This window comes from Lactuca sativa, chromosome 2, assembly GCF_002870075.4.
Source record: "Lactuca sativa cultivar Salinas chromosome 2, Lsat_Salinas_v11, whole genome shotgun sequence".
Lineage (NCBI taxonomy): Eukaryota > Viridiplantae > Streptophyta > Magnoliopsida > Asterales > Asteraceae > Lactuca > Lactuca sativa.
In genome coordinates, this window is record NC_056624.2 from 167,724,235 (window position 1) to 167,796,323 (window position 72,089).

The window sequence follows — 72,089 nt, forward strand, 5'->3', positions numbered from 1 at the left end:
CGGACATGGCTAACGTGTTCAGTACGAGCTTCTGCCCCGAGGAGGTGAAGGTCAGATATGCTTCCTGCCTGTTGAAGGACCGAGCATGTGATTGGGGGGAAGAAATTGGTAGTGAGTTGGGTGATGATGCGATTGATACCATGTCATGGGATGATTTCTCGACCAGGTTCCGAGCAGAGTTTTCTCCGGCGATCGAGGTGTAGCAGTTGGCGTGAGAATTTATGGATCTCCACTATACCATAGAGACTGTAGCAGAGATCAGTACCAAGTACCGGGAGAGGGCTTTACTGGTACCATAGTATGTAGCAGATGAGGAGATGAAGAAAGTGAGGTATCACGATATGCTGCTGGATGACATCAGGAAATTCGTGAGTATTTCAGGGTGCGAGACCCTGAATGATATGTGTTGAAGATATTATGTTGCGTTATGGGCCTATGTTATTTATTATATTTTGTATTCACGGTTTGGGCCTGTCCAACCGTGTTTGTGATTGTAGGGTTTAGTATATAAGGTGCATGCATGCATTCTTATCATTAACACTTTTCTTAATTATCTCATTTATTGTTCTGTAAACCCTAGCGCACCTCTACAGTGGAAGTTCTTAATCGAGCTATGTTGAGGTGTGACTATATTTTAATCATTCGACATACAGATTGATTCATTGATTGTTCTTGTGTTTATTGTTTTTATTAATTTACTTGTTTAAGATCTATCGATCTAACGAATTTTTAACTCATCAATTGGTATCAGAGCAGGAGACTGTGTAATCTATACACATCTCTTTTGTCAAAGAAGGTTTTAGGGTTTTCTGATAATATTGATCTCTGTTAGAAGCTGTCATTTTGTTGTTGACATAGTTCTTGGATTTCGATTTAACCCTAACTTTGTTTACAAGTCTAATCTTGAACAAGTTTTTCATAATATCATAATGTCACACGACAATTCCAACACAACCCCTATTAGTATTTCCAACAACATTGGATCCACAACTAGGATTCCCATTCTTTATACTTAGGATTACGAAGTATGGACACATCACTTTGAAGACTATGTGATCGGGTCTGAAGATAATGGGTATTTGATATGGGAAGTGATCACCGTTGGTCTGTTTTCTCACTATGGCACAGAAAGAATCATAAAGACTCAAAATGAGTACAACCAAAATATGGTTGATGTTAAAGATGTTCCTCAAGATGAGAAGGATAAGTTTGCATGTAATATCAAAGCGCTTAGAATGACAGGTTTGCCTTGCAGCCTGACACCTTTCGGTTGGTTAGCTCATGCACGACGACAGAAGTGGTTTGGGTAGACTGAAAGAGCTGTATTCTACAGATGAATATCTTGAGCATTCGATTCAGACTCTATTGCTTTCAGAGTTTCGAGACTTCAAGCAGAAACCTGAAGGGAAGCTTATTCAAGCCTTTGATCGCTTTAATCATCTTCTTAGCAAATTGATAATGCATGGCATTGAGAGGAAAGTTATTGAATAGAAGGTCACATTCATGAATGGCTTAAGATCTGAATGGATGGTTGTTGTATCCACAGTAAAGGCCCATGAACAATTCAAGGCCTACTCTTTAGTGAAGCTTGTAGGGATACTGGAGTCACATGAAGGTGCTGTGTCTAAAGAAACGAATGTGGCTTCTAGCATGGGTTCCTTGGCTCTTATTTCCAAAGGAAAGAGTACAGTTGAAAAAGAAGAAGATTTAGATCTCTCTGAATTTGATTTGACCAAAGAATAATATGCCTTGATGGTTTCAAAACCAAAGAAGTTCATACGTAGAAAGTATCCCAAAAGTAAGAACAGAAACTGGCAAGGAAACTACAGTTCCGAAAAGGCAAAGGAGGAACTGAAGATCACTCCCCAACAAGAAGAACCGAAGAAAGAAAGCAAGATGTCAAGTAACTCAGGATTCAATTGTCACTTTTATGGAGGCAAAAACCACTTTCCAAAGGACTGTGTGTTGAGGAAGATGTCAAAGAAGAATGAAAGTGAAGACGATGAAGCATACTACTTGCAAAAGTTAGAAGAGATTAAGAAGAAGAAAGTTGCTGCAAATAACACTATGAATGTTCTTATTGTGCAGGAAAATGTTGCAGATGACGAATTTAGAGGTGTTGAAGTCTGGTCTACGGATTCAGAGGATGAAGAAGTGAGAAAGCCTACACATGGCAGGGATTTCGTGGCAAAAGAAGATGAGTATGCGGCTGAAGAAAAGTGTTTGATGGTGACAGCTGGAGTGTCACAGATGAGGGGTTACACCACTGATGGAGGTCAGAATGAAGCGAAGGAACGAGAGTACATATGCTTCGCTTCCAAACCTGTTGGTGAGCAGATCAATGTATGCGACCAGTTGATCAAGAAGGTACCATCTATTCTCGAATCATTAAAAATCCCTGTCACAAACTATGAAAAGGAATTGAACAGATTAAAAACTAAATTTTCTAGTTTAAGTGGTAGTTTAACCCAAAACCGCGTCACAAATTCTAACCTAACTGATCAACTCAGCAGGGTGTCTTTGAAGAGTGAGGAGAGGCGAATGTGGATTGAGCAAAAGGAGAAAGAGTTAATTAGAATTAAGGATGAGACAATTTATTTACAAAGGGATAATTTGAAGCTTTTAAAACAGAGAAACGTTTTTTGTTCAATTGCTAAGCGTTTATATTCCAATATCACTCAGTTGCATCTAGATTGTGAAATAAGCAGGAAAATTCACAGTATGATTCTTCCCTTCCTTGAATTAAAGGAGGATAAAATTGATGATGATGTTTATAATTGTGAAGTTGTTGTCTCGTCTGATGAAGTCTCTCCTGGCTATAAAATTGGTCTTGACAAAATTGAATCTTTTATCCAGTCCAAAGACCACAAGGACATGCTTAAGAATTTATTGGACGAAAATGATAAACTGAAAATTAAAACCGAAACTATGCAGAAATTTGACTCGTTGAATGCAAAATTAAGTTCGAAACAAAATTAATGTTGAAAATACTTCTGAATTTGATGAGGATGAGGATATGAGTGAAATATCTGTAGAAGATGAGGTAGACTATTTTAAATTTGTCAAGAGCGAACTCGAATCAACCAAAAATATCATTTCTGAAAACTCGGTTGAATTCCATCGTTTGTCCCAAAATAAGTCCAAGGTTATGAAAGAAAAGGCTACGGTGTATCGGAAAGTTCAAACCATGCCAAATCAAGTTTATGTAGTTACCGACGTTACACAGAAGCAAATAGTCGAACTCACAACATTAGTGAATGAAGATAATGTTGAAGGATGTGATAATTTTTTCTGGTCGGCACCAATAGACAATGCCGATGAAACGATCGGTCTTTCTGGGAGAACATCATGGAGGGTTAAAGGCAGATATGTGGCAGAACCACTTAACAAGCCTACACGCTTTGATATGCCAACAACCAGTGGCACCAAAAAGATTCCAAGTGAATCAGTCAAGGCTACAAGCGAATCTTCCTCCTTAAAGAGTGAAACTCATAATGAAAGATCGAAACTGAAGGTTAACATCCATAAAAATCCCAAACAAGTGTCTAAAAAGAAACAACAACGTAACAGGAGATACAAGAAAAATCTCACTGAAAGGAAATAGTTTTGGCAATCCCAAAACCCAAATTAAGTTCGATCAGACAAGAGTTCAACCGCTAAGGATAAAGGAGTATCAAAAAATCAATCTACTTCTTGTACTCAATGCTATTCATGTAGTCAAGAAACCGAAAGGGGAGTTTCGGTCCCCAAAATAGAAGCGAAAGAAACCAAAAGAGTGGCTTCGGTTCTCAACCCAACAACCGAAAGGAAAGTTTTAGTTCTTCATCTACAAACGAAAGAACCCGAAAGCAAGGTTTCGCTTCTAAAACCCACTCCTCCTACTCAAAGCACACTTCTAAAAAGGTTGTCAAGGGAAAAGGGAAAATCGTCTCAGGAGACGAAAAGAAGATGGATTCTAACCTAAGGAAAGAAAATCAAAAGTTATAAAATAATAAAAATCCAATTCCTAAGCCTAAGGTTGAAGAGTCAAAAATAATAAAATCAAAGTTTTTACAATCAAAAGAAAAGATGAAACAACCCTAATAAAACAAACTTACCTAGTTGATTCTTCTATTGTTGTAAACGGCTCAAATGGACCCAAGAAGCTTTGGGTTCCTAAATTTGTTTGATTTTTGCAGGTTATACGTGACGAGCAGTTCGACGACAAATGGTACATTGATAGTGGCTACTCACGTCACATGACAGGGAGAAGGGAAGAGCTTCGGGAGTTTCGTGCTCTGAAGGATGGTAGATGTGCTAAGTATGGTAACAATTCCTTCGGCATAATAAAAGCTATGGGATGATCAAAAATGGAGATTTCTCAATCAGAAAGGTGGCATATTTTGAAGGCTTGCAACACAATCTAATAAGTGTTTCGCAGCTAGTGATGGGAACTGGACTGAAGGTTTCGTTTGATGATGAAGGTTCAGAAATAATAGAAAAGAAGACAAAGACTATTCTGCTGAAATCTCAAAGAAAAGGAGAAATGTATCCGTTGAACCTCAATCCAATACGAGGGAAGCCATCTATATGTCTACTAACGAAAGCGCATCCTGATGAAAGTTGGCTATGGCACCGAAAGCTCTCGTACCTCAACTTCAAAGACATCAACAAGCTTGTTCTTTGTGATCATGTGCGAGGACTTCCACTTCTCAAGTTTGACAAGGAACACGTATGTGCCACCTGTGAAATGGGAAAGCAAAGTAGAAAAAGTCATCCAACGATCGTAAACACGAAAGTTATAGAACCTTTAGAACTTCTACACACCGACCTTTGCGGTCCTTCTACTATTGAAAGTGTTGGTGGTAGTAAGTATATACTAGTAATTGTTGATGACTTTTCTCGTTTTACTTGGGTGTTCTTTCTTAGATAGAAATCAGATGTAACTGCAAAGCTCAAGAATTTTATCAAACAAATTGAAGTTCAACTGCGAAAGCTGGTTCGCAACGTTCAAAGTGACAATGGTCTTGAATTCAAAAACCAAGCGTTTGATGAATTTCTTGCTGAAAAGGGAGTATCCCACAATTTCTCCGCTTCTTATACTCCACAACAAAATAGGGTTGTTGAAAGGTGAAATCGCTCGTTATGTGAAGCAGCCCGAACCATGCTTAATTTCGCATCGTTACCATTGTATTTCTGGGTTGATTCTATTGCCACTGCTTGCTACACCCATAATCGGTCGTTACTCAATAAGCATTTCGCAATAACTCCTTATGAGATTCTAAACAACCGAAAGCCTAACGTCAAGTTTTTCCATGTGTTTGGTTCAAGATGCTTCATCTTCAATTCTAAAGAGAATCGAAACAAGTTTGATGTGAAAGAAGACAAATGAATCTTTCTTTGGTACTCGCTATCTTCAAAAGCCTTTAGGGTTCTCAACAAACGCTACAAGAAAATCGAAGAAATGTATTACGTAACGTTTGATGATAACTACGTGAAGAAACTCACGTACAACAAAGAACCAATGAATGAAATCTTTCCTCAAACTGGTCAAGTAACGATTCCTATCTCCAACTTATTTGATGAATATGTGAAGCTCTTTGATGAACCAGAGTCTGCTATTCTCTCTGAAGCGAAAGCAGTTGACAACGAAGTAGACAATCTGAATAAGGTTAATGATGAAGCTGCTAAAGTCATGGAAAGCGAACCTTCAAGTTCAGGTGGACCTCCAGTATCTGCTATCTCTAGAAAGCCAAGTGAATTTTCCCATTATACTTTCTAGGGGAGAATTTATCAACCACTTCACCCAATGAACGTCCAATCGAGGGGGAGAATTCTGAGCCCGAGGCAGAAATTGTTTCATCATTCGAGGGGGAGAATGTTAATACAAATGATAAAGATGATGATACACAATAAGAATTCGAAGAAGAAGTAAATGCTGAACTGGATCCCTCCTATGATCCAAAATTCCCTCCCCTTATCAAATGGACGAAAGATCATCCAAAAACCCAAATCATTGGTGAATCATCAGAAAGAGTTCTCACATGCTCTCAACTGAAAGCGAAACAAACTGCATTATTCTCTCAAGTGGAGTTTTGCATGTTTAATTCGTTTGTCTCCAAAGTTGAACCAAAGACTGTTAAAACTGCACTCGATCACTTAGATTAGGTACAAGCAATGCAAGATGAACTCAATGAATTTGAGCGAAACAAAGTATGGAGTCTGAATCCTACACCAAAGGATGCATCTATGGTCGGATTAAATTGGGTGTTCAGAAACAAGATTGACAAAGAAGGGAACGTAATTCGAAATAAAGCTAGACTGGTAGTAAAAGGTTATTGCCAGGAAGAAGGAATTGACTATGAAGAGACCTTCACACCTGTTGCTAGATTAGAACCAGTTTGCATCTTCTTGGCATATGAATCACAAAAAAACTTTGAAGTTTTTCAAATGGATGTGAAGTGTGCATTCTTAAATGGCGAATTGGAAGAGACTGTTTATGTGGAACAACCGCCTGGGTTCGTAAATGAAAAATATCCCAATCACTATTACATTCTTGACAAAGCGGTTTTTGGTTTAAAGCAAGATCCAAGAGCCTGGTATGAAACTCTTACTCGTTTTCTTAAAATGTCCAAATTCAAGAAAGGTTCGGTTGACCCAACCTTCTTTCACAAGAAAGAGGGTGACCACTTGATGATCGTACAAATTTATGTTGATGAAATCATCTTCGGATCTACAAATCCCGGTCTAACAGCTGAGTTTCGAAAGTTGATGGAAACTAAATTTGAGATGAGCTCAATGGGTCCAATTAACTTTTTCCTTGGATTAAACATTAGACAGGGACCGGAAGGAATTTTCATTAATCAGGAGGCTTACACGAAAACTCTGCTCGCTAAGTTTGGAATGATGGGAGATTCAAAAGTGAAGGTTCCCATGGTGTTTGGCACGAAGTTAACACCTTCTCTGGAAAAACCGTTGTTGACATGACCCTCTATCGCCAAATGATAGGGTCTTTGATGTATTTAACAGCTAGTCGACCATACATAATGTTTTATGTTTTTTTATTGTGCAAGGTATCAAGCTAATCCACGTAAACCTCACATGATGGCTGTAAAGAATATTTTTCAATATCTAAAGCGAACTTCATCTCTTGGTTTATGGTACCCTGCGAAATCAGGATTCTTCATACAAGCATTTTCAGATGCTTATTTAGGGGGTTGTAGTTTAGATCGAAAAGCACAACTGGCGGATGTCAATTTCTAGATGGCAAGCTAGTGAGTTGGCAATCTAAGAAACAAACATGTGTTTCGTTGTCAATAGCTGAGGCTGAATACATTGCTGCAACTTCGTGCACATCTCGAGTTATTTGGATTCAAAGCCAACTTCGCAACTATGGCTTAAATATGAAAAGAATTCCACTCTATTGTGACTCTGAAAGTGCTATTCGCATATGTCACAACCCAGTGTAACACTAAAAAATGAAACACATAGTACTGAGGTATACTTTATCAAGGATCATGTGGAAGATGGCAATGTTGAGATTTATTTTGTAAGATCCGCTGATCAATTGGATGATATATTCACCAAGTCCCTACCTGAAGCAACATTTAATAGAATCCTTCAAGGGCCGGGAATGATGGAAGCTAATTCGGTACCAAATCCACTATCGGATTCATAAAACCACCAATGCGAATCAATGCGAACGTTTGCAGTAGTTCGTAGGGATCCGTTCATTCGTGGTTTGGTATTTCAAATATCCTTATGTATATTTTCTTATCTCTATGTTTAATTTACTTATCTTCTCTTCGTTTTCAAAATAATTCAGTACTGCGAACCGGTGCGAACGTTCGCAGCCTTTCATAGTCCTCTTTTCACCATCAATTTGTTTTTTTAATTTTTTTAAACTCTTCAAAAACCAAAAATATTTTATTATTTTTATTTTACTGCTTTTCAAAAACAACAAAATCACAAAAATAATTTTATCTTCTATTAATTTTCCTTTGCACATCAAGATCATAAACGAAGATGTTCGCATTGTCTATCAACTTGTGTGATGAGGCATGTCTAACTCCTTTCTCCTATGAATTAGCTAAGTGTCCCTAGAAGCATGCTGATGTATGTTGACGTAAGCCTCAACAAATCGACTGTGAAGCCTTAATGAATTTGATTTCACCAATCAATTCTTCCCAATTAGGTTGCGAATTCACATCAGTCATGAGCTACCTTACTCTTCTCACATTGAGTTGAGAGTTATTTGCATGGTTAAATTCGCATTGCAAATGTACTTTCTCTTTCTTATATCCATCTACTCTCTTCTCCATCACTTTCACATTCATCAATATAACCCTTGAGACTCTCAGCAATTACCGCTAAGGTTTATGGTTATGTAAACTTCTGTGTTAATGATCTTAGTTTTGTTCTACCATGAACTGAGTGAAACCCAAAATTCAATTCCCACAATGAATTGACGTTGAACAATCACATGCTCTAGCTTTCACCCAAGAATTAATGAAAGCACTCTCATGGGAAGTACCATGAAATCTCTTTTTTTATTTTTGCATGATCTTTATGAAATTTTTTATTACCAAGAAATTTCTACCCATAAGATCCAGTTTGATTTTTTTTGAAATTTCAATTTTATATAAAATCATTTCCAATTAATTCCTAACCTACTCGTTCAACTGACTACACTGGTCACACGAGTACCTTTTCCAACTTTGGCACTTATGTCAAGTTCATAGTTTGGTCAATGGATAAACCACCTTTACCAGCCTTATATAAAAGATGCCTTTCAATGTTTCTCATCAAATAGCTGATTGTATTCAAAAGGAAACCGAACAGACACTTTTTAGTCTCTCTTGACTATGAAGGAAGAGATCTTTGCCTGGGATCAACCGTTTTATGTCATCTGTATGGCATCACAACATCCCGCAGATAAACCTTGTTTTATTTCTTTTTCTTTGACACTCTTGCACAAAGATCCATGTGATTTTCAAAAGTCTTGTTCGTGGTTCTCTTTAACTTTCAGGTTCGCAGTCATATGCACTCAACTTAATTTCCTTACTGCGAAAGAAGATAGGCTGACACGAAATTTTTTAAAAAAGGATCAGAATTCAAACAGGCGCGTGAAACGCCCGCTATTCTTACGCCGCGTGACGCATGCCTCTGACTTGTCATAGCTTTCAAATCGTGCTTTTTCAGGCGACGGTTCAGTTCTCGATGCTATCTTTCCGGATTTCTCTCACCAAATCAAATCGTATAAAAGATTTTTGACGGTTCATTATTTCCTTACCACTCTCAAAACTCCCTCAATGATTTTTGGCGATTCCAAGGCCTTCTACTGTTCATCTTCTTCAACATTTCATCAATGGTAGCTTCCTCTAAAAATCAGTCAGTCCAAGATCAAACCGTTCATTCTACTCTTCTTACAGTCAAGCAACACCAGAACCTGATAATCGATTTGAATCCGGTCAAATATGATGCCTTCCTCCTTCCCTTGATCGAGTGTCTGAAGAACACTCCTCTCACGATTGCTATGACTCAAGTCGAGAATGTCCCTATCTCGATTCTCTACAAATCTTATACCACCGCCAACTACGTCAAGGATGAGCAAAGAGTTTATTTTGACATCCACAATCAAACCGCTTCAATGTCCAATAACCGTTTCTGCAATCTGCTAGGGCTTCCACAGTCTGAAAATCTGATCAATCTAGAGATGATCTCCAATGCAGCTATCCTGGAAATGTTCTACCAAATGGGATACAAGGAGCCACTCACAGTTGTATCCAAGTTCAAGAAACCCCATCTTCCACAAATTTGGAATGCTCTTTTCACCATTCTATTTAAGTCCTTTTCTGAAAGAGTCACAAGAAGTGACTGTGCAAGTAAACTCTTTATGGGACTAATGTATGGGCTCTACACTGGGGAAAACATTGACAATGGTTCTATTCTTTGGGCTCAATTCATCTAGAGCACTCATTCTGTAACTCGTCATAGTGAGATATCCTGTGCGAGGTTTTGGACTATGGTGGTCAACAAGGCTATCAAGCAGCTCAAGATTGTCATGATGAATGATGCGCTGATGGCTTCCATTGCAACACTCCACACAACAGGGATTATCATAGCAGACCGATCAAAGTTTGATTTTGTTGGTTTGATCCCGGAGGCAATGTTTCGTGATGTTCCTCCATCAAGTAAGATTCTCAAAGGACATCATACTCTAACTCCTTCAGGACCTCATCCACTCACTGACGAATTTCAAGCCATTTTGGCTAATGCTGACAAACCCAAGAAAGGGGAAAAGGTTCTAAGAAACCTGCCAAGAATGATTCTGCAAAAGAAGGACCGTCAACTGCTACAAAACCTCCATCTCAAAAGAGAAAGGCTCCTACAACTTCTACTGCTGCTCCTAAGCAAAGAACGCAACTTGCAAGAAGGAGAAAGTCTTCCACTTTGAGTCCATCTCAAAGTGACGACGACAATTCCAATTCTGAGACTGAGTCCGAGATTCACATTGAGGAGGATACCCCTGTTCGCAATGAGGATGCTGAACCTATTCGCACTGAAGAGCATGAAGAAGTTCGCACTAAACGTGAGGTAACTCCACCTACTAATGATTCTGTTCCTTCTCCCCCCCTCACCAAAAACAACTACTTCTGTACCAATAACCATTGCTCCGCTCCCAGTTGTATCATCCCAACCATCCACAACGATTTCTGTTTCCATCCCCATTTTCACTGATTCCACAATTCCACTTCAAACCTCTGCAGCTCCTGAATGTTCAGTCAACGTATCTGATACAGGGGGATAGCACTTCAGGTTTTCAACCCATGTTACCCCACCCATCTCTCTTATTGGTACTGATGATCCAGAGATGCTTTTTGGAAATGATGACGATGAAGATTTAGATGCTTTCTCTTTCAATTCTTATCAAATTAGGGTTGATACTAATGATGATGTATCTATTTCAAAAGCAGAGCTCAAGTCTATCCATGAGAAGCTTGATCAGTTGCTTCTCGCATCCGATGCTTCTGCTTCTGAAGCTTATTCAAAAGATGTTGTTGAAGCCATTCTTGAGCGAGTCACAAAGGAGCATACTGCTAATTCTTCCTCTTTCTCTAAGGCAGTTTCGGATTCAGCTGCTGTCTGCAAGGAAATGACCAAAAAAGTCGATAAACTAATTACTGATACAATGTTGTTTATGGATGAATACCAAGTTACTTACAACAACAATAACTCCGCCACCAACAAAGCAATTCAAAATGTTGGCGCCGTGTTTATAGCAGAGAAGGCAAGCTTTGCTGAACTTCGTACTGAGTTCAAGTCTGATCATGAGGCACTACAAACTACTATTGATGCGAGACTCTGAAAACTTCAGGCAGACTTGGCTATGGAGAGCAAAATCATGGATGCTCTCGCGCTCAAAGAGGAAAAATGTAAGGTGTTGGAGACCAAACTTCACCATGCTCAACAGAAGGTCGATGATTTGCTAGCAGAAAAGGCAGTCACGCGCAATTGCATTTCAGATATTAAAGGATTGCTATATGACATCATTGAGACCTGTGATCCTATGATTTCTATAACCGTTCGAAAACATCTGCTTGAAAAGATGAGACCGGTGTTCGCAATGTTGCATCGCTTGGAGGGTGTTTCGGCTCCGATGTCGTTTCCGAAACAAGGGGGATAAAGGAGCTCAAAAGTTCACACGGAGGATGTCAAAACCAAAGTTTCTGTTAAACCACCTCCTGTCGTAAAACAAGATCCAAAAGACAAGGTTCCATTATTCAGCAACGAACCCGTCATAGACGACAGTGAAGACGAAGAGCCTAATGAAGCTGGGCTTAAAAGGCGGAAGGCTCGCAAAGCAGAGATTGATGAACATGCTCACATCGTCAAAGAGGCTGAAGAAAAAGAAAGAGCTGAAAAGGAAGCTCAAGCCACTCTTAAGAGTAGAATGTTGTTATTTGCAAAGTGGACCCTGAAGCATATGCAAAATCAAGCTGTGGATATGCCAAGTCAATATTGGTTGGATCCTATTGCTTCCTTTGAGGTTCAGAACTCATAGGATTCGCAGTTTGACCTTCCCATCACTCCGAAGGATTTCAGGTTTCGTGCTTTCATAAAGGTTGCCAGTGTTCCTCTCTCTGATAGCACCGATGATCAAATTTTGTTTGCTTTTTACTTGAAACATATGAAGCTTCAGTTCGAGACCTGGAGTGTGAGCAAAATTGTAGCTGTGAAGGTTACTGGGCCGATCAAGACTGAAAGCTTCCCTAATGTGAAGTTTAAAGTTGCGAGAGGATCTGCTCGACAAGCCTGCGAATTTACTCTCATAGATTTGCCATTCTTGAACCCCAATGACTGGATGGTGATTTACAATATCTTGCTGCGAGAGAAGGAGAAGTATGAACCGGTGTTTGCCCATCTTCAGATTATGATCAAGTCCTACATTCAAGAGGTTGGAACAATGGATGTGGAAATTGTTGCGGTTTTAAGACAAAAACCAAGTGTTGTTCCAAAAGAAGCTCCGAAAGACTTTCAGAAGCTGAAACCCGGGAAGATCTATAAGGAAGGATGGTTCATAGTTTACACTGCGATAGATCGTCCAAGTGCTGATCGACACAAGTTATACTTTCATCTTGAAGAAAAGCACCTGTTTGCTACTTCTTATTTGGAGTTTATTCTGGAGCTTGTTGCGAAGTATAGGGGCAACAATAAAGATGATGTAAAGTTTTTCACTTATGTGATCACTTGGTATATTCATGTTCGCAAGCTATTGCTGGGTTTCATTCCTAAAGTCTATGATGTGCAGAAGCGAATAACGAAATAACATGGCCATGGTTTTACTTAACGCAAAGGGGGAGATTGTAGAAGATATTATGTTGTGTCATGGGCCTATGTTATTTATTATATTTTGTATTCAGGGGTTGGGCCTGTCCAACCTTGTTTGTGATTGTAGGGTTTAGTATATAAGGTGCATGCATGCATTCTTATCATTAACGTTTTTCTTAATTATCTCATTTATTGTTCTCTAAAACCTAGCGCACCTCTACAGTGGAAATTCTTAATCGAGCTCTGCTGAGGTGTGACTACATTTTAATCATTCGACATACAGATTGATTCATTGATTGTTCTTGTGTTTATTGTTTTTATTAATTTGCTTGTTTAAGATCTATCGATCTAACGAGTTTTTATCTCATCAATATGATCTCTAGAGCCCGAGAGCGGGCGATTGATTTGGAGCACATTAAGAAGAGGAGGTCAGATCAGGTGCATATTTTGGAGGGTCCTGGGAAGAGACCCAAGACTTCCGATCAGCTACTGAGAGGCCAGCAGGACCGAATTCAGTGCAACATGTGCGTGAAACTGCACGATGGAGTGTGTCGCTCCAGGGGTTTGGGCTGCTACAAGTGTGGCAGGGGTGGTGACGTCAGCAGGGATTGCCCTCAGGGGGCAAAACCATTATTTTTTCACTGTGATCGGGTGGGCCACAAGAAGACCGGCTGTCCGACATTGAGGGGAGGAGCAGTAAGCGCGCCTTCTCCGACTTCTTTGAGGATCACTGACGGATTGGATGGTAGGGTAGGAGCCACAACAGAGAGGAGTTGAGTTCTGTAGGTATGTATCTTTTGCCTTCTTTCAGGTTATTTATATATGTTTTTATGGTTGTTAGAGTATTGCATCAGTTTAGGTAAGCATATAATCACTTTATTCTCTGCTTGTTTTGGATTATATTTTCAAGAAATGTTATATGCCAATTGCATACCATGAATTATTAGTGGTTAGTGAAAGGTCGTTCCATCTTGCTGGTTCAGGGTGTTCAGCATTATATCGACTCGTAATCATGATCGGTTCAGGGACATTATGGGGAAGGTATGTGGTCAGGGTTCAACAGGGTGGTTATCCACCCATGTCAAGTTTCAGAGGGTTCAGTCATTGTGCTCAGATTGACTCATGGGGTCGCCAAGGGAAGTGGTGTATTGCCGACTTTTTGGTCGGAGCGTCGGTTATTTGGAATTCAAGATCTAAGTACGATATCATTTCAATGCATCCTGAGTTATCAGTATTGCTGGAATTCAACAAGTGTTTATTGAGTCTTCAGGGGTTGTTTGGTCTTTTAGGTTAGCCTAGTAATGGATCGCTAGCATTGGTAAGCGCTGGTTGTCAGCAGATCGCTCATTGGAAGATAGGAAGGATCGGGAAATTCTTCCATTTCTCATATGCAGTGGTGACTTAGTTAGATCGAAGTGGGGAATAACCATTCAGGTTCCTAGGACAGAAGCAAGCATGAAATGGGGCTGAGCTCATATCCCCATTAGGAAAGGAAAAGGTGGCCCAGGTGGCTGCTTGTATGGGGATAATGTGAATTGGAAGTTCGGGAAACTTTTGACTTTAGGACCACATCTGACTGACGTGTAGCAGACTATGGGAACTAGGTTGAGGATCCCAGTCAGGACATGAGTTTAGTGTGTTCGGATTGGTAATCAGTGGTAAGACTATGGTCAGCAGTTGAGTTAGAGTGGGAAGTGATGTAAGACTATGGGATAGCCGTAGCTTTCACCAGCAGCCATATAACATGGGAAGTGATGTAAGACTGTGGGATAGCCATAGAATTCACCAGCAGCCAGATAGCATGGAAGGTGTTGTAAGAGTGCCGGATAGCCGTAGCGTTCACCAGCGGCCAGAGAGCATGGGGGATGTGGTAAGACTACGGGATGACCCGTAGCTGTAGTCAGTAGACAGTGTAGAAGTGTTGTAAGATTGCGGGGTGGCCCATAGCATTCACTAACTAGCAGGTATGATAAAAGTGTTGTAAGACTGTGGGGTAGCCTGTAGCATTCACTGGTTAGTAGGTAGTGTGGAAGTGTTGTAAGACTGTTCACGACTTTGCAGATAGAGTAGAAACGTTGTAAGACTGCTAGGGTGGCCCATAACATTCACTAGTGGTCAATTAGTATGGGGGTGTTGTAAGACTGCGGGGTGGCTTATAACATTCACCGATCCCTATTCGACAGGGAGAATGTGACAGATTTGTGATTTACTCACAAATTCCTTCAGATGATTTAGGCTAGGGCAGGTCAGCCGCACGAATGTGAGTAGGTCATAGTATGATTGGATTCGGGAAACGGTGGGTCGTTGGAGACCAGGCGTGATGTAAGACTATAGTGGTTCTGGTAGCATTCACTTTTTGTATTAAATTCGATGGCGACAGGTAGTTTTACTTTCATGATCGGGAAGATCAGAAGGAATAATGGATCCATGAGTGGTAATATGGTTAGGGCAAATTTTGATAGCTAAAGTTCTCTTCGGAAGTCGTGTGGGGCGACTGTTAGGTTGCTCTTGGCTCAACAATTGGACAAGAATCAGTATTCCAAATAAGTTGGGGACTATGGAGGTCTCAGTTGCCTTTGGAAGGCAGACAGGAGGCAATGTGATGCTTCGAATAGTTGTAGTGGTTTGGGGATTCGTGTGTTTGGAGTAGCTTGATGATCGACGGTGTTAAATCACTTCCAGCGGGAATCATCAATAATAATTCAGTATAGTCGGTCTGTCAGGGAGTCATACCATCTTGAGACTGCAGATTTCAGATTGAGTAAATGTGATTGATGCAAGGAATTCGTTCATATGCGGATTGTAGGGCCCAACAAGGTTGGTTTCGGCTGCCCTGGGAAAGCTAGGGTGTGCTCGGGGTTGTGACCATGTCACTTGAGTGGTTTGGCGTGACAGGAATGGTAAGGAATGATTGCGAGGACGAATTCTAATTTAAGTGGGGGAGAATTGTAACATCCCATTTATTAAATAAATAAATAGATAATTTTAATAAATGAATAGTAGCCATAAAATCCATAATATTTAACGAGGTGTTGGTTTTGGGGAGCCAAATGATATAATTTGGATTTCCGGGGTTAAACTATAATTCTGGGATTTATTTTGTAAATATTTTCAGAAGTCAGGGGGTGTTTGGTAAAATATTGGACATAAATTGAAGGGATTTTGGAATGCTGAGGGCTAGATGGTAAATTACGTACTTAAGTTGAAAAGAATTTTCATGAAGGGGCTAGAAGTGTTATTATGAGAAAAGATATCAAATGAACGGGTATATCCCATCATGTCCTTTCATCTAAACCCTAAACAATCTCTCATTAGAGCAGCCTCTGCCACCTTACTCTCTAGCTTCTCCGACCAACCAAGCCACCGGCGAACCATTGTTGCCGGCGAAATTGTTCTATGTTGTTGCTTCCGCTGCCGATGAAGGAAACAACATTGGATCCACAGTGTGCGAGTCAGGAAGATTGGGGAACACGAAGTCGCGACTGCCACCTCTACTACCTCATGTCGGTAATGACACAATCCGCTACTCTTCCTCCATCTTCGTTTCAGCCAATGCTACATTACACCGGTCGTTGTCGCTGCTTCGACAGTTATCCCATCGCCACAATCCTTCCGACAGTCGCATGCCACCGTGAATGGGTGGCTGTGTTGTGTGTGTGTGTTTCTGCACATTGGTGTACGTGTTTCAGAGTGCATCAGCATGTGTGTGCGTTGTTGGGGATGGAAAACCGAAGAAAAACACCCACCGCCATCGTGGGGTGGTGGCTGCCACCTCATGCCACCGTTTGCCACCACCAGCCGCCACTTTGGGTGGCTGTGTGTATATGTGTATGTGTTTGGACAGGTGTTTGGAATATTTTCACTATTTTGGCCTAAAAATCGTAACCGCCACCATGGTCCACCGCCGACCACAACCGCCCGAGGTGGTAGTGGGTGGTGCCCGATTTATAAACACACACACACATACACACACACACATATATATATATATATATACATATATATATATATATATATATATATATATATATATATATATATATATAATTAACTAATTAACTATTAATGTGTTGTAAACCCAAATTAAGGTTTAGAAAATCCTAATTTCATGAAACCCTAATTTGGAAATTAACGGGACCCGCATTGAAAGTATTTATTAGACTTATAATATTAAGTAATAATCCTTTGAAATTAACTTAACACAATATTGGAATTAATAGATTAAGTCCTTAATGGGTTGAGTGTTCTTACTTAACCCGAATCATCATTTTATGTGAAAACCCTAATTTCGTTTGGGCCTTGAGTTGAGCCTTCCTTTTGGGCCTAGGTGTTTGGGTTTTTGTTGGGCCATGTGAGAGTAGGTGTATGGATAGGATATAAGGATGGGCTTTAGGGTAAGGCCCATATAAGGGGGTTGGGCCCAATTTGGAAAATCGGGCCATATATTGGGCCTTGATTTATTATTTGGCTATTGGGCCTCCATAGTTTGAGTTTGGGAATTGATTTTGGTACAAACTAGGTTAGGGGTAAAATAGTCTCTTTACCACAATTTTGGAGTTATGGTTATGAATTGGAACCCAATTATTAATTGGATGTTGCTTTGATGTTGATAGTTTGGTTATTTGTCAGCCAGCAGCCACAACTTTATCCACGGGACTTTAGAAGTGTGAGGTGAGTGTCCTCACTGTTTGTATGGGTTGAAGGAACCAATGTTGGACCATTTGGTTTATGGATTGTAGGACGACATGGGGGTTATACCTAGGCATTATGTATGAAAGACTAGGAGGCGGCTCCTGGCACACTGTATGTTATTATTTATTATAAGAAGACACAGGGATTACCCCTAGGCATTATGTATGAATGACCAGGAGGTGGCTCCTGGCACACCATATGCTAATTAGTTAAGTAGAGTAGTATGTATGCTAGTTGTGTTTGTGATGCTTGCATGGAAGAGTAGGAGGTGGCTCTTAGCATTTATCTGTAAAACCGAGGGGGTGGCCCCTGGCTTGGCAAGAAAGACCATGAGGTGGCTCGTGGCATAATGCCAAGACTATGTGCGGCAAATAGTATGTTTATTGATTATGGTATATGAATGATATGTATGACTCATGGTTATGTATATATCAATATGTGATTTATGTTCTTATATGCTAGATAGTATTCGGTTGAAAGAGACCGAAGGGGTGGGCCAGCACCCAGATATGCTAGGCAGTATGTTGATATGTATGGTATGTGGTATTTGGGGAACCTCTAAGTTTCCTGCTTACGGTTTTCAGTTTTGGTTTCAGGTACCTCCAGTTTTCTAGTAAAGGAGCTCGGGAATGAAATCTGATAAATATTTTATTTGAAATGCTTTTCTATGTGTGAACAAAGTTACAATAGTGTTTTAGATATATTAAAAATGAAATTTTTGGTCCTGAATTTTGGGATGTTACACCTAGCTACCGCGAACCACATACCTTGCTACCGAACACCGTAGAACTTTCTACGGAGCATCATAGACCTTGATCGAGCACCTTTAGCTTGGTTCGAGTATCATAGTCCATATTGTAACTGCTAATGCAGTTTTAGTGCAACCTAAAAAAAATTTCTTCATCTGGTGTTGCCTGCAGTGATAAGTTTTAGTAATAGCAACGAGCTCAAAGGGCATATCAAACTCTACAACTCAACAATCTCCAACTTGGAGGCTGAGTACTTTTTTGTGAAACATAAAGAAACCTTGGAATTTCCTCTCAAGTAGATATCTGTCACTTGACTCCTTCCTAATTGATGTACACGGAAGTACCCACTAATTTTAATATTTATAACCTAACAAACTTAGACTAACTATGCAGTTGTAGGCAGTGTACCTAGTCAGATTACAGTATAGCTTGGGTAACTCGGGTGTCGATCACAGGGAACGGTGTTATTAATTAATCTATTTACTACTAAATTAATCTAATTATTAACAAGCTAAAAGGGGGTTTTATCTGATTTTGCAAGATCAGACTAAGTTAACTCAAATTCAATCAATAATTAAAAACACTCTTATCTAGTTCGAATCCACTTCGTCCTTATGGCTAGCTAATAATTATGGATTATTAAGTTGGTTGTTATTATATTAGTAATTTAGGTATAAATTTACCAATAGTTAATTAATTCATGTAAAACTATGTATGGTCACACACAATTAAACACATAACCAATTATGTTTAAGTATATGCTATGTAAGATTTATCATGCAAACACAATTATGGTCATAATCTATGTTCTCTAGCACAACAAAGTTAATTACTTCAATTACTAACTAAGATTTTGGTTGATCCTAACTCTAGCAATTCAATGTTCACTAAATTACCAGGTTATCAAGTTCATGTAGTTAATGGTCACTAAGCTACACATAACATGAATTTAAGCAACTAAAACAACAACATAAGCATGCTAGGTAACAATAAATCAAACACAATCAATTCACCAACTAAATAAATCCATATAAAATTATGCTATTCACAAGTTAGAAGCTTCATCTAGCTAGATAAGAGTAGCTAGATTCAGTTGCTCATAGTAGCAACTAACACATAAACACAACTCAAATAAGAAAACATGTTCATAAGTATCAACAAATAACTTAATTATGGAGTTTTACTCTTTTGGTGTTGAAAACCCTTTTTCTAGAACCTTACTTCTGCTGTAAATCGCCTCCTGGAACCTTTTTCTTCAGCCAAAAGTCTCCCAAATCGTAATGGGCAAAGGTATTTATAATATCTTCAAATTTCCCGTTCACGTCGTGAGAATTTAAGTCTCACGTCGTGAACTCAAGATAATCGTATTCGGCAAGGATTCCTTCACCTGGATGCTTATCTTCTAAAAATCTCTACTCCCGTCGTGAACCATGAACTGTTCATGTCGTGAGTACGTCTTTTGGGTGTTTTTTCATTCTTCTTTTCTTCAAGCCCCCCGAAAGTTCCAAGTATTGTCACTTCTGGTCCCTTTCTTTGAAAATACTTCTATTTGGCTGCACATAACAATTTATCCTTATAAGTACCATAATTCTGTGCAAATAACCAAAATATTAAATAAAATGTAGATCAATATTGCCTAAAACTATGTAAAAATATGGCAATATCACTAATTCTACCTAATCTTATTTGACATAAATATGCTTATAACTCCCAATACATGAGCAATATCTAGTTCGGTGCATACCATAAGATACATAAGGATACCAACTACTAAGACATAAGGAATTATGTCTACTTCTTTATGTTGGGTTTTAGTATACTACAACATCCTATGGAGCACAAAGAACCCTAAATGCTTTGGATCTATGTTTTCTCTAATTATACATGCAATATTGTTTCCAAAGCATGAAGCCTACAACTAGCACACAATTGACATAAACAATATAAGATACTAGTTAGGAGTTTACCTCTTTATGTAGCTTGTAGAACTTGTTGTATTTGGCCTTTAAGAACTTAGCACCCCAAGTGTGATGCCTCAAACAGTTCACAACAGACCTAGGACAAAGGAGAACTTGAGAGAGATGTTGCTAGCTCCAAAATCGGCTCTAATGAACTCCAAGAACTCTAGTGGCTGATTTTGGGTGCTAAGGGAGTCCTTTTATAGTGTGGCAAAGTCTAGGGTTACATCCATGCAAACCCTAATGCCCATGACCTTTCATATTACTTAGGCTCTATGGGTTAAACCTCCATGGACTATCTATGGACTACCATATCGGTTTAGGCCATCCTAAATAACAATTGGCCCACACTATAAGAATCATTGATTTACCAAATCAATCCTCATATATTTAATTCGTCTCTTTTGATCACATAATTAACTCCAAATTAATTCATAATCAATACTAATTAAATAATATGATTTCATATTAATATATTAGAACTTATAATATATTAATAAATCATAAGTAACCTCTTACTCATGTGTCCATCCTATCAAATTGTCCTGGTGATATGCAACCCGAAATGGACCATGCTACTCTCTGGTCAAGTAGATACCAATTATAGTTATGGGCTTAGACACCTAATCCAACACTTTCTTGTCTTATTCCAACTTTTTTAATTACTTCTTCAAGGATCTTATAAGACTCCGAATACGTGCTTATAGATTTATCATTTTTAATGATGAATTTCTCTAAGATGTTCATAATATACTTATGTTGAAAAATCTTTAAAGTAGTAGGAACTTTGTCTCTAACTGTGCTCATACCCATAATTTGTTTGAAAGCTCCCAAGTTCTTCATCTTGAACTATCTGGCAACTGCTTCTTCAACTAATTGATCTCATGTATATATCAGCTAGTTGTCATTATGTCATTAACATATAATAATACGATGATGTAAGAGAAGCTAAACTTCTTCAGGTAACAACAAAGACCAATGCCACATCTTGTATACCCATTCATCTATAAAAATCATCAAAGTTCAAGTACTATTTCCTTGGCACTTGCTTCAACCCACACATATTTTTCTTCAACTTATGTTATGTATTTTTCTTTTCCATCTAATAGAAAAAATTCTATTCGTTCGATGTTGATATCTTCATCAAGGCATCCATGCAAGAAAGGTGTCTTTAAATCTAATTACTCCGAATAACAAGTACTAATCTAACTTTGGTAAGCTTTAGAACTGGTAAGAATATATCGTTCTAGTCTATTCCTATCTTATGCTTTAACCATTTTCCACCAATCTTTATTTGTATTTCTTGTTGCCATATATTTAACTTTGACCCTAAATACCTATTTGTTCTATGGTGATTTATTCCCTAGTAGTAATTTACGAAGGATGATATTTGGTTCTTGTTAAATGAGCTCAACTCATCTTCCTTGGCCTTTTTCTATTGTATGGAATCTTTTATCCTCATAACCTCTGCATAAGATTCTAGCTCCCTATTCAATTTCAACTAGGGATGAGCAGTTTGTCCCAAATCCCGATCCCGTACCGGTACCATACCGGAACCGGTACCGTACCATATCGAATGTAAAAATATGGGACGGTACTTGGTACTCCAAATACATGAAATTTGGGAATCGGTACCGCCGGCACCGGTACTAGTACCGAAAACCGGTACCATTCCTGGTACGGATACCTGTGATGTTAATTCGCTTCAGTACTCGGGATTGACTTTCGATTAAATTCGGTTTTTGGGAAATCAGGAACGGTACGGGTCGGTACCGGTTCTGTACCATGCTCATTCCTAATTTCAATAACAAGTAATCTGTCTATGGAGAATATATTCATGGAGGTCTTCTTTCTCTAGTAGATATTCTGGGGATAAGACTTTCTTTTTCCACCACTTCTATAACTTCACTTACATAATTCCCATTATCCTCATTGATCCCACTATCTCTAGACCCCCAAACTCGTTTGAGCTTCTAATGCTACTGGAACTCTCACCTATATCTAAAATACTGATATTTACCTTATGGTTGCTTGCTTCTACTAAAGGTTGTTGTAAGCTCATCCTCTTAAAGGGCATTATCATTGATGTCACATTCTTGCTTTTAATAACCATTTTGTATAATTATCCCATAAGCAATAACCCATGTCATCCAACCTATAGACAATAAAAGTGAATTTTGTTTCCTTTCCTTTAAGACTGAATCTATTTGAATCCATTATCTTGATGTAAGAGACGCAACAAAACCTTCAAGTTTGTTAAAAGATACTTCACGAACTTGCCAATCTTTGTCTAAGATCTTGAAAACTATAGGGAATAAGGTCCACAGTTTATTAAATATGTTTTTGTGCTGACTAATATATTACCAAAACATCTTTTGGAAACCTACATGTAATCTCTACCTCTTTTCCATCTCTTTCATTGTTTTGTTCATGCTCTCAACAACTCTGTCCTGTTGAGGTGTTTCTAGAAGCATCATCAACATTTCGATCCCATTTTCAACATAATAATTAACAAAACATATTTTTATGTATTCTCTCATATTTGTGACTTCAAACAATTGATCTTTATATTTTCCAAAATTGCTTTCAACTTTTAAAAGGTGCTAAAAACTTATATATATTTTTGAGAAAATAAACCCATATCCTCGTGTAACCATTGATGAAAATAACATAGTTCTATGACCACCTATTGAAGAAAATATCATGGGTCAAAACAATTCTAATGAACCAACTTCAACTTATTGACCTTGGATGGTTGTACGGTCTTTAAAAAAGTAACTTTCTTTTGTTTGTTAAGAACACATGGCTCACAAAATTAATTTACCAAACTCTTCCAATATGAAATTCTTCCTTTTGAAGATAAAATCTCATCCATTTGTCATTCATATGCCCAAGTATTTGGTTACATAGAGTAGACACCCATGTATCTTTAGTGGAAACATTTTCCCCATCTCTAAAAAAAATTGAACCATATAGTGTTTCCATATTCCTTCCTTGATAAATTACTAGGTTTCCCTTTGTTACCTTTTACTGGAGATTGAGGAAATTGACATTGTGGACTTCTTTATCTAATTACCCAAATGATATCAACATCCTATTGAAATATGGAATAAATTTGAAACTCTCTAGTGTCCTGTTCGTATACTGATATAAAGTCTATTTTTATTAGCTAGGCTTACCTTCCCACTATAATGCATAAAATTCTACATCACTTCTTTGAAATGTCTAGAAAAAAAGGAGGCACTAGAATCTATAATCCAAGATTTAGTAGGACTTTATACACTGAAAATCATAGCAACATCAAAATTTGTTGTCATACTAGTCTCCTCTTTTTCCTTTATTTGCAGAAGGTTTGGCATTGTTTTTGAAGTGACCTTTTTCTTTTCAATTCCAAAGGGTAATATATTTCCTTTTTTTGGACTAATCTATTTTCTTTTACTTTAATTTCACTTTACTATCACTCCTTCAATTTAGTTTTCTACATATGTCCTCTGTACTTGACAAGCTGTTGAAAGATTCCCTTGCATTCCTCCTACAAATATTCTCCCCAATTATCAAGTAGTGAATGCCTTCAAAGGTAAGTTTAGTAGTTCTTGACAAAGTGCTAACTTTTATAACTATTCTAGACTAAATTTCGGGTATTGAAGATCATAGTTGAAATGTCTCGACTTCATCTTCATATTCATTTCAACTAATATTGACCTAGATAGTATTGAATTAAACTTGTTTACATGATCTATCATCAAAATTCATTATTTCATATTCATATTTACCAACAGTCTAATTAAGAAAACCTTATGCATAACTGAGGGTTTCTCATATAAGTTATATAGCACCTTGATCTTTTTCTTTTCAATTCGAAAGGGTAATATATTTCCTATTTTTGGACTAATCTCTTTTCTTTTACTTTAATTTCGCTTTACTATCACTCCTTCAATTTAGTTTTCTACATATGTCCTCTGTACTTGACAAGCTGTTGAAAGATTCCCTTGCATTCCTCCTACAAATATTCTCCCCAATTATCAAGTAGTGAATGCCTTCAAAGGTAAGTTTAGTAGTTCTTGACAAAGTGCTAAATATTATAACTATTCTAGACTAAATTTCGGGTATTGAAGATCATAGTAGAAATGTCTCGACTTCATCTTCATATTGATTTCAACTAATATACACCTAGATAGTATCTAATTAAACTTGTTTACATGATCTATCATCGAAATTCATTATTTCGTATTAATATTTACCAACAGTCTAATTAAGAAAACCTTATGCATAACTGAGGGTTTCTCATATAAGTTATATAGCACCTTGATCGGCCGAAATAATGTCTTCTCACTAATAATAGCATGCATAACTTTCTTAGACAAGGGTTCATGTACATTCTTTTGTTAGAGATAATCCTCGATATATATATATATATATATATATATATATATATATATATATATATATATATCTTACAAAATCCAAATCCACGACCTTTGAAATTATCAATATTAACCTTCCCTTATAGAGCCATAGTTTTGATACTTGTTATGATGAATAATGGATAAAAAAATAATAAATACATTTGGAAAAATAAGAACACAAGGAATGAAAATGGTTATCACTATCAGAGTTATTGTGATACCTTGATCTTGTATGTGTACTACATACCTTAGAACTAAGAACCATGTGTCTTGATGGAGCATCATACATCAATTTCCATTACAGAGTATAATAACTGTTACACAGCTACCACCTCTATTGTGGTGTAGTATCAATTTATTTTCTGATGGCACTACCCTATTGATAAGTCTTGGTAGTGATAATAAGGTCATAGGGACAATGTGATTCCACATCCCTGCACAAAGATAGGCCTGGTAAATATATGTTTGTTGACTTGGGTATGAAAACAAAAGGAGATGGTGTAAACAAAGGGAAGTCGTGTCCAAATATAAGCTAAAGTTAAATTCTATTAGTATAAAGAACATGAGAAACTATAAGGGTGCAATCAAGAAATTGCGAAATAATTGGTGTTGTTCATGATATTTATAATAAAAGAGAAAATGGTGAGATTTTGAATATTTTCAATACCAGTTTTGTAGATACTTGGATCTTACACACACGTGTATCTCATTATATGATTCTCTCATGTAATTTTTTTTTTGTTAAAGACTGGAATAATATGATAAAGTTGGGAGACTATGGGAGGGTTGTATCAAGGAAGGGAACCCAATCAAAAATGAAGATGTGTGATAGTATGGTTAGAAAACTAATTTTTGGCATGTTATTGACCTTTAGAAGAATTTGATTTCTCTGGAACCTTTTTCTATGAATGGACTTAACTATTCTAGTGCAAAAAATTGGTTAAAGATTCTCAAGGATGATCTCGTGGTAATGAAATGATAACTACAACATGAGATTTATTTTATAGAAGGTAATTTAGTGAAGGAAATAGTGTATGTATTCTAATCTTTGGAGTAGTATGATGATAAATCAGAGTTATGACATCGTTAATTAGGTCGCATGAGTGCAGGAGGAATACCGATTTATGCAAAAATACAACTAAACAAATCCTTGAGGATGTTCACTAGATATATGGGGACACTGTCTGATGAAATTACATATGGATGCTCATATTTTGTGACGTGTATTAACGACTTTTACAGAAAAGTTTGGTTGTATTTTCAGAAAATAAATGATAAGGTTTTTGGTGGTTCAAGGAAATAGGTCACAACAGGTTGAACATTTAATAAGTTATAATTTTACAATGCACCATTTTAATGACTTTTATAAAAAAGAAGTTATATTGAAGTATTACACACATACTGCTATGAAACAAGGTTGTAAATTAAAAGAATTAAACACTAAAGCAATATTCAAGTTAAAATAAGTATTTGATGATCCGTCAAATAATTTTCGACTGAGGCAGTGAACATTGTTTTCGATTTGGTAGCTAAATAGATCCTCATCAACTGCAATTCACTTAATGACATCATAAGAGGTTTGGTCGGCTAAACTATATTATTATTTTGGTGTATGTATATATGGTTTTTCTGGTCATGCTCATGTTAGTGATTGTGTAACGTCCCAAAAATTACCAAGTAAAAACTTCATTTTAAAATGAACAAAAAAATCATGTTATTTATTTCAAAGATCCATCAAAATATGATAACACATAAAATAGTTATCAGAGTACAATCATGTCATAAGATGCGGATTACTGATGGATGCAGTGGGGTCAAGCTGGGCCCTTCCCTTTCAAACCGGAAGTACCTAAAACCATAGACATAAACTATAAGCACAAAGCTTAGTGAGATCCCTCAAAATACCACAGACATATAAACAGTCCTCGCCTAAACTACATACGGGCCTCGCCCACAACATAATGGGCCCTACCCAAATGCCAGACGGGCCCCATCCACAACATAACGGGCTCCGCTGTAACGTCCCTAAAATAAGACCCAATTTTATTTCATTTTTAGGTTAATAAAAACAACAACCCAACACATTGTTATAAAACCAAGATTATCAAATGTATCAATACATCATCAATATCAGATTAAATCACAAAGATGTGGAAATGAGTGGTGTGTGCTCTTCAATCATCCTGAACTCTTCCCTTTGGAACCAGAAGTAGCTGAAACAAAAACTAAAAACCGTAAGCACAAAGCTTAGTGAGTTCCCCAAAATACCACATAACATACATAAATAAACACATAGTGGGCCCTGCCAAATGAGTGTATTAGGCCCCGTCCACACTTGGATAACGGGCCCCGCCCACTGAGTATAATGGACCCCGTCCATACTCACATATTAGGCCCCGCCCACTGAGTGTAACGGGCCCTACCCAACATACAAATCATATAAAAACATACACATATAAGAGTCACACAGACATCTAGTTTCCTAACATCGTTTATCATGGGCCGACATTAGTGCCTTAGAACCGCTAAACATGGAGAAGAAGCTCACCTCGCTCTGCCAAATCTCACAGAAAGAATCTCTGGCTGCTGGACTCCTAAAATCCCAATGCTATCAATTACAAAATAATCATCCAATCAATAACTGGATCCCAACTCACACAAAGAGTCTAAACTAGGGTAAAAGGCCTTTTTACCCTTCCATATATTTAACCTAAGGCCCAAGCCCAATCCAAATTTTCCAAAAGCCCAAAATTCCAAAATAATCATTCCAAGCCCAATTATGGTCCAATTTTCCAAATTGGGCCCAAGTCTCTTTCATGGGATTTCAACCCAAAAGTCAATAAAAATACCAACAACCTAACACTAGAATTCTGATGGCCCAATAAGGCCCAAGACAACAATAGCCCAATACTGAGAAGCCCATAACACCGAAGCCCATTGCAGAGTATGTAGGGCGTACTCAGACTGTACGCTAAGCGCACTCGCTTTAGGGCTTGTATGTTATGTGTACCATCTTGTACGTCCAGCGTACTCAACTAGATTGGGTAACTTTCTCATTTAGCTATTAAATGGTTAAAACTTTACTCCAAAACTTAGATCTGACTTCCTTAAGACGGTTTATCACGTAAAGTTGCCAACTTTATGTGCATGCATGGCTTAATGAAGCTCTTAGAGCTCAAAAGAGCTAAATAAATGACTTGATGCATGCATGAGACCATAAACACCATAAAGTTTACCCCTTTAAGCTTAACGAACTCTCCAAACATCTAGATCTACAAGACTTAGCTTATAAAACGGCCTTAACCCATGACGACCAACCAAAAAAGGACCAAAAAGCATAAAATCAAAACATGAAGAGATCTAGGCAAATAGTAGACAAGGTATGAACTTTATACCTCAAAAGTCACCAAAAGATGGAGCTAAATATGGATCTCTAAGCTTCCACCCAATGAATGAGTCTTCCAAGTTCTCATTCTATCACTTCAAGGAGCACAAACCACCAAAAATCAAGACCAAGGCTCAAGAACACTTAAATATGCTATTAGGGTTTGAGATTAGGGTTTTAGGATAATGGATGCAGATAAGGAGGCCAACCCTAAGGACTTAAGGAGATTATATACGATGCAACACGCTAAAATTAAGGTTTCATTAATCCCGCATATGCCCATCATAACCCTCGTAAGACCAACATAGGAGGCTTGAGTCCATGATCAGACGTCCCCCTTAGTATGCTAAGCATACCATGTGGTACGCCCCGCGTACTAGCTTCTTAGCTAGTATGCTAAGCATACCTTACGGTATGCCTCGCGTACTAACCCCAAGGACCAAAATGAAAAACTTAATTACAAAATGGATAAACGGAAACATACACAATTCAAGTGTTACAAATCTCCCCCACTTGAATCAGACTTTGTCCTCGAAGTTCGCTACCCCAAATAACTCAAGATAGTGCTCCTTCATCTCATCTTCCGGGTCCCAAGTCCAATCCGAACCCTTGTATTGCTACCACTGGACCTTTAACAACTCATCAACCTTATTCCTCAAGGTTTTCGTCTTCTGATAAAAAATCGCCACCGATCTCTCAATATAATTCAGGTGGTCATCCACCTGAGTATCGTTCAATGGTACCACTGTGGACACATCAACTAAGCACTTCCACAGATGAGAGACATGGAACGTGCTATGAATCTGAAGGAGCTCATCTAGAAGATCCAAACGATAAGCAACCCAACCCACCAGAGCTAATACCCTAAAAGCGTTGGATATAGTGTCTAAGTCCATAACTTTATTTGGTATGTAATTGACCCGACCCGGCATGGTCCATTTGGGTTGCATGGCATTGCAATAGTTGGATAGACAAAATGAGAGAAAGTACACTTGTGATTATTAATATATTATAAGTTCTAATATATTAATAATAGTATTATTTAATTAGTATTGATCAAGTATTAATTTGGTGATCAAAGTGAGACTAATTAAATATATAGGGTTGATTATGACAATCATCAATTCTTTTATGGTGGATTAATGATCCATGGTTTATGGGTCTGGTTATAACCATATGGAGCTCCATGGATAGTCCATGGGAGTTACAAACCCATGGGTCATGAGAAATGAAGAGTCATGACAATTAGGGTTTACATTTGTAACTCCTAATTATGACACACTATAAAAGAAACCCTATAGCATGCAAATTCGGCACTAGTGTATTCATAAGAGGGCATAACCAGTTTTTGAGGCTAAGTGACATTCTCTCAAGTTATTCCAAGTTTGTAGTGTTGTGTGAAGCATTTGAGGCACAACATTTGGGGTGCTAGGCTCACAAAGTCTTGAAGGAATCCAAGAAACAACAAGGTATGCATTTCTACTAGTTTCACGTTTTATATATTCCCCATGCCATGCTAGTTAGGAAATAACCTCGAAAAAGAAATTTGCATGTATATAGAGAAAACATAGATTCAAGGTTATTAGGGTTGCATGTACACTTAGGAAGTGTTAGAATGCTCAAAACCCATCAGTGGTATCAGAGCCTAGGATTTTTTTTCTTGATACTTGATGCAATTTGTAAGAAAAATCGTTTTTTTGGAATTTGCCAGTTTACCACGAGGTGGTGACTGTTCAGTAAAAAAGAAAATTGTTTTTGGCCTGTTTTGGATTAGAATCATTACCACAAAGTGTTTTTGTTCTTAAAACTTGATTTTGATGTTATGGTAATGTTTATTCTCATGCATATAAATGGTTATTATCAAAATTTCAAGTTTTATATGGTTTATTTATGATTCTTGAAATTGTTGATATGAATATTTGTTCTTATGAGTTTTAGAAGATCATAGGAATTGTGTGTAATGATGGTGTCCATAACTTGTCCTCAAGTTATGGATAACCAAAAGTCACTTCTTTAAATTGTGATTAAAGAACTAAAGAGGTTTCATAAAATGAAGAGTCTTCATTTTTATGAACCATTAAAACTCATAAGTTACAAATTGAAGAGACTTGGAATAGTTTCAAATCTTGCCCTCAAGTTTTGGAATTTGAAAAGTCTTACACTTTAATACTTTAATTCGAAATTAAACCTTATTTTAAAAAAAAAGGTTAAATATTCAAACTTTATGGACTTCATTAAATTAAATAAAGTGTTTAATTAAAAGAGTTATAATTCCATAAAGACATGGTTTAAGTTTAATTAAATTAATAGTATAGTTTAATTAATAGATTAAACCACCAAGTATTTTAAATGTTTAAAATACACTCTTATACTATTATTATAATTTTAATTATATAGATATGTATAAGAATAAGTCAATCTTACCATTAGTTGGCCTCATTCACGAAGCCGGTCTATAAGGGGGGGTATAAGGTTCCTGCCTATAAAATGGCGTTTAATGGGCGTCCACTCTCACCCGCCGCTTCCATGAATAGTGGAGGGTGGTTAGCAAAAAAAGGTAGGATAGGACCCTAATCCTTATTAAAAGTATAATGAAATTATAAAGTAACTATACCTTAATAATTCCCAATCTTAGTTACTTTAGGAAAATGTGAATTTGGTGCTAACACATCAAATTACACTTTGTACCTTACCAAGTCGTTAGTGGAGCGTGTGTGGTTAGCCGGCACACTAACAAGAACTAGTAAGTGTGGCAAGGGGTAACTTAACCTTATTATAGATCGGTGGAGCTGTGTGGCTAACTGGCACATCGATTAGGTGATAAAGTTAAGGGTACCAAGTCAATTTGTATGGTTATTCACACCTTGTTTGTGATCCTCGGCATCCCAGTCACAAACTTGAGAGGGCACAATCGATATTAAAACATGCCATTGAAAGTTCAATGTATCTCAAAAGATCTAGGAGTTTCAAATCCAATTAAAACTTAATTATATTTCATTTTTCATGGTGGAAATTGGTAAATCGTCATTTACCTACCTTCAACTATTTTATAACTTGGATTACGACATCCCTCTTCCAGTTATAAATAGGTTGTTGGATCCTAGCCTTAATATTTCATATTGGGTGTTATATTAAGGACTTTAAATCAACTAACTTGAATTTCTCCCATTATAGATGTCTAGTTTAGACAGCTATGGCCTTCCCAAATCTTTAGGAACAAGCTTCCTAATGAAGATGATATCGCAAATGGCAACCAAGGTGAAAGATCAATCCCTTTGTTGTGCATTAGTGGGATTGGGAATCATACTTCACTTCCTCCACCTCCTCCAATAAATCTCCCTATCCGACAAGTTTCAAGGCCTGATAAGTTCTAAGTCACTCAATCCCTATTGGCAAACAAAGTCTATATGTGCTTAGGTCTTGGAGATTAAGTCCGATATTGACAAGCCGGGAGAGTCGGTTGTCGAAGTCTCGAGGTAGCTGGCTGTTGACTTCGTTCTTCAGTCACACCCTGATGACAGATCACAACATGACCCTTAATGATCTTACCTATTTTCTTGATGATGCTGAATCAGCAATGATTTGGAGCATTGGTAAAGCAAAATTTATTTGGAAGATCAACTTCCCAAACTTCCGTGGACATTGACAATGGTAACATTGGAAGTCCAGAAAAACTTTCTCTTCCCAATTGAAAGGGATTGGCCATAGTCAACTCGGTTGACCAAATGGTAAAGAGAAAGGCTAATTCTGTGTACCGTTTCCAAAGAGTCCATATGTTTCTATTGCCAAAGGAAGGACATTGGTTGCGAAGCTGCCAAATTTACCTAAAAGTCCATAAGGATAGTAAAGTCAAATGTTTGACTCTGCTTTAGGTAAAGTCCATTATATAACTTTATTAAGTTTCTATTCTGATATTCTTATTGCATGATGTGACTGGGTCACATATTGATGTTTTAAGAATCAAAGAAGAGTGAAGAAACTTAAAGGAAGTATATGCTAACTCAGATCGTGAAGATGGATTTTGATCGCATGGTTCAATCATCAGAATTTTGAGTTGTTACTTAAGAGTTATGATATATTGCTTAGGAATAGATGACAACAAGGTTTCCATATGGATTGTAAGGATAAGTTTTCCGCAAAGTTTTAAAATAAAAGAAAATCGTTTTGATTTTATTTATTTTAAGTATCCTTACAATGACATTTGTGAAAAACGTTGTTGCTTATATGTTTCCACTGATAAGCAATATGGGTAAATGGATTTGATTCTTTCATTAGTGGTAGTGTCATAATTTACCAAATAAGGAAAGATTCTCATCACCTAAGTTTCAGTTGGATAGAAACTTGGAATCATGCAAGTTGTATTGTGAGATGAATGAGAATTTTCATCTTTGGTAAATTAAGACTAATTCCTTGTTCACATTCGCATGTGAGTCAAGCGAAGGACTACATGATCGGGTACATTAAGTTGTGCACTAGTCAGGTCCACCACAAAGATAGATAAAATTATTCGTTATGATTTACTAAAGTTTAGTAAATATGGTTATGCTTACGAGTTTAAGTGTAATTTTGAAACATTGGAAAAGTTTCAATGTATGGCAGAATGAATAAGAAGAATCAAATAAGGCAGAAAGATAAAAGTTTCTCCAATCTGAAGAGATGGGAGAGTACTTGTGTATTTTGTTTTATGATTATCTTAGTGATTATGGAACCATATCACAATTGATCCTCTAAGGACACCTTAGTGTGTTTGTTGCCTGAGGAGAGGAATCGTGAATTATTGAAATGGTTAAATCAAAAGATAATTCACACTTCGTGCCAAAAACAAATCCTGGAGTTGTACTCCAAGATTGTAACTTGAGTGACATAGTCTTTAGAAAGTTCATAACACTTGTCAAATGTAGAGTAAGATGTTTCCTATTCTTGTACATTTGAGATTGGTAAGTTGTGATGTTTTGGATAAAACAAAGACCAGCTAAGACCAATAGTGAGAAGTGTTTAACTTGATAAGAATCCACACTAGCTCTTAAATATTTGTTTTATCATGGAATGGTTCTTGACAAAGAGAAGTCTTATATGTCAAGAGGACAGTGCGAGTCTAAAAGATTCTGAAATAGTTTGAAGAGCTAATCAAAAGTTCTGTTAATCGCTAGCCCACGAATTGAGGTTTGTAACCTATCGTGTTGACATATTCTTATTTCTATGTCTATTCCAGTTAAAAGTTGATTATGCTTGTGAGTTCTATGAGTTCTCAATTGTTTGCATAACAACCCGGAAGCAATGGTGGGCATTGTGCTACCAAGTGGCAAGAAATTAAGATTGAACAAGTTCAGTCTATATGAGTTTGGATTTGTCACTAACCTTGTCTTGTGATTATGGTTCTGACAAATTCACATGGATAGGAACACATACACCATATATATCTAAGTGCCATAAGGTTTCTCTTCGATTCATGAAAATGATGGTAAGGAAACTCTTTCACTAAGTAGATTTTAAGTAGATAGCAATTGTGAGAATGACAAAAGGTCTAAACATTATGATTACGACATCCCTCTTAATAATTGTTTAGACACACAAGTGAGCTATCTAAGGAAAGGTGTATGGTTTTGATAAAGTCTTATCAAAGAAACTGCGTATCAGAAATCTGAACTTTGGTAGAAAAGTCAATAAAGTGTTGGTTTCTAAAAGTCCAGCTGATCTCTGGATACATGTCAAAGCTAGTGGGAGCATAAGTGTTATGCTAGTAAGATAATAATCATTATGCTAGTGGGAGCATGATTATTATGTTAAGTGTTGCAAGTCAGCAATATTAATTATAGAAAACCAAAGTTTCAATTCGCCTTGAAAAAGTTGTTTTGCTATAATTAAGGGAGAGGATTTTATACTTCACTCCAATTCTACAAGCTTAGATTGAGAATTTAATCTACTTTAGTCAAGAATATATATGAATGTTATGCTGGAATGCTTCAACATAAAGAAATTCTATATATGTTGCGTTCTCAAAATTCGATTATGATTACGACATCCCTCTTCATAGTTCGAATTATGAAAACATGGCAAATAAAAAATTTTATAGCATAAATCATGTCCCATATGCTTTGGGTATAGGTTTGATTACATGTGCTATAATATTCATCCATTCTAAATTTTCCAAATGCCTAGGGCATTAAGATGGAAAAAGGAATAGAACTGGAAATGACTAAAATGATTAAGCAAAGTTGTCAAGGACAATCTGAGGTTTACCAAAGATTGGTTGCTCATGGACAATTAGAAGTATAGAGTAAGGACCATATTGACATATTTTGAAAAGAGGCAACTCTTGTTCAGAAGTGATGGTCAAAATGGTAATATGGAATTGTCTCCATAGGTGGAAGTTATTCTTTGAATCTGTGTAAGATTAAAGAACTTAATACTAAGAAGGATGTTCAAAGGAATGTACTTTGAATTTGATACTTCATTTCCATGGAATTGTTTTCCATTGGAATACTTTGTAATATCTGTTGCCAAGTCTTTGTGACTTCTGTGCATAGTCATTACAAGGGGATCATTGCATATAGGTTTAGAATCTAACATATTACAGTAAATGGCAAGTGTTTGGTATTCTTGCATTTACCACAAGGATTGGAATTGTGAAATGAGCATCATTGGAATATTGTCAATTGATCTATTTCAGAAAGAGAGGACCATATGTAAACATAGTATGCATAGTTGGAGTATGACATACTTGTTGTTTGGAAAAACAAAGTGTGCATGCTTGGAGCATGGGACAACTAATGTTTTAATTCAAGCATAAAGTTGATTAATCGAAACATAAATAATGAGTAATCAATATGGTGCTTAAATAAAAGGTGTTTTTTATTTACACTCAAAGTGTTGGGGACATATAAGATTAGTATTATTCTTGTGTTTCACTTTGCATGTTTTGACTTCCAGAATAATTATGTTATGGTATATATCATATTATTCAAACCATCCACAGTTAGTCATATGTTGGAAGTAGATATGAATCAAGATTGTCATGAATTTGGCTTGTATGATTTGTCTAATGTGCTTTAGACAATGCAATGGTTGCTACAACATTCATGAGTACTCATAAGGGCTGAGTATTGGATTCAACCCACGCTCACTTGCATCACTTCATGGAATTTATCTCGAGTGATCGTGAGACGGTAATATCATATAAATCTTCAAACCTAGAGATATGAGTTGTTGACTATGAGTTAGTTATTCATTGATTGTACGAAAACGCATTGGTAACTCGATGTTATAAAATGTGCCTTTGTGAATAATTCAACAAGTAGTTAGTACAAGCATATCAGTCGAAGTTTATCTGTTCCTTCTAGAAATAGAAGCGATATCTGGGCCCCTCGATGATTTGGTTTTGAACTATGTACCGGGCCCGTTCAGAACCTAATTGATGTGTTCAATTTAGTTCTATGTCGAAAAAAATCAGAGATCGAGAAACAAATGTTGGACAATAAGTAAGACCATGTTCCATGTCTTTGTCCGGCTGATATCATGAGAATAGAGGATTATATGATCACTTATCTTAAATGGCGTATCATCATCATCTCAGTTCCGAGAGACTTTGAAAGAGCTATGATTGCTAGTCGGATTTTGAAGTCATATTTGCAAATATAGTTATTATACTTATCCAAGTGGGAGACTGTTGGATATAGTGTCTAAGTCCATAACTTTATTTGGTATGTACTTGACCCGACCTGACATGGTCAATTTGGGTTGCATGGCATTGCAATACATGGATAGACAAAATGAGAGAAAGTACACTTGTGATTATTAATATATTATAAGTTCTAATATATTAATAATAGTATTATTTAATTAGTATTGATCAAGTATTAATTTGGTGATCAAAGTGAGACTAATTAAATATATAGGGTTGATTATGACAATCATCAATTCTTTTATGGTGGATTAATGATCCATGGTTTATGGGTTTGGTTATAACCATATGGAGCTCCATGGATAGTCCATGGGAGTTACAAACCCATGGGTCATGAGAAATGAAGAGTCATGACAATTAGGGTTTACATTTGTAACTCCTAATTATGACACACTATAAAAGAAACCCTATAGCATGCAAATTCGACACTAGTGTATTCATAAGAGGGCATAACCGATTTTTGAGGCTAAGTGACATTCTCTCAAGTTATTCCAAGTTTGTAGTGTTGTGTAAAGAATTTTAGGCAAAACATTTGGGGTGCTAGGCTCACAAAGTCTTGAAGGAATCTAAGCAACAACAAGGTATGCATTTCTACTAGTTTTATGTTTTATATATTCCCCATGCCATGCTAGTTAGGAAATAACCTTGAAAAAGAAATTTGCATGTATATAGAGAAAACATAGATTCTAGGTTATTAGGGTTGCATGTACACTTAGGAAGTGTTAGAATGCTCAAAACCCATCAAAAAGGACCAATATACATGGGCCCAACTTTTCCCGCTTCATGAATCGGATGACACCTTTAGGAGAACCATATCCCCCACATGGAATTCTAAATCTGATCGGCGTCTATCGACATAACTCTTCTGCTAACTATGAATAGTGCTCTCGATCTGACTATCGGTCTACAGATTGAATGTTGTACTGAAATGGAGATGAGTGCCCAACTCATCATGGAACCTCTTTTAAAATGTGGAAGTAAATTGGATATCTCTATCAGAAACCACTGAAACCGACATCCCATGACGTGCCCCAACCTCCCTGATATAAATCCCATCCAATTTCTCTAGAAAAATACTCTCCTGAATTGGAATGAAATGTGCAGTCTTGGTCAAACGATCCATGATGACCCTTATCGAATCCACTCCACGCGCTGTCCGAGATAACTTCATGATGAACTCCATAGTAATATCCTCCAATTTCCATATGGGAATCTCCAACGGCTGCACCTTGTTGTGAGGTCTCTGATGCTCGACCTTGATCTTCTTGCAAGTCATGCACCACTCCACATACCAAGAAACATCCCACTTCATGTAGTTCCACCAATAATCTGGACGAAGATCCTTGTACATCTTCTTCGTCCCGGGATGAATGGAGAATTCAAATTTGTGTGCCTCATCCATAAAACCTGACGTACAACCGTTGTCTCGAGGTCTCAAAATTTGCCGACTGCTCAGGCTACCAACAAAATGTAACTGTCTTTTTTTGTTAACCAAGTCAAAGGAACAACTATCTTGGAGAAATCCTTGAAAAAATCTCCGATAATAACCCGCAAAACGAATGAAACTACAAATCTCAGATGCAGACCTCGGAACCTCCCACTGCATCACGGCCTTGACCTTGGCTGGATCGACCAAAATACTATTTTGGCTGACAAGATGCCCCAAAAACTACACCTCGCGCAACCAGAACTCACACTTAGAGAACTTTATGAAAAGCCTATCCCTCCTTAAAGTCTCCAGCACTTCCCTCAAGTGCTCCCCGTGCTACTCTTGAGTCTTGGAATAAACCAAGATATCATCAATAATTACAATCACATGCTGATCCAGCATCGGCCTACACACACAGTTCATGAGATCGAGGAATATGACTGGAGCATTAGTGAGCCAAAAAGGCATCAACACGAACTCGTAATGACCATAACGAGTCCGAAAAGATGTCTTCTACACATCCTCATCCCTAACACTCATCTGATGATAACCTGATCGCAAATCAATCTTGGTGAACCAAGATGCCCCGTGAAACTGTTCAAAAAGATCATCAATCCTCGGGAGTGGATAATAGCTTTTCACCATTACCTTATTCAGCTCCTGGTAGTCAATGCACATACGATGAGACCCATCCTTCTTCACAAACAAGATCGGTGGACGTCATGGTGAACTGCTCGATCGACTGAATCACTTGTCTAATAGCTCCTGCAGCTATGTAGACAACTCATGCATCTCAGGTGGAGCCAACCGATACGGTGCTTTGATTATCGGAGCTGCACCTGGAACCAAATCAATCCTGAACTCAATCTGTCTCTCTGGAGGCGCCCTAGGAAAATCTTCCGGAAACACGTCCATATAATCCCGCACAATCTAAACATCATCCACGGTCGCCTTACCCTTATCCTTGGTATCCATAACATATGCGAAAAATCTTGAGCAACCCTACTGAATATAGCGTGCAGCACTCGCTGCTGAACACAGTAACAAACCACTCTGAGATCTCGTTGTTGGGTTTTGTATTCTACAACATCCTATGGTGCACATACAACCCTAAATACCTTGGATCTATGTTTTCACTAATTATACATGCAAATGTGTTTCCAAGGTATTAAGCCTATAAATAGCAAGCAATTTGACATAAACAATACAAGATACTAGTTAGAGTAACATACCTTTTATGTGGCTTGAAGTCTTGATGTATTTGATGTTACTAGAAAGAATTTGGCCTTTAATAACTTAGTTCCCCAAGTGTTGCACCTCAAATGGAATCACAACTCACTTAGAACAAAGGTGACTCTTGAGAGAGAATTCCATGCACCAAAACACCTCCATATTTCTCTAAGAAAAAAAGCACACGTTTTTGGTCATGAAGCAACATATTTATATGGTGGACTCCAAGGGTCATGGGTTTAACCCAATTCCATACACATGGGTTTTATGATCCATGGTTCATGTGGCCCAACTCTTTATGTATCCAAACATAAACTTGGTCCAACATGGATCATGAGCCCAACACATATAAATATAACTAATTAACACAATTAGTCCCCATAGATTTAATTAGTTTCTTTTGATCACTAAATTAATTCTTGATCAATACTAATTAAAATATATGATTTCATATTAATATATTATAACTTATAATATATTAATAAATCATATATAACCTTCTCTCTCAAAAGTCCATCCTAACAAATTGTCCTGATGATATGCAACCCAAATGGACCATGCTGCTCTCGGTTCAAGTAAATACAAATAATAGTTATGGGCTTAGAAATCTAATCCAACATTCTCCCACTTGGATAAGTCTAAAACTATTATTTCAAGTACGACTGCAAAACCCGACTAGCAATCATAGCTCTTAAAGGCCGCTGTCGAACTCTAACCTAGTCAATGACATGTCCATTAGATAAGGAATCATATATTCCTGCATTCTAGATATCATATGGACTGAGACATGGATGATAATCATTCTCTCTGTCCATTTGTTGTTTCCTGATTTCCGATTTATGACGACCGACTAATTGAACAAATCAAAATCAATACAGGCCCGACCGAGCACTTATGTTTGTCATCACTAAATCATCGAGGGGCCCAAAGATATCGCTTTTGTCCCTCCAAACATAGAAGGAATGGATAAAATTCAACTCATATGCTTGTACTAACCACTTGTTGAATCATACACAAAGGCACGTTTTATAACATCAAGTTACTGATGCGTTTTTGTATAATCAATGTATGACCAAATCATAGTCAACAAATCATATCTCTAGGTTTAAAGAATATAAGATATTATCATTTCATGATCACTCATGATAAAACCCATGAAGTGATTCAAATGAGCGTGGGTTTAATCAAATACTCGAATCTCATTCCAGGAGCAGTCATGAATGTTGCAGCAACTTTTGTTATGTCTAAACACTTTAGACATCTACAAGCCTAATTCATGACAGTCTTGATTCATACCTACTTCCAACGTATGATAGACTATGGAGAGTTTGAATAACCTAGTTATTCGGGAAGTCAAAACATGCAAAGTGAAACACAAGAATAATACTAATCCTATATGGTCCCAAGCACCTTTGAGAGTAAATAAAACACCTTAAACACCATATTGATTACTCATTATTCATTGTATAATATTTCGAATAATCAACTTTATACTTGAATCTGAAACAATAATCATGCCATGCTCCAAGCATGTACAATATGTTTGTCCAAACAATACTTATGCCATACTCCAAGTATGCACACTATGTTTGTCTATGATCCTTACTTTGTGAAATAGACCAATTGAACATGATTCCAATGATACACAAAAGTCATAAAGATTTGGCAACAGACATTTACAAAGTATTCCAATGGAGAGCAATTCCATGTAAACAAAGTCTCAAATTCAAAGTACATTCCTTTGAACATCTTTCTTGCATTAAGTTTTCTAATCATACACGGATTTAGTGAATAACTTCCACCTATGAAACATTTCCATATTCCCATTCTGACTATCACTTCTGAATAAGAGTTGCCACTTTTCAGAATATGTCAATATGATCCCTTCCAAAATTAACACTATACTTCCAATTGTCCATGAGAAACCAATCTTTGGTTGACCTCAGATTGTCCTCGACAATTCATTAATCATTTTAGTCATATCCAATTCTAGACCTTTTCCCCTCTTGATACCTTGAGTATTTGGAAAATTTAGAAAGGATAAATATTATAGCACATGTAACCGATCATATACCCCGAAACATATGTGATACGATTGATGATGTATCACATAAAGACATGATCCTAGACCAGTCTTTTACTACAATATTTGTATTTTCCATGTTTTCATAATTCGACTATGAAGAGGGATGTCGTAATCATAATTGAATTTTGAGAACGCAATATATATAGAATTTCCTTATGTTGAACTATTCCAACATAAATTCATATATATATATATATATATATATATATATATATATATATATATATATATATATATATATATATATATATATATCCTTGACTAAAGATGATTAAAATCTCAATCTAAGCTTTTAGAATTGAAATGAAGTATAATTTCTCTCCTTTAATAATATCAAAACAACTTTTCCCAATTGAAACTTTTGTTTTCTATAATTAACATTGCTAATTCGCAACACTTATCATAATTGTTTATGCTCCCACTAGCATAATAATTACTAGCATAACACTTATGCTCCCACTAGCTTTGACATGTATCCAGAAATCAACTGGACTTCTAGAAATCAATACTTTATTGACTTTCTCACCAAAGTTTAGATTTCTGATACAAGATGCTTTGATAAAACTTTATCAAAATCATACCCCTTTCCTAAGATAGCTCACATGTGCGTCTAAACTATTTGTAGAACTATGAAAAGGGGTGTCGTAATCATAGTCTCAATTTTTTAGACCTTTTCCAGTTCTCACAAGTCTATGTTAGTGTGCCGGTTAACCACACACGCTCCATTAATGACTTTGAGAATGTAAATATCACAATTTCTATCTACCTAAAACCTATTTAGCGAAAGCATTTCCTCACCATCATTTTCATGAATCGGAGAGAAACCTTATGACACTTAGATTTAATGTTGTATGTGTTCCTATCCAAGTGAATTTGTCATAACCACAAGAGGAGGTTAGTGACAAATCCGAACTCATATGGACTGAACTTGTTCAATCTTAACTTCTTGCCACCTGGAAGCACAAGGGCCTACCATTGCTTCCAGGTTGTTATGAAAACAACTAAGAGCTCATATAACTCACATGCATAGAAAACTTTAATTGGAATGGGCACATAAACAAGAATATGTCAACACGATAGGCTATAAACCTCAAGTCGTGTGTTAGTGATAAACAACATGTTTTTATTCTTGATTAGTTCTTGAAACTTTTCAAGATCTTTAAGACTCCCACTGACCTCTTGACATATAAGATTCTTTTGTCAAGAACCATTCCTTGACAAAACAAATATTCAAGAGTTAGTGTGGATTCTTATCATGACAAACACTTCACAAACTTGGCCTTAGTTGGTCTTTGTTTTATCCAAAACATGACAACTTACCAATTTCAAATATACAAGAGTAAGAAAACGTTTTACTCTACATTTGACAAGTGTTATAACCCTTCTTAATGTTATGTCACTCATGTTACAATCTTGGAGTATTACTCTAAGACTCAATTTTGGAACGAAGTATGATTCATCTTTTGATTTAACCATTTCAACAATTCACGATTCCTCTTCTTAGTTATACTAATGCACTACAATGTTCTTAGAGGATCAATTGTGATATGCTTTCATAATCACTAAGATAATCATAAAACACGATACTAAAGTACTTTCCCATCTTTTCAGATTAGAGAAACTTTTATGTTTCGACCTAATTTGATTCTTCTCATTCGTCCTGCCATACATTGAAACTTTTCCAATGTTTCAAAATTATACTTAAACTTGTAAGCACAACAATATTTACTAAACTTTAGTAAATCATGACGAATAGCCTTATCGCTCTTGGTGGCGGACTTGATCAGCAAACAACCAAGTGTACCCGATTTCCTAGTCCTTCACTTGACTCACATATACATGTGAATAAGGCATTAGTCTAAATTTCCCAAAGATGAAAATTCTCATTCAACATACAATACAAGTTGCATGATTCCAAGTGTCTATCCAACTGAAACTTGGGTGATGATAATCTTTCCTTATTTGGTAAATTATGACACTACCACAAACGAAACAATCAAATCCATTTTCCAATATTGCTATCAATGGAATCATATAAACAACAATTAATCACAAATGCAATTATAAGGGAATTTAAAATTAATAAAATCAAAACTTTTCCTTTTATTTAAAACTTGTAGAAAAAACTTATCCTTCTAATGCAAATACATATGAAAAACATGTTGTTATCTATTCCTAAGCAATATATCATAACTCTTAAGTAGCAGCTCAAACTTCTGATCTTCAGATCATGCGATTGAAATCCATCACTTCACAATTAGAATTAGCTTACTCTTCTTTTAAGTTTCCTTTCTATAACAACCCAGGTTGTTCCGTTACATTTCCCCGTTACCGTTAACAGAATATTTCACTGTATAAAAGTTCCGTTAATTAGAGGGCGTCAATTTAATAAACATTCCATTTGGTTACATTTAACATGCCGTTAAGTTGTGATAAAAGGAAATAAAAACACAGGACACACATTTCCATTTATTGGGAAAATGTCAAGTTTTATTATTACGACCACTAAATCGGGTGCGACCAAAAGCCCCGTTTAACGGCAGTATCGGGTAAAATTCCACTGAGCCCCGACTGTGAACCCTATATAAGGGTGAGTGGAGTCCATTGGAGACTTTTTACACACTCTCTCTATACTCTCTCTAGACCCGTTTTCGCCCCGAATCCGCAACCAAACGTTTCCAAATTGTAAGTCCGCTTACCCTAGCTTGTTCTAAACATTACTAGCTGTAGTTGTAGCCCAAAAACCATTCAAGATGGCATGGGATAAGGAGTTTACGGCCCAGGAACACTCTAGGGCTGTAAACCCCTAAAATGGTGCCAAACATGCCTCTAAACTTGCCCTTAAGCTTGGAAACTAATTAGGGATCTAGCCTAGGAGTGTTTAAACATCAAAACTCAATGAATTAGGGCATAAAAGTGAGTTTATGGCCCAAGCACATGCTTAGGCCGTAAATCCCTCAAAAACTTGTCAAAATGCCTCCAAAACACTCCCAAACCACACTAGGGCTTATCACATAATTTAGGGACTTAGTAATTGGGGTTTTGATCACTTAAACACATCAAATTAAAGGAGAAAAAGGAGTTTACGGCCCAGGTCTATACCAAGGCCGTAAACTCCCCAAACCAAGCCAAAATGTTGGTTTTTGTCCCCCAAATGACCTTAGACATTTACCATAAAATACTAGGAAGGATTTAAGGGCTTAAATACATGAATTAGTGGGGGTAAAAAGGAGTTTACAGCCCAAGCTAGTGTCTAGGCCGTAAAATCCCCAAAACACATCCAAATGTTAGATTTAATCCCCCAAAATAGCATCACACTTCATTAGAAATTGCTATAAAGATAATAGGGGCTTGAAACTTCAAAAAACACTAAGGGTGAGAGTTTTCAGCCGTAAACTCCCTTAGGAGTGTCCCTAGGCCATAAAGTCCAAGTTAGTGCCCTTAGAAGCCTCAAATCCACTCATGCCTTTTAGGAAAAGTGCTTAGAATAATTCCATGATGCAAGTAGAAGCCTTAAACACCCTAGAACCCATCACCATGAGTTTACGGCCGTAAAATCATGGTGAGATGTCCCTGGGCCGTAAACTATGTGATAGGGGTTTACTCTCGGATAGCAAGCTCCATTCCTTAGCCATACATACCCTTAAACGCTACCCGGGACACCCAAACACTTAGCCAAAGTGTTTTCCGCTCCTGTGAGCGCGTATATGTGTTTAATTAGTATTATATATGCTAATTGTATGTGAACATATGTTACCATATGTTAAATAGGTCATTGTGTGTGTTCAAGTCCTTGCGTAACACCGAACACCCAAACGGCACCTTCGTCGGACCTACTTACACCAGGTGAGTTCATACCCCTAAATGAACCTTTTAAATGTTTTTATACGTTTTATAGGGGGCGAATACAAGTTAAACATGCCAGTTATCATATCAATCACATGTGATTGATAACCCGCATGCACAAGATTTTACGATACTGTACACTGTTTTACTGAGTAGGACACTATAATGGTTTTCTAAAAGATTTTCATTTAATTCAAAAATCTTACTTGTACTGTTTTATCTAAATTCATTTTAAACTGGTTTATAAAGTATTTCCAAAGGATTTCAAACATGTTTTTACAAAAGAATACAAATTGTGATTTTCCCGAGTATAAAGGTTTTTCATCAAAGATTCCCTTTTCGACGTATACTTTACATGTTAAATACTGCTGCTTCACTTATACTTATTTTATACTCCTACTCTGTAACGCTTTCACTTATACCTGAAGTCACTTATACCTGATGACGCTTATACTTATTCACACTCTTAGTTAGTGATACGATTCTACTTTGCTTATACTTGAGATCGATTCTACTTCACTTATACTCGATACGCTCTTACTTCACTTGTTGTCGTCTCTACTTCGTGATACGCTTATACTTATTCGACACTTATAATTCACTTGCGACCACTCCTACTTCACTTGTTAGACACTCCTACTTCACTTGTTAGACACTCCTACTTCACAAAAATCACTTCTACTTGATACACACTCAAGCGTAGTTAGATGTATGTCGGTGCTTGTATAGAGGCATATAAATAATGATTGAAGGACTTAGGAAGGCTTGTCCACCCTATTTCCTTTTCTTCGTTGAGATGTGGTCTGGTGGGATCGGATGTCCATCCAAAGGTCATTTGATTCATTAGTTATATACTATGTATACAAGCTTAGGCATATAGGTTACTTCAGTCAATTCAGTTAAGAGTCTCTACCTCTAGTCTACACTTACATTAGAAACCCACTATTGAGAAGTCTCTACCTCCAGTTCAGCACTTTCATTAGAAACCCACTATTTGGGATGCATCTTCAGGACACGGCCTTCTCCGTCGTCTAGTTGGTAACCAGAGTCTCCTGTAGGGAGAGCCGACATTGTGTGTATAGATTTATACGGGATTGACAACCCCGCACCCAGACTGCTAGCTACAGTCCCGGCCTACCAAGCCAACAGATGATAAATGTCACATCTTATAGATGCTCGTAGGGCGTCTGGTACTCTAGTCAGTATGGTTACGAGTATCCCGGGTTACCTTATAATTCATTGGCTTTAAGGTAACAGTATTTCGCCAACAATTTACACTGTATGCCGGTAACTCATTTTCAGAGTCACACTGTTTTGACCTTACAAGACGTATCTTTCATTTGATATTGTCTGGGGTCTGTCTCCACTGTTTCAACCTCACAAGACGTATCTTTCATTTGATGCTGTTTGGGGTCTGTATCCACTGTATTCACAGAATCCACTGTATTCACTGTGTTTACTGCGTTCAATTTTTAGACCTCGCTAGACGTATCTTTCATCTGATATTGTCTGCGGTCTGTATTCACTGTTTTAGACCTTACTAGTTGTACCTTTCATTTGGTACCTTCAGGGGTCTGTGTCTCCACTTGTTAGACTGAACCAGGCGTATCGTTCGTTTGATACTTTCCTGGAGTCTATGGTTCCTTGCCTTAGTCAACAGTCCTCACTGCTGAGGCATATGATATTCCCTGACGTCGTTTGCTTTCCTCAATAATCGAATTCAGTATTTTGATAATGATAGCAACTTAGGGAAAACTACTTTTTACCACACATCACTGACCAGTCTTGGTAGAAGGCTGCTTTATTTAAAGAAAATATAGGATTTTCTGGAAAGGACTCTAATACACTGAAATCTCTTAAACTATTACTTTATTAAGTTATTTGAATGAAATGTCACTAAATGCTTATGAACTCACCAGCATTTGTAAAAATGCTGATACTCGCTTTTCAAATAACTTGTATTCTCAGGTTAGCATTAGACAGGTACATCCCCGGAACTGTTGATGAAGATAGCTTAGTACCATGCTGTATTTATTCTATTACTTGTATTAATTTGATACCTTGTAATGTAACCATGTAAAATTATTCTAATAATGCAATGTTTTGTTGTACTTTGATTACTATAATGCATGTGTTGTGATACTTGACATGACGTCATCCACCCCAGAACGTTTCCACCGTTCCGGTTTTGGGGTGTGACAGATTGGTATCAGAGCATTGTTTATCATGAGCTAAGTATATCAATTCATAAAAGATATACAACCTATAAACACAATGGGATAAAACACTCTGACCAAGAATTATACTTTAAAATATAACCATATTTTACCAAAGTATAATAACATCCAGAATCTAAACACTCGAACAAAAGTATCACAAGAAGAACAATAATAAAAGTCTTCGGAGGTTGAGCACTACAGTCAAACTTGAGCAGTTATGTAATCATAAGCTGGGATAAATGTAACCTGATCAACTACATTTATCCGGGATGCAATGAACGTGTGCTTGGGAGTGATAGTGGTGTACAACAGGTCTGAAACTTACCAACTAGGATTGCTAGAGCCAAACATAAAGTTAAAATACTATAGGAGTATTTTAGAATGCTAAAAGATTCACACTAATCCCAGAATGATACTCAGAAGATAAGAACAAAAAAAAAGAGAAAAGAATTAAAATACCATAAGGGTATTTTAGAATCCATAAGCAACCTTGCATGAATAACTAAAAAGATCCTTATTGATATACCTACAACTACAGAGGGTATACTCCCAAGGTTATATATGATAAGGATCCCATAGGCTGAGAATGTGTGGTTTCGCTCTATTTCCTTTTCCTCGTTGGGATGTGGTTCTAGAGTAGTATCACATATTCGAAGGCCTATCGGATCCAAGCTATATATGATTTGTATACCCTGTGTAATCATAGCAGGACTCGATATGGATCATACAGTGAAATGTTAATAATCTCTTAGGATTCTTTAGACATTTCCATTCTCACGCGAACCCTGTAGAAAACCCTACCCACTTCAGTGCTTAACAGGAGAGTTGAATTCGACCCCGAAGAAGTTCATTGAGAAGATTTCCTGTTCGGAAATAAATGAACTGGGTCGAGACTATTGAATGCACCGAGTGCCCATATTCTTTAGGGACAGTGGTGAGAGATTCGCCTAAACTTCTGAGATTCCAATCACCAATCATGAAGTGGTGACACCCAGAGTCGGAATCAGAAGGAAGGAGGAGTAGAAATTCAATATGTCCATTCGAGAAGAGAACCCTAGGAAACTAGCCGAAGGAAACCAACGCCGATTCCAGTCAAAGATACGAGACAGACAGTGGGAGCCGGTGCATGGAACCCGAAAATTGTCTTTTCCTCGTATTCGTCACGATAATACACCCATAAAATAATACAATTTAGTGACTTAGTGGTTACACTACTCACGCTATGTGTTAGGTAGATCGTCGTTTCCCGTTGCCAGATACACGATTAGGGCGGATCCTCGCACCTTTATTGAGAGTGCTTAGTCATGAGCTTTCATGAGCCTCTCTTTCCACGGTTTCGTTCCGAACCGTTCTCAAATCTCTCCAGGCCGGAGAGTGAAACCTTCTCCGGTATAAAGGTAACTTAATAGGAACGACTCGCATCTTATGGCCTTTTTCCGATACTCATACACTCACTTCGATTACCAGGACTCCATCATAGGGTTGTAGGTCGGCACTCAGGCAACCAGTACCCGAGGCACGGGAAAATTTTATGCCTAATACGTTCAGGATAGAAATGTCCAGGGTTAACCATCGTCTCTCATTACCTTATATTCCTTCTGTGTAGGAAAACCATGCCATCGAAGAAGCGTAACCAATCCGCAAGCAAGAAACCTGCTCTCTTATTCAATGAAGCTACGTTCCAAGCTGCAGTCTCAGCAACCGTAGCAGCTGTCATGGCTCACCTGAATGCTAACACCGCAAATGTTAGCAAGGGCCCTGTCGGGATTTCCAATCCTGGTGATGTACAGCAACAACTAACATTTCCATACTCAGCCACGCAAGAACCTCCACTGAACCCACTAAAGAGAAAACTCAAGATAGAGGAGGGAAGTACCTTGGCTCAAGGACCTTCCGAAGGGCAACGAGCGTAGGCAGTCTATACCCCTGTCAATCCTTCCCTCCTGACTTCAAGAAGACCATACCTAGGAGACCTTCCCCACTGCAGCAAGTGAAACTACCATCATCATGGTGCCTGCCGGGAACTCTATTGTGCTAGGTGCCACATTACATCAACCACCTATGTGGCGACCCGTACAGTTTGCCACCTATGTGGTAAAATGGGACACTTCAAAAAGGACTGCCTAACTGAAGAGAAAGACAAAGACACAGAAGGAGCCTGACACTACTGCTTAGGGAGAAGCGGCAAGGAACTCGTTAGATTTTGGTACGTCTCTCGATTTCTGATAACTAAACTAAGAACAGTAAAAGACTAATTCAAATGTAAATTCTTCCCAGTAAGGCGAAAGTCGCAGCACTGTTATAAAATTTAAAATTCATTAGGTAAAACTATAATGGCTAAACATATACGTTACGACCAGGTATATTTAAGATGGACAGACCTAGAGTGAGCGAATGCCGCCTCATTTCCTGTTCCTCGTTTGGTTGTGGATTTAGGGCGGGGTCGCTCAGTCAACAGTCCTCCCCACCTTAAATATACATGACTAGTATATGTGAGGCGATTACAGAAATGCCTCGTGAGAATCCGTTCATGAAAAGATACTCTATTCGGAAACACTTAGGACTCTCTATAGTTCCGCGTCGACTCTATCGGTTCAAGTATCCGCGGAAGTCGAAGTGTGCCAACTTCGACGACCTTATCGATCATGGTTTGACTTCGTTCAACCATGTGTTCACCTTTAGTGCTGTGTAAAAGAATTTTCTCCATAGCCATGTCGGCGAATAAAGGTTCTTCCGAACCTAAAAATAATACAAATAATCAAACCTAATGCGATCCGTCAATCGTCCCTCTTATCCCAAACCTTCCGAAGTACCCAATGGAGGGTACCGCACACTGTTGACCGACCCCTCGTAGTCAGATGGACACCGAAGTAAACGACACTGCATATACTCTAAGAAGACGACCACCATCCAAAGCATACTCCGTAGGATCCCCCAGGAGACCCTATACCCACTAGATTTGACCTAGACCGAGAAAACTAAGAACCTTCGGAAGAGTAGTTGCAGTAGATGCTCGCACTACTCATGCACCTCGTCCACCCAGTAATAGACAAGTGGTGCTTATCATCCTCCACCCTCTCGCATGGAGGAATTCGTCGTCGCCCAGTAGGCGATAAAATACATTCTCCGAAGTGAACACTAGGATACCGAGAACCACAGGATAACCTTCGCAGCCAAGAATACTTGGTAAAGTGCGAACGTAGTTGCGTTAAGCCTCGTGACCCTGATCCCGAAGAGATTGTAGACTCGACACCAGCCTTGGTGTTAGTCGAGGGGTTATGCAGGAGCATACACTTTCCACGCTAGAATAAACCACAATCTTAGAGATTCATTGGACTATTAGGTGTTCCACGAATACTATCTCACGCAGAGATAGTAGAACCACTTCCCGAGATAGTCCAACACTCGTCTGGTGAAACCCTATCTCCCCGACCCTCGGGTTTTCTGTGTCTCAAGGTCCGTTGGTGCAAGTCCATTATGCACAAGCTTGAGATAGACACTCTACAGCAAACCGATAGCCATAGTCACGCAACCCACTCGACGATCTAGAAGGTCTCTATCAGCCAGTTAACGGAAAACACGAAACCAAAGACCACTCGAGATTACTAAGAACCAACCTGAAGGACTACACACAGTACGAGTGAGAACGTTAGGAACTTTGAAATGGTGATCACGCCAGTGATGATCTTGCCATAGAAGTACCCTAGGTTCTAAGTGCTGAAAAACTCTACCCTTTCGAGAGCTTAGGACCATATGAGAATCCCCATGGAGACTTGGTCCAACCCTTTTCAGGTTGCCACTACCTTCGGATATACCATGAGATTCACACCTGATCGATCCACTTCTTAGACTTGATATGTGATCGCCCGACAACACTCTTCGTGCCTCACTCATCTCGATAGAATCCATGAAGAACCCTAACCTCGTAGATACACCAGTTGGAAACCACTAGCTACACTAGACTGAATCCGCATCCCGTATGTGAGGATCTGTTTGAATGACAAACACAGACCAGAGACCACATGGCAATGCGAGGACAACCGTATAGGAAGTACTCCCTTACCCCTACTTGGCTATTCATACCTACTTCCTTGCCTAGACTTGAATTTCGGGACGAAATTCCCTCTAACGGGGGGATGATGTGACAACCCAGGTTGTTCCGTTACATTTCCCCGTTACCATTAACGGAATATTTCACTGTATAAAAGTTCCGTTAATTAGAGGGCGTCAATTTAATAAACCTTCCATTTGGTTACATTTAGCATGCCGTTAAGTCGTGATAAAAGGAAATAAAAACACAGGACACACATTTCCATTTATTGGGAAATTGTCAAGTTTTATTATTACGACCACTAAATCGTGTGCGACCAAAAGCCCCGTTTAACGGCAGTATCGGGTAAAATTCCACTGAGCCGCGACTGTGAACCCTATATAAGGGTGAGTGGAGTCTATTGGAGACTTTTTACACTCTCTCTCTATACTCTCTCTCTAGACCCGTTTTCGCCCCGAATCTGCAACCAAACGTTTCCAAATTGTAAGTCCGCTTACCCTAGCTTGTTCTAAACATTACTAGCTGTAGTTATAGCCCAAAAACCATTCAAGATGGCATGGGATAAGGAGTTTACGGCCCAGGAACACTCTAGGGCCGTAAACCCCTAAAATGGTGCCAAACATGCCTCTAAACTTGCCCTTAAGCTTGGAAACTAATTAGGGATCTAGCCTAGGAGTGTTTAAACATTAAAACTCAATGAATTGGGGCATAAAAGTGAGTTTACGGCCCAAGCACATGCTTAGGCCGTAAACCCCTCAAAAACTTGTCAAAATGCCTCCAAAACACTCCCAAACCACACTAGGGCTTATCACATAATTTAGGGACTTAGTAATTGGGGTTTTGATCACTTAAACACATCAAATTAAAGGAGAAAAAGGAGTTTATGGCCCAGGTCTATACCAAGGCCGTAAACTCCCCAAACCAAGCCAAAATGTTGGTTTTTGTCCCCCAAATGACCTTAGACATTTACCATAAAATACTAGGAAGGATTTAAGGGCTTAAATACATGAATTAGTGGGGGTAAAAAGGAGTTTACAACCCAAGCTAGTGTCTAGGCCGTAAAATCCCCAAAACACATCCAAAGGTTAGATTTAATCCCCCAAAATAGCATCACACTTCATTAGAAATTGCTAGAAAGGTAATAGGGGCTTGAAACTTCACAAAACACTAAGGGTGAGAGTTTACGGCCGTAAACTCCCTTAGGAGTGTCCCTAGGCCGTAAACTCCAAGTTAGTGCCCTTAGAAGCCTCAAATCCACTCATGCCTTTTAGGAAAAGTGCTTAGAATAATTCCATGATGCAAGTAGAAGCCTTAAACACCCTAGAACCCATCACCATGAGTTTACGGCCATAAACTCATGGTGAGATGTCCCTGGGCCGTAAACTATGTGATAGGGGTTTACTCTTGGATAGCAAGCTCCATTCCTTAGCCATACACACCCTTAAACGCTACCCGGGACACCCAAACACTTAGCCAAAGTGTTTTCCGCTCCTATGAGCGCGTATATGTGTTTAATTAGTATTATATATGCTAATTGTATGTGAACATATGTTACCATATGTAAAATAGGTCATTGTGTGTGTTCGAGTCCTTGCGTGACACCGAACACCCAAACGGCACCTTCGTCGGACCTACTTACACCAGGTGAGTTCATACCCCTGAATGAACCTTTTAAATGTTTTTATACGTTTTATAGGGGGGGGGAATACAAGTTAAGCATGCCAGTTATCATATCAATCACATGTGATTGATAACCCGCATGCACAAGATTTTACGATACTGTACACTGTTTTACTGAGTAGGACACTATAATGGTTTTCTAAAATATTTTCATTTAATTCAAAAATCTTACTTGTACTGTTTTATCTAAATTCATTTTAAACTGGTTTATAAAGGATTTCCAAAGGCTTTCAAACATGCTTTTACAAAAGAATACAAATTGTGATTTTCCCGAGTATAAAGGTTTTTCATCAAAGATTCCCTTTTCGACGTATACTTTACATGTTAAATACTGTTGCTTCACTTATACTTATTTTATACTCCTACTCTGTAACGCTTTCACTTATACCTGAAGTCACTTATACCTGATGACGCTTATACTTATTCACACTCTTAGTTAGTGATACGATTCTACTTTGCTTATACTTGAGATCGATTCTACTTCACTTATACTCGATACGCTCTTACTTCACTTGTTGTCGTCTCTACTTCGTGATACGCTTATACTTATTCGACACTTATACTTCACTTGCGACCACTCCTACTTCACTTGTTAGACACTCCTACTTCACTTGTTAGACACTCCTACTTCACAAAAATCACTTCTACTTGATACACACTCAAGCGTAGTTAGATGTATGTCGGTGCTTGTATAGAGGCATATAAATAATGATTGAAGGACTTAGGAAGGCTTGTCCGCCCTATTTCCTTTTCTTCGTTGAGATGTGGTCTGGTGGGATCGGATGTCCATCCAAAGGTCATTTGATTCATTAGTTATATACTATGTATACAAGCTTAGGCATATAGGTTACTTCAGTCAATTCAGTTAAGAGTCTCTACCTCTAGTCTACACTTACATTAGAAACCCACTATTGAGAAGTCTCTACCTCCAGTTCAGCACTTTCATTAGAAACCCACTATTTGGGATGCATCTTCAGGACCCGGCCTTCTCCGTCGTCTAGTTGGTAACCAGAGTCTCCTGTAGGGAGAGCCGACATTGTGTGTATAGATCTATACGGGATTGACAACCCCGCACCCAAACTGCTAGCTACAGTCCCGGCCTACCAAGCCAATGGGTGACAAATGTCACATCTTATAGACGCTCGTAGGGCGTCTGGTACTCTAGTCAGTATGGTTACGAGTATCCTGGGTTACCTTATAATTCATTGGCTTTAAGGTAATGATATTTCGCCAGCAATTTACACTGTATGCTGGTAACTCATTTTCAGAGTCACACTGTTTTGACCTTACAAGACGTATCTTTCATTTGATACTGTCTGGGGTCTGTCTCCTCTGTTTCGACCTCACAAGACATATCTTTCATTTGATGCTGTCTGGGGTCTGTATCCACTGTATTCACAGAATCCACTGTATTCACTGTGTTCACTGCGTTCACTGTTTAGACCTCACTAGACGTATCTTTCATCTGATATTGTCTACGGTCTGTATTCACTGTTTTAGACCTTACTAGTTGTACCTTTCATTTGGTACCTTCTGAGGTCTGTGTCTCCACTTGTTAGACCGGACCAGGCATATCGTTCGTTTCACTACAAGAAAAAAGGCCTTTTACGACGCGCAAAATACGACGCTCATTGATCTATGTTACACAAAGGAGAGTGACATTAGAAAAATGTCATCTCTTCAAAAAATTTAAGGATAGAAGACACGCATTATTGCGCGCCCTTAAATTAGTGTCTAAAAAAAACACGGAGGGCACCTATAATAAAATGCGCGTCGTCTAAGGATGTCGCTTTATATTTTTTAATGGAATGCGCGTTCCATCCTTTAATAGTGGGGGAAAGGGGGAAATGAAATTCTGAAAAAATTAAAAACCCCGCCATGCTCTCCTCTACCTTCTTTCAATCATTCTTCTCTCTCTCTCTCTCTGTCTCTCTCTCTCTCTCTCTCAATCAAATACCAAAAATCGACTATTGTTGGAACTAGGGTTCCGGTTCTTAGTGAAATCGAAGGTTTTTTGGTCACTAGGCCATGAAATTGATCAAAGGGGTACAGTTTATGGAACCATGACTATTGTTGGAACTAGGGTTTCAGTTCAAAAACCTTCATCTACTTCCCTCGATCTTCAGTTCCTCAAGTACTTTCTCAGCCTCTCAATCAATAGAAGAGCTGTATCACAACTACAAATTTAGAGTGATTTGGACATGGCAGATCGTAGGGCTACAGAGATTGAGCTTGATACCATGGAGGGTTTTGCGTCAAGGGAAAAGCTCCACCATCATCTCAACCGATTACCCGCAACTCCTCAACAGTTCACATTCACAAGATGATCTTCCGCCACCGCCATTGGTTCTCCACCGCCTCCGCCCTAGGACTCTATCTCCTCTATCAGGCACTTCTCGCTTTGCATTATCCGCGACTGTAATATCCGCTGCCGCAATTCTTGCTGCATCATCCGTTATCATATTTGATGACAGCGAAATTAAGGAAGAACAAGCGAAGAAGAAACGTTTGCTTGATGATTTCGAACACGTGATTGACCGGTCGAAGGAGTCGTTTAAGAGAGTTGTGAATACGATGAAGCATACCGGCGTTGCGGCGTCGGTTCTATGGAAATCTCTTCGTTCGGTTTTGTCTTCGGCTAACCATGAAGTTTGGTCAGGGTTTGAGGTTAGGGTTGCGGCGTTATTGGCGGATATTGTGGCGGCAAATGAGAGCCGGAGGGCTGCGATTGTTGAAGCTGGCGGTGGTGTGGTGTTGGATTGGTTATTAGAGTCGGTGGCATTGTCCGGAGGGGGAAATTATGGGACTCAGGACGAGTCGGCTAGGGCTTTAGCGTACTTGATTGCTGACCCTAATGTGTCGGAGGCAGTTCTTGGGAGGCCTCATGCCATTCCCAATCTTCTCAGGTTCATATTCTTTGCTCAACCTCATCAATCCAAAAAGGTATAATTCTGTCATCATTGGACAACACCATATTCTCTTTTGCTGTTTCTTGTGTTAGTAAATGCAAGAGTAATGGTGTGCCCCAAAAAGTAGCTTATAGTTATATTCTTAATTGTTGATTTAGTAATCCTGTTAGTGGCCTTAAATCCTTAATGTTGAATGAGCTCCAACCGGACTCAGTGAGTTCTCCTTTAATTGGTGTATCAGAATAAGTAGTATTTGATTTTGTAGTTTAAGCAACAATTATTAGATGTGCTATTTGTCAACCCTACTAAAGCTACATGCATAAATAACATAATCATAGCTTGTTTGGGAAGTTAGGATTTTGATTAATTTTCTAATGTATATAAGTTTATCCAGAATAACTTTTTATCATATTGATATAGCATTTTCATGAAAGCAGCACCCAAGGCGAAGTTCATTTGACATTTATGACCCTTCAAAAGGCAGAAGCATGCTTGTTGCAGCAAGAATGCTAAAAGGACTATGAATCATAAGTCTGTTCAAGAATCATTAGCAAAAGGGTTGGAATCACTCTGTTCAGGGGACATGCGTTTGTCTCTTGAAGAAGGACAAAAGTGGTCTTGCATTCTGCTTCCATGGGTATTTAGGGAAACTTCATCTGATGCTATTAGATCTTCTGCAATCACAATCCTTTCTCGTATCTGTGAAGACTATGGGCCTTCTTCCATTCCCATTTCCCAAGGTTGGTTAGCTATTATGCTTTCAGACATTCTCGAATCCAAAAAGTTATCTCTTAAAGGGAGTGCTCAACCTAGGGACAAAGTCAAGGTTTGTATCATTGTTACTTTTTTTTTCTTTTTTGTTTATGGTAATTTACGGAAATACCCTTCTCTTGCAGACACAAATCGATCAGGCAAATGTACTTTCTGGTACCCAAAGTGTGAACCAATTGGCTAGTGCTGTGGTCAACTTAGCAGTCAATGGTGATTCATTTGCTTTGGAAGATTTTCTTACCCTTGAACCATTTATTAACACATACAAAAATCTAAAGAAAGGAAATATCCCTAAAGTGAATGCTTTAGATTCTGCACTTGCAACTTTAAAGGGTATCAAAGCAATGACAGAAATCTGCAGTGATGATTTATTTTCTCAAAAGAAAACAATCGATTATGGCATAATTCCTCTGTTACGCCGCTTTTTATTAAGTGATGATTATGAGAAGTTATCAGCAATTGAAGCATATGATGCACAAGGTTTGTGATTATATAAAATTATAAATTGTTTTTGTATAAAAACATGATTGTAAATTGTAAATGAAGTTTGAGTTATATCTTTTGTTTTGCAGACGAATCTTACACAATGGTCTGGATCAAGCTTGCCTCTTCAGGTTTGTGGTGTGTTATTAGAAATAGATTTAAAAAATAAATGAGATTTGGAGATGTTTGGTTATTGGAAATGTAAATAAATTGGAATGTGAAATTTTGTAGGAAGTTAGCTCGATGCTGTTGGAAAAGCTTATTGCAGCACGTATTGGAGATCGACCTGTTGTATTTGTAACTCATAGGTTGAAATATTTAATTAAGAATGAAAGAGAAAAAACAGAAGAATTTCTCTTTTAGCCATTTTGGTATTCTTGTTAATATATTATTATATTGTATTGCAGCATGGGGTGATTGGTTATGAAACAGATGCTACATCAAGCAAGTGCAGAAAACAGAGGCAATCTTGTCAAAAACAGTGTTGGTGTGGTATGTTTGATTTAATAACTTATCACTACTTCCAATTAATATTTATTATTATTTAAAGTTACAGGACATGAGTATCGGCACATCATGGAACATTTAGGTTAGTTGTTGTTTTTCCTCTTGGTGATCCATCAATGAAGTGGCCAACATCATGTAATAACATTTTAGGGGAAGATGTATGTATATGTTTTTTTTAATGAATAATGTAATCATATGTATGAATATAAAATACACATTTTCATAAAGCTATCTCGGAAGTTGAAGAGAAGCAGTTGGTGTTATACGCACAAATGGCAAGTCTTGTTAATATAATACTCCAGTGGTCTACTCTCAATATTAAAGAGATTGCAAAGAATTTCTCCTAGGTACATTTCTATTTTTTTTAAAACAAAATGAGAATAATTTCTATATAATTTTATAATACATATTATTTTAATCGCACACAGCTTGCATGCAATACACATACAATTTGTGACAGTGAGCTGATACCATTTGGAACTGGACTATATCCCTTCATTTCCATTATAAATCACAGGTGACTTTAGGGGTAAAAATGGTATTTTCTTCTTTGAAACTTCACTCACATCAACTAACAAATGACTTTGATTTTACAGCTGCTCTCCAAATTCAGTTCTTGTATTTGAAGGCAGAATGGCAACTGTACGTGCTATGCAAACAATACCAAAAGGCAGTGAGGTATGTTTTTCTTACAATCCTTCTACATTCTTTTATTTTATTTGTATACTTGAATCAGTTGAATGTATTTAATCTGTGACTTATTTGTGATGAAATCTATGAATCTGTGGTGAAATGACTAAAAATATGAAATTTGTGGAATATAGTCATATACATCATCATCTTAGCTTATGTTATGAAATATGTGTATGCTGTTGTAGCCTTCCATGGCAGGGGTTAAAAGCTGGCACCAAGAATTAAGCAGAAATATGATAAAATTAGTGAAAAAAAATGCTTACTCCCATTGAGGTATTGATTATTATTTACAACAAATATACTTTTAAGTACTTATTCTCTTTAAATTTTATTTTATTTATTTACTCTTACCTTACAGGTGCTTTGCAAATCTTATCCTACTGAATTCATACAATAATTCCTGGTTTGTGTAGTTTCCTTCCATTTGATTCTTCATTTCCATCAAGTGTTTGTTTTTAGGGCTAGTAAAACAACTTCATAACTCATGATCAATTCGTATGTAGAAAGCGTTTGAGCTAGCTTCTTTCTTTTGGTTCTGGGTAATTTCTTCTACTTAATCCCCTAACATATTTTCATCTCAAAAGTTGGCATTATATATTTATACATCAACTATGCACTTTTGTTATTCTAGTGGAAATTCAATTATAATGATTTTTTCATCAAGAACCACATGCTCGCGTACATACACCTTTTTTTTGGGTTTGAATGAAGTTCCTTTCAATTTTGACATGAATTTCATACAAAATTAAACCTCTAAGTATTCTTATCTCTTGTTTCCATTATCCAGGTTTGTGGGCCAATTCTTATGCAGCTATATCACCCCACCACTCTATGCCCTAGTTACCCATGTATGATTTTTTCATGAAAATATCCAAAAATATGTGGGAGACTCTGACATATACAGACACTTATATGACAATGTCGCAATGATATGGGATATAGTAACATGAACAGTGTATTATTGTACACAGATGGGTACGAATTACAAGCTAGGCAACATTAATTCCACAAAGTATAAGAGATACAATCCATGGATAGGGAAAGGATGCAAGGAGAAGAAGAAGGTGGTTAGGCATATATGGAGATGATTCAATGAAGCCTTTGATCATTTTGTTACATGTAAGTTTTTAAAGTCCATTGTTTCTCATTCGTCCATTTAAATTGGATTTGTCGCTATCTAAATTCTCATAGTCACTTATTGGTTTTTTGTTATATATGCTTAAATCATAATAGCTATCATGACGACCTTCAACAGTAGCAGAAGATGTATACGTGTTCTTGTGCTACTATTGTGGATTCAGGAACATCCTTGCTTACTGGTCCAACTGTATGTATCTCACATGAAGTTTCTGTTAGAACTATTAATCTCAGGGATTTCAAGTTTTTCATATTTCTTGTATCTAATTATTTTGTCTACTATTGGAATGATTATTTGTATAACATTAACTTTTGTGCAATGCATTGTATTACTTGTATATGGTATTTTATTTTCCATTATGTGACATGAAATGCAAATTTAATATGAAAATAAGTAAATCCATAAATAAATTTTTTTTAAAAAAAAATTTAAAATTACGATACGCAAATATGTGTGTCATCTTCATTTATGATATGGTCTTTCTTGACAGGGGCTTTTTTGATACGCATTGCGTGTCATTAACACGCGCGTCGTAAGGTTACGACACGCAAATGCGTGTCGTCTTCCTTTATGACATGGCCTTTCTTGATACGCATTGCGTGACGTAAACGCGCGTCGTAATTGTGCGTCGTAAATGAGCGTCGTAAATGCGCGTCGTCTACAGACGACGCGCAAAAGCACGTCGTCTCTCTTTATGACAGGGCCTTCCTTGACACGCATTTGCGCGTCGTCTGAGCCGTTTACGACGCGCAATGAGCGTCGTAAAAGGCCTTTTTTTCTTGTAGTGTTTGATACTTTCCTGGAGTCTATGGTTCCTTTTCTTAGTCAGCAGTCCTCACTGCTGAGGCATATGATATTCCCTGACGTCGTTTGCTTTCCTCAATAATCGAATTCAGTATTTTGATAATGATAGCAACTTAGGGAAAACTACTTTTTACCACACATCACTGACCAGTCTTGGTAGAAGGCTGCTTTATTTAAAGAAAATATAGGATTTTCTGGAAAGGACTCTAATACACTGAAATCTCTTAAACTATTACTTTATTAAGTTATTTGAATGAAATGTCACTAAATGCTTATGAACTCACCAGCATTTGTAAAAATGCTGATACTCGCTTTTCAAATAACTTGTATTCTCAGGTTAGCATTAGACAGGTACATCCCCAGAGCTGTTGATGAAGATAGCTACGTACTATGCTGTATTTATTCTATTACTTGTATTAATTTGATACCTTGTAATGTAACCATGTAAAATTATTCTATTAATGCAATGTTTTGTTGTACTTTGATTATGATAATGCATGTGTTGTGATACTTGACATGACGTCATCCACCCCAGAACGTTTCCGCCGTTCCGGTTTTGGGGTGTGACACTTTCTTCGATTGTACAAAACATAAAATTATGCCCTAGTCACATCATGTAATAAGAATCCCCAAATAGGAACTTAATAGAGTCAGATAATGGACTTTACCTGAAGCATAGTCAAATTTGTTGACTTTTACCATCCTTAAGGACTTTCAGGTAAATTTTGCAGCTTCACAACCAATTCCCCTTCTTTTGGCAAAAGAAACATATGGAACTTTTGGGAATGGTACACGAGACTATCTCAAACTTAGCCTTTCTCTTTACCATTGGGTCAAACTACTCGACCATGGTCGATCCCTTTCCATTGGGAAAGCTTTTCTGGACTTCTAATGTCACCAATGTCAATGAAAGTTTGGGAAGTAGATCTTCCAATCAAATTTGCTTTACTAGTGCCCTAAATCATTGTTGATTCAGTAGCAACAAGCAAATATGTAAGGTCATTAAGGGTCATGTCATATTCTGTTACATAGTTGTCCTTAAAGAACTCACTATGTGACTTAGGAAGTGATTGAAGAACCAACTTCTTCAAGACTTTGACACCCGACTCTCTCGGCCTGTCTATATATGACTTCATCTCCAAGATGTGAGCACACACAGACTTTGCTTGCCAATAAGGCTTGAGTTACCTTGGACTTAGTGGTTAGGGATAATAATTGGAGGAGGTGGAGGAAGAGAAGTATTATTTCCATGATCCAATCGTGGGACATCATCTTCATTAGGAAATCTTGTTCAAAGAGATTTAGGAAGATCATAGTTGTTTGAACCAGACATCTAAAATGGGAGAAATTCAGGTTAGTTGATTTCAGTCTTTAATATAACACCCAATATGAAATATTAAGGCTAGGACCCAGCACAATATTTTATAACTTGGAAGAGGATGTCGTGATCCAAGCTATAAAATATTTGAAGGTAGGCGAATGACGATTCACCAATTTCCACCATGAAAACCCAATAGGGTTTTAATCGGATTGAAACTCCTGGATCTTTTGAGATTCATTGAACTTTTCAATGGCATGTTTAAATCTCAGTTATGCCCTCTCAAGTTTGTGACTGGGATGTCGAGGATCACAAACAAGGTGTGAATAGCCATGTAAATTAACTTGGTACCCTTAATTTTTATCACCTAATTGATGTGCCGGTTACCCACATGCGCTCCACCAATCTATGATAAACATTAAGCTACCCTTTTCCACTCTTACTAGTCCATGTTAGTGTGCCGGTTACCCATACACGCTCCACCAACGACTTGGTAAGGTACAAAGTGTAATTTCATGGGTTAGCACCAAATTCACATTTTCCTAAAGTAACTAAGATAGGGAATATAATAAGGTTTAGTTACTTTATATTTATCATTATCCTTTTAATGAAAGGAGACTTAATGTGCTATCAAACCCGTTCAGATAACGACCCTCCACCTGTCAAGGAAGCGGTGGGTGAGCGTGGACACCCATTAAACTGCCATTTTATAGGCAGTAACCTTATACCCCGTTATATACCGTCTTCATGGGGGGAAACTTTACAAATCCCAAAACTTGAGGGCAAGTTTTAAACAATTCAAAAACTTTTCAATTTCATAACATATGAGTTTAATATGGGTTTTAAGAAAAGACCTTTGACATTCCATAACTTGAGGACAAGTTATGGAGTTCATAAAACCATTTATAGGAAAAGACTCTTCAAGTTTCTATAACCTATGACTTTAATAACTCTTTCAAAGAAAAAATTTTGGTTTTCCATAACTTAAGGACAAGCTATGGAATACATTAAAGTCCATTTAGATCATCTAATAGACAAACAAATATGTCAAGAAAAACTATGATCAAGATTAAACTCATGTGAACAAGACATTTCAAATTTAACAATTTTCATGTAATTAGCCCAACCATTAAACTAATACAAAACATGAATCTATTGACAATTATCTTTTGAATTGGATTAGAATGATCATTACCACATCAAAAACAGGTTTATAAGTTCAAAAACAGCTTAGGGTAATGATCCTAGTCCAATTCCAGCCTTAAAAGTCGAAAATCTATGCTTTGGGCCTCCTACTCATCAAGTGTATGAACCTACTCAACGAGTAGGATGAATTTCTTCATGGACTCAGCGAGTCCATCAGTGGACTCGACGAGTCCACAGTCCAGACAGCCAGAAAATCGATTTTTTCAGCAATTTGCATCAAGTATAATTGAAAACAAGCCTTGTCTTTGATACCATTGTTAGGTTTTGTATACTACAACATCCTATGGTTCACATACAACCCTAAATACCTTGGATCTATGTTTTCACTAATTATACATATAAAGGTGTTTCCAAGGTATTAAGCCTATAACTAGCATGCAATTTGACATAAACAATATAAGATACAAGTTAGAGTAACATACCTTTTATGTGGCATGAAGTCTTGATGTATTTGATGTTACTAGAAAGACTTTGGCCTTTAAGAACTTAGTACCCTAAGTGTTGCACCTCAAATGGAATCATAACACACCTAGAATAAAGGTGAATCTTGAGAGAGAATTCCATGCACCAAAACACCTCCATATTTCTATAAGAAAAGAAGCACACATTTTTGGTCGTGAAGCAACATATTTATATGGTGGATTCGAAGGGTCATGGGTTTAACCCAAATCCATACCCATGGTTTTTATGATCCATGGTTCATGTGGCCCAACTCTTTATGTATCCATACATAAACTTGGTCCAACATGGATCATGAGCCCAACACATATAAATATAACTAATTAACACAATTAGTCGCCATAGATTTAATTAGTCTCTTTTGATCACTAAATTAAATCCAAATTAATTCTTGATCAATACTAATTAAAACATATGATTTCATATTAGTATATTATAACTTATAATATATTAATAAATCATATATAACCATCTCTCTCAAAAGTCCATCCTAACAAATTGTCCTGATGATATGCAACCCAAATGGACCATGCTACTCTCGGGTCAAGTACATACCGATAATAATGATGGGCTTAGACATCTAATCCAACACTCTTCCCCTGAACCACTAAATCTCCCCCACTTCGGGTTCGAATCCGGAATAACTGTTGGTCATAGTCAATAACCGCCCCATCAGGGATCAACGATTCTATGCCCACGATAACCTTGTTCCCACACAAAGGAAGGGGAGCCAAATCTTACAAATACTGCTTACTAAACAACTGGAGAGTACAACCCCAATGAACCCTTGAAACCAGAAAAAAACTATCATCTGCGTCTCGATATCTAACGGATAATCCTGCTCCCCCGGAGCACCAACAAACCTCTTGCTAAGCGCAAGCGACACAAAGGATCGGGTAGCCCCCTAATCAAACAATACCGATGCAAAAATACCGTTCACAAGGAACGATCCTAAAATAAAACACATAAATATAAGTAGATAATTCAATATATATAAAGAGATAAGGAGAAGATACATAACCATCACCACATCGGGAGCTGCATGAGCCTCCTTGGCTGTCAACTGAAAAATCCTTCTCTTCACCGCAAGTGCATCTGCCCGGCCCTGGCGGCTGTTAGTAATATGAAGATTTGCAGGAGTAGGTGCTGACACTGGTCCTGCTGCATCCAAACTCGGACAATGGGCCATCTTGTGGCCCCTATGATTGCAATGAAAGCAAATCAGATTAGATATCGGGTTGGTGGTGGTAGTAGCAGTGCAATCCCTGCTAATTTGACATGTCCGGCCGCACTTGAAGCTGCCAGAACCACCCATCCTGTGCGCCCCATCGTGTATCATACCACACTTGCCACAACAACCCCTACCCTACTGGCCCTTCCCTCTCGCATCAACAACCTTGGGACTCTTGCCCAAACCCCCAGATACATGAGCCCCATCCAACTTCCTCTTCCTCTCCATCTCGAGATCAATCTCCCTCTCACTAGCCCTACCGATAATATCCTCAAGTGTCTTGTAGCAGGATCGACTCACAAACTACCGAATATCACCCTCAACATCTCATGATACCTAGCCTTCTTCATCTCCTCATCCGCCATATACATCAAAACCAAAAGTGCCCTCTCCTGAAACATCGTGATGATCTCAGCCACCGTCTTAATAGTCTAGCGGAGATCCAAAAACTCTCGTGTCAACTACTGCACCTCAATCAATGGTGCAAACTCAACTTTGAACCCGATTACACAATCATCCCAAGTCATCGAATCTCCAGCCCGACCTCCTCCCACCAATCCCATGCCCTGTTCTTTAGAAGACAGGAAGCAAGTATGACCTTTGCTCCCTCGGGTCAACTGCTGGTGTGGAAGGCATTAGCAACATCCTCTAACCATCTCTTGCTTACTATCGGTTCCTTCACTCCGTGATAATCTAGAGCCCCACATGCCCATAACTACCTTTTAATAGCCCAAAACCAATACATACATATATATATATATATATATATATATATATATATATATATATATATATATATATATATATATATCTTACTAACTTATAAAATAAATCCTCCTATTTCTATAAACAGATCCAATAAAATAATACTCCCTCCGTCCCAAATTGATAGTCCACTTTTGATTTTTTAAGTCTTTTTTCTTCAAATTTGACCTTAAATATTTTTATTTGTGTTAAATATTACTTGATAAAACTTATAAAAATGAAAAACATTTAAAATACAATTCATTCATATATTTTGCATCAAATATTATCTATCAAAAACAAAAATATTTATGGTCAATGTTGAAGAATAAAGACTTCAAAAGTCAAAAGTGGACTATCAATTTGGGACGGAGGTAGTAATATTTTTTTAAGACGTTCAAGTCTTTAAGCTTAAAGTACAACCAACCCTTAATATAATAATATTATCTATATACTCTTTGAATCTAGAATTTTATGAGGTCTACCTAATAATGCTTTAAGTACTATTGTTTATACATAGTGAATTTTATATCCCATGATTTTTTACTGAAAATGGGGAGATTCATTTAAATCTTTTTGACTTTTCAATCTAAAACGTAGCTTAGGTCAACACTGGAAAAAGGGCGGGCTTGCTCAATTAAACTCTAAAACAGATTTTGAATTTTTTTTGAAATTAGAGCTTCTCATTTTCATGGCCCTATCCTCTAATTACAAATTTCATGCGTGATTGAGGAGAATGAATTAGAAATTTGAAAAATCTCTATATTTTCCCCTTATCTCTGCCACCCCTCTCCTACAAATTAGAAATTCAGGTATTTGCATCCTCTAATTTCTCTATGCTCCCTCTCTCTCTCTCTCTCTCTCTCTCTCTCTCTCTCTCTCTTCCTCTTAAAGCTTCATGTTTTTCTTGGTTTGGAGATGGTGGCTGTTGAAACAATGTTTTCTAGCTCTAAGACCTCCTTGTGCACTGCCCATGAACAACAAACGCCACTATTCCAACTTCAACTAGGTACGGCTTCAGCTGCCTTCAGCATATGTTATATGTCGCCGATTCTCCTCTATAAAAACCCCAGACACCGCCTTCATCAAATCTCCGAGAACAAATAGGAACGAACCGCAGGTGCGATTTAAACCCTTAAAATCGTTATTTTTTTGGCTTCTTGGTTCTTATTTTTTTATGTGCATATAATTTGTTACTAGGTCTGATCTTTGGAGTCCCAAAGTTAAGAAATTGATGCATTGAGTGATTGGAAAGGTCCCCGCTCACAAATCTTCACATTTTATCAAGCTTTTTGTCTAGAAGCTGTTAGTATACATGGATGTAAAACCGAACACATAATGTATATATATATATATATATATATATATATATATATATATATATATATATATATATATATATTTAATGTGATTGTGTTTGTGCTCTCATCTAATCTCCTTTGTATGATTCAAATTTTGCAGATTTTATCCTCTCATCCAAAAACAACAAATTGTTCTATGAGTTCTAACATTTGAAAGGTAACATTAGACGTAAACAAGTTCTGTTGGCTTATGCTTCTGGCTCTAACCCTAATGGCTCCTTTACCCTTATGAACTTGTGTGGGAAAGTCACTTTTAATGGATCCAAGTTCAATGAGTGGATCAGAAACATCAGAATGATTACCCGCTACAAGGACAAAGAATATGTCCTTGACAAGGAGCTTAAGGACATTGATGAGACCACTGCAACTCCTCAGGAGATCGTTGACTTTCAGGCACATGAAAGGGATGCTACAAAAGTGGCATGCATCATGATGGCCACGATGACAACGGAACTCCAAAAGTCTTATGAGGATTTCTACCCTTATGAAATGCACCAAGATCTGATGGAAAGATACCATCAAAGTGCACGACAAGAGAGGTATGAAATCATCTGCTCCATGATAACAACCATGATGAAGGACGGGGAATCCGTCACGAGCCACATGCAGAAAATGCAAAGGTATGTGGATCGATTGTTGAAGCTTAATGTGAGCTTCGCTGAGGAGCTTGCAATAGATATCATTTTGCACTCCTTACCATCGTGCTATGATCAATTCCGCATGACATATCACATGAATAAGGAAGAGTTCACACTCAGCAAACTTCAGGGACTTCTCAAGACCACAGAAACAGGTCTTAAGGGGAAGTCGGTTGTTAACACTCCTACCCCAAATTCTACTCCGGTTTTGGCAATCGGGAAAAGTCGAGGGAAGAAGAGAAAGAGCTCTTCTAAGGATACCAAGGCTCGGACCCTTGATGGCTCTTCCTCAAGTGGAACCAAGAAAGGTTTCATCACTCCTTGTTCGGACCCAAAAGAGGCTGAATGCTTCTATTGCCATGAAAAATCACATTGGAAGCGGAACTGCCCAAAATACCAGCAAGATGTGAAGGATGGGAAAGTTAAACCCAACCATGCAGGTATTTACACTATCATTTCTAATAACTCACCCCATTCTAAATCTTGGGTCCTTGATACCGGTTGTGGTATTCATATTTGTTGTGACTTGCAGGGACTAAGAAGAAGTGAGAATGTGGAGCACGGAAAAATAAACTTGATCATGGGGTATAGGAAAGCTTTACCTGTCACCAAGATTGGAGTTTATACTTTATCGCTAAGTAGTGTGTTTAGTTTAGATTTGAATAAGTGTTGTTATTCACCAGAGATGGCAAGAAATATTATTTCCTTTCATGCATTGTATAAACAAGGTTTCACCTTTTCATTTGATAATGAAGTTGGTTCGATTCATGCTTTCTTTAATAATGTTCTTTATTTCAAAGCATTACCTTATGATGGCGTGTATGAAACAGTATCTGTGGTTGATAACTTAGGAAATAATGTATTGTGTGTTGATTCTGTTAATAATAATAACTTGGATAAAGCATCATTATGGCATTGTCGTCTTGGACATATAAGCAAGAAACACATAGGCCAACTACAAAAGGATGGAGTCTTGGAGTCATTTGACCTAAGGTCAGATGATAGTTGCGAATCATGCTTACTTGGAAAAATGACAAAGTCACCCTTCACAGGCTCGTGTGAGAGGGGTGAAGGTTTGTTGGACCTGGTACACACGGATGTGTGTGGACCATTCAAACATGCCACAAGGGATGCTAATCGTTATTATTTGACTTTTACTGATGATTACAGTAGATATGGATATGTCTACTTGATCAAGCATAAGTCAGAGACTTTCGAGAAGTTTAAGGAATTTAAACAGGAAGTTGAGAATCAATTGGGCAGGAACATTAAGATGCTTCGATCCGATCGTGGTGGTGAGTATCTTAGTTCAGAGTTCCTCGACTATCTTGGGGAATGTGGGATTGTCTCACAATTGACACCTCCCAGGACACCACAGTTGAATGGTGTAGCTGAGAGGCGTAATCGAACCTTGTTGGATATGGTTCGTTCCATGATGAGTCAAGCTTCGCTAGCAATCTCATTTTGGGGGTATGCCTTAGAGACTGCCGCCCATATTCTTAATCTGGTCCCTACAAAGAAAGTTGCCAAAACTCCTCACGAGATGTGGACTGGTAAGGTACCTAAACTAGACCACATCAAGATTTGGGGTTGCGAGGCTTTCGTGAGACGCGAGACTCATGATAAGCTCGAACCCCGAAGCGAGAGGTGTATTTTCATCGGCTACCCACAACAATCCTTTGGTTACCTCTTCTACAGACCTAGTGAAAATGTGGTCTTTGTAGCTAGGAGGGCTTTCTTTAGAGAAAGAGAGTTCATAAGCCAAGGAAACAGTGGGAGGCAAGTTGATCTTGAAGAAATTCAAGAGTCAAGCGGTGAAGGAACTTCAAACCCTAGCACTCAACTTGAGGAGGAAACTCCTGTTGAGCCAATTGACAAGTCTGTACCTCTGAGGCGTTCCACAAGGGTTAGGAATGCTCCTGAGCATTACTATGGATTCCATATTACTGCAGAAGGAGATACACTTATCAGTGATGAGACACTGATAGGTCTGGATGAACCTAACAGTTACGCGGAAGCCATGGCAGGCCCTAAGTCAGCCAAGTGGAAAGAGGCAATGGACAGTGAAATACAGTCCATGTATGACAATCAAGTTTGGAACTTGGTTGAGAATGTACCAGGTCGTAAGACAGTAGGGTGCAAATGGGTCTTCAAGAAGAAGACCGACATGGATGGTAATGTACACACATATAAGGCTAGACTGGTTGCAAAGGGTTTCTCTCAAATTCCTGGAGTGGACGATGATGAGTCCTTTTCTCCAGTAGCCAAGATTAAGTCTCTTCGGGTTCTGTTGGCCATAGCTGCATTTCATGACTATGAAATATGGCAAATGGATGTCAAAACCGCTTTCCTTAATGGAAAGTTGGCTGAAGATGTTTACATGAGTCAGCCAGAGGGTTTTGTCAGCAACGAGTACCCTAATAGAGTGTGTAAGCTTGAGAAATCCATTTATGGATTGGAGCAAGCACCTCGCAGATGAAATCTTTGCTTTGATGAAAAGGTCAAGGAATTTGGCTTTTCTAGGAGTGAAGATGAGTCTTGCGTGTATGTCAAGGCTAGTGGGAGTATAGTTAGATTTTTGGTGTTGTATGTGGATGACATACTACTCATAGGAAATGACATCCCAACCTTGCAGGAAGTTAAGTCCTGGCTTGGGAAGTGTTTCTCTATGAAGGACCTAGGAGAAGCTACCTATATTCTAGGGATAAGGATCTTGAGAGATCGGAGTAAAAGACTAATTGGACTTAGTCAGAGTACCTACTTGGATAAGGTGCTAAAGAGATTCAGCATGCAGGACTCCAAGAAAGGAGAGTTACCCATCCAGAGTAACACCAGATTGAGTAAGACACAAAGCCCTAGCACTAAGGCTGAGATAGCAAAAATGAGTCGAATACCTTATGCTTCAGCAGTAGGATCGATCATGTATGCTATGACGTGTACTCGACCTGATGTAGCCTTTGCCCTGAGCATGGTTAGCAGGTATCAGGCGAACCCTAGCAAGGCACACTGGACTGCGGTAAAGAATATCCTCAAGTACCTACGGAGGACTAAGGACTGGGTCCTTACCCTCGGTGGGAGTGATGACTTGAGAGTTGTAGGGTATAGTGATGCTAGCTTCCAGACTGATAGGGATAATTTCCGCTCTCAGTCGGGCTGGGTCTTTACCCTAAATGGAGGAGCAATTTCTTGGAAGAGTTCCAAGCAAGAGACAGTGGCTGATTCAACTTGTGAATCAGAGTATATTGCAGCTAGCGAGGCGGCAAAGGAGGCGATATGGGTGAAGAACTTCATTGGAGACCTTGGAGTTGTACCGGGTATAAAAAATGGAAATTTTCTGTGATAGTGAAAGTGTTGTTGCCTTAGCCAAGGAACCAAGGGATCTTGGGAGATCCAGACACATCGACAGAAAATACCATTTTATCAGACATCGGATAGAAGAAGGACTCCTCGTGGCAAAGAGGGTATCATCAGATGAGAACCCAGCAGATCCCCTCACGAAGGGACTGACTCGGGTTAAGCATCTCCAGCATGCTCGGAGCATAGGGCTGAAGGATGATATTAGATTTAGTAGTTAGATAACCCAGAAATTTGTTAAGTGTAATTGACATTAGATGATGAATAAAAGGTGTTTTATTTATGAGTAAAGTGTTGCTATCTCTTGTCGATCGTTTACTATATTTCTTTTGCATGTTTTGACTTCCAGAATAATTTTGTTTGGTATAACATATTATTCAAACCTCCACAGTCGGTCATATGTCGGAAGTAGGTATGAATCAAGATTGTCATGATTGGTTGCAGAGGTCTAAGGTGTTGGACAAGGCTACAGCAATCATGAGTGCTCATAAGTTCTGAGCATTGGACTCAACCCACACTCACTGGAATCACTTCATGGAATTTATCTCGAGTGATCGTGAGACGGTAATATCATATAAGTCTTCAAACCTAGAGATATGATTTGTTACTTACAAGTTGATTATGCATTGATTGTACGAAAACGCATTGGTAACTCGATGTTATAAAACGTTCTTTTGTGTATAATTCAATGAGTGGTAGAACAAACATATGAGTCGAAGTTTGTCTGTTCCTTCTTGGATTAGAAGCTGATATATGGGCCCCTCGATGATTTTGTTTTGACCTATGTACCGGGCCCGGTCAGAACTAAGTTGATGTGTTCAATTAAGTTCTTTGTCAAACAAATCGGAAATCGAGAAACAAACTGCTGGATAATAAGTAAGACATTGTTCCATGTATTTGTCCGGCTGATATCTAGAACAGAGGATTATATGATCACTTATCTTAAATGGCGTATCAACATCTTCTCAGTTCCGAGAGACCTTAAAAGAGCTACGATTGCCAGTCGGTTCCTAAACTACTGGAGTTATTGTTATTAGACTTATCCAAGTGGGAGACTGTTGGATAAGGTGTCTAAGTCCATAACTATTTCTGGTTAGTACTTGACCCGACCCGGCATGGTCCATTTGGGTTGCATGGCACCATGCAATTGGATAGACTAAATGAGAGGAATAACACTTGGAGATTATTAATATATTATAAGTTCTAATATATTAATAATATTATTTGATTAGTTTGATCAAAGAATTAATTTGGAATTAATTAAGTGATCAAAAGATAAGTAATTAAATATATGGGTTGATTATGTAAATCATTCATATCTTGTATAGTGGGCTAAGAGGCTCCTTGGATTATCAAGTTGGGTTCTACCCATATGATGCTCCATGGGAGTTACAAACCCATGGGTCATGGAAATGAAGAGTCATGACACATTAGGGTTTACATGGTGTAACCCTAGATGTGTCAACACTGTATAAGAGTCCCATTCTCCACCAAAATTGGCTACACATAAGAAACAAGAGGGCTAGGCCGATTTCAAATAGTGTGTATTCTCTCAAAAGTCTTTCAAGAGCATTTGGTGTTCTGTGAAGCATTTGAGGCATCACACTTGGGGTGCTAGGCTCACAAGGTTTCAAGGAACATAAGCAACAACAAGGTAAGTTATTTTATCTTTCATTCAAGTTAGAAATTGTTCCCCATGTATGCTAGATAGGAATATAACCTTGGAATTCAACTTTGCATGATAACTAGACAAACATAGATCCAAGGTTATTAGGGTTGCATGTACACTTAAGAAGTGTTAGAATGCTCAAAACCCTTCAAAATCTCCCCCTTGGTTTATAGCTTTCTTTTCTTTTCTTAAATGACCCTACAAGCTCCCCCTAAAAAGTAGCTGGCTTTTCTTGTTAATCTTCATTGGGAACTTGGCTTCAACTATTATCTTCAAATTCTTCACAACATCAGGATGAATATATGAATCTTCTACGAATGACTTCATCTTGAGCAGTTGGGCATTTCTTCAGAGTTTGGCTTTGAACGCACGTCGGGTGAGGAGGCTTGACGTACTGATTCTTGAAAGATAGCGCTTTCAGCTTGAGAATCTTCAGAGAGAACTGAACTTCTAGATCACTTCAGCAGGTACAAAGATAGCAGCAGACTGATTGAGGAGACTTCAATGCAATCCTTCACATAATCTTCAATTGAAGCTTCACCTTGCTTCTGGGGTTGAAAGATTAAATGTCGAAAGAATAAT

The 72,089-nt window shown here is 37.9% G+C and overlaps 1 protein-coding gene across 1 annotated transcript; it reads left to right on the plus strand.

Moving 5' to 3' along the window:
- The first annotated feature begins 16,320 nt into the window (after nucleotides 1-16,320).
- On the plus strand, nucleotides 16,321-56,793 carry LOC128132417 (uncharacterized). The gene is made up of 6 exons (XM_052768976.1): nucleotides 16,321-16,638; nucleotides 54,431-55,165; nucleotides 55,616-55,957; nucleotides 56,028-56,382; nucleotides 56,475-56,516; nucleotides 56,617-56,793. The coding sequence occupies exons 1-6, from the start codon at nucleotides 16,321-16,323 to the stop codon at nucleotides 56,622-56,624; spliced, it is 1,800 nt and encodes a 599-aa protein (XP_052624936.1). The 3' UTR covers nucleotides 56,625-56,793.
- Nucleotides 56,794-72,089: the final 15,296 nt, after the last annotated feature.

Coding starts and splice junctions, on each gene's coding strand:
- LOC128132417 (XM_052768976.1), top strand. CDS start 16,321: ATGACACAATCCGCTACTCTTCCTCCATCTTCGTTTCAGCCAATGCTA. Junction 55,166..55,615: donor AACCTCATCAATCCAAAAAG/GTATAATTCTGT, acceptor TTCAAAAGGCAG/AAGCATGCTTGTTGCAGCAA. Junction 56,383..56,474: donor TGAAGCATATGATGCACAAG/GTTTGTGATTAT, acceptor TTTGTTTTGCAG/ACGAATCTTACACAATGGTC.